A 72,089-nucleotide genomic window follows, 5' to 3' on the forward strand; every position below is an offset into this window, starting at 1 on the left:
TAAACTCTTAAAAAATTACATATTAACTTATTGTTTATTTAAGCCCTATCGTAGATGCCAAACACAATAAATTTTTAAAGGAGATTTTACCAAATAACCAGAAGTTGGACTAGGCGTCGCATGTGGAGTTAAATGCAGTTTGCTCAGCTATTCTCCAAAATAAACTACCCAACAAACTAACAGATCCAGGGAGTTTTACGATTCCTTGCTTAATTGGTAGTTTAGATGTTAATAATGCATTAGCTGATTTAGGGTCTAGTATTAACGTCATGCCCTACAAAATGTTCAAATAATTAGGTCTCGAGAAACCTACACAGACTAGGATGAGCATTCAATTAGCAGACAAAACTATAAGATTTCCTAGGGGTATTATTGAAGATGTGCTAGTTAAAATCGAAAAATTTATATTTCCCGTTGACTTTATTGTTTTGGACATAGAGGAAGATAGCAACACTCCTTTGATCTTAGGAAGACCCTTTTTAGTAAGTGCTAAAACGATTATTGATGTTGGCACAGGTGAACTCACACTCTGTGTAGGAGACGAAACAATCACTCTTCAAACTCGCAATTCTGGCAACACATCGGAAATTGAAGGTGATCGTTTAACCCATTCTACTAAAACTGACAATATGGTACAATCTACTTCGTAGGAAATGAGTCTGAAGGAAGCACACGAGTCGTTCTCAAGCAGTAGTAGAGGACCTGTTCATGAAGATCGAAGGTTACAAATCGAGGAGCTAGATGAATGGTGGACGCATAAACCGAGAACATACGATAAACCAAAACTACGTTAGAACAAGCTCAATACCTTTCCAAATCAACTTAAGGTTGGAGATAAAGTCTTATTAGATACCACAAATCCTCACATTGTCACTACTACATTGAATGAAGAAATCCCTCTTACTTCCCATTCGGTACAGTCAAGGTGAGTCATCCCAAGTTTGGCACTTTTAAGGTAAACAACACCTGTCTAAAACCTTATTTTGATGAGAATGATAGCCGGAATGAGGAGTATAAACTCCTCAAACCACCATGATCATTCAATGGAGAGGTAAGTCCAGCTTAGACTATAAAAAAGCGCTTCTTGGGAGGCAACCCAAGCACTAACTGTATTAACTTCTTTAAAATTTAGTCTTCAACACCTAACTTACTAACGGAGCTCTTGACTACAGGCTTTCCACAGAGACACAACCAAGCACACGAGCATGCTTAGGGCCGTGTGAGAATAGAGCAACGATTTTCCCAAACACGGGCTACGATAAAAAGCCACGGTCGTGCGACATGGCCGTGGTCGAATCTACCAAAACAACACGGGCATGCGACATGGCGTTGTGGAAGAACCGTCGGTGAACCTGTTAAAACATCACGGGCGTGTGATACACCCGTGCCTAGCACCCGTGGTCGAACCTGTTAGATTGACACGGGCGTGGGTCTACATACACGGGCGTGGGAGAAGCGAACAACGCCAAACATGGCCGTGCGAGAGGACTGTGTGCACCCACACGCCCAAGGAACACGGGCGTGTACTAAATGTCAGACGCGCCCAAACTCAAAATTCGCGAATCACACGGGCTAAAATTGGGGAACACGGGCGTGTTACCTGGTCGTCTGCCCCAAAATCTATAAATAGGCTACACTATTCATTGTCTTATTCACCCAAAAACCCTAACCCTAGCCGCTGCAAGTCCACACACCCTCACCGCCACGCCAGTGCGCCGCTTCCAACTTCATTCCTGACACTTATTCTTCCATTTTTTAGCGTACCATGTCATCCTCACGTGGTAAAAAGGCCACTGTCCCTACTTCAAAGAGAAGGAAGGGAGCGTCATCTTCCTCGAGTCCTACCACGAAAGTTTGTCACCCTTTCTTGAGGTTCCCCATCGGGTCCCAAGAAGAACTATTCCAAATACTCTAGGCCTGACCTTTAATTGCGGGCTGCTGCATCAACTGGGCTGCAATAGAACAAGTTCAGTTGGCTGATGCGATTCAGGCCCTCCTAGCCACTGACCCTTGGGAGCTTTTCTTTGGGATCATCGAGCCGACGTATCTCGAGCTTACGATGGAATTATGCTCCACATTTCATCTTCAGACCGTGATGATAAACTACGATGATCCCAGCACGGTGCAATTTCGCCTAGGCGGATTAATCCGCTAGGTCAGCGTACCAGAATTTGGTACTACATTAGGTTTATATACGGAGGAATTCAAGGAGGAGAATGACTTACATGCTCTCAACTGCCACATCCATCATTCTCCTGTACAATGCTGGGACGCACTAGTACCAGGTGGTGCCACCTACTGTGACAGCCTTAAAACGACCCTAGTCGGAATGTGGTTTCGGGACCACAAAACTGAGGCATAAAAATAATTTAATATTCATTTTGATGTCTATAATATGTGTTAATTCGTGTATGACATTTTTGATGTTTTGATTTAGGGTTATAAATGTGAATTTCACTAAAAAAAACCTAATAGTAAACTTTGAAAGTAGGATGGGGAAATGTGTGATGACTAATTGAATCATGCATGCAAAACAATGGTTTTACATGTCAAATACCCCTCTTTTTATAAGTGGTGGCCGGCCATGACAAAGGAGGATGGGCAAAACATGTCATAGACATGTTTTGTTGGTGCATTATGGAAAAACAATAAACTAAGGTTAGGAATAAAGAAATGGAAAAAAAGAAAAGAAAAGAGAGAAGGTGTGATTCCCCCCATTGCCGTGAGTTGAGGGAGAGAAAGAAAAAAAAAAGTGTTCATCATTTTTGCTTCTCTTGGCCGAAAATTCTAAGGAAGAAGGAGGGAGTTTTTGCTTCATGCTTGGTTTGGAAGAGGATTAGAAGGAGGTTTGGCCATACTTGTATCTAGATTAAGGTATGTTGAGGTTGTGCCATGAGATTCATGCATGTTTTAGTTGCTAGCTTGAGTTCTAATTAGCCCATGGTTCAAATCTTTGCTATGTCATGGGAATGATGTTCAGCCAAGGTGGATTTTGTGTTAATGCCATTGCATGCTAAATATGAAGCTTGTTGATGATATATGTGATGGTGGGTTGAGGACTCTTGGATTTTCTTTTAGCATTTTTGAGTGAGACATTAAGTTCTTTGTTTAACCATGACCAAAATTGAAACGGTATGGTGTTGTGGTGTATTCGGCCATGGTATATCCATAAGTATGATTTATGCATATTGCATGGTAGGTAAGATTTGAGCTTTGGATATATGTTTATATTTGGTTATAAGCAACTTGAGATTCAGCCCTTGCACCTACATGTATATATGTTTGCACGTGATGTATTGGTATGACATATATACTATCTCAAGGTATATATTTACTTATGATGATGTTTCGGTTATGAAGTAAATGATAGATGTGTATTGAACTACAATATGTAATGCATTAGTTAGTAAAATGTATGCCGTTCATGTGTGGTATTAAACATGTAATTGGCCTCAACATCAACATGCATAATCGGCCACATGAATGAGTACATAGGTTGATGTATTGTTCGGCCATAAGTAAGCATGTTGAAGGCTTTATCTCGACCTAGAAAATTCGGCTAAGGAGAGTACTAACTAATGTGTTGAGTTTGATGCATGATTTCACATGTATGTGACTTTAATGTCTAATGTATAAGTGTGGGCTAAGTGCCTTGTGTTCCTCTTTTCGATGCTCAAATGATTAAATCGATTTATTTATTTAATTAAGCTCAAGAGCGAAGGGGATCCAAATCCAATAAAGGGAAGGAAAAAGTGGTCGAATAGCCATCGAAATCGTTCGACAACATCCAAGGTAAGTTCTTGAGTAATAGAGCTTAAATTATGATTTGATTAGATCATGTCTCAAGTAAATCGAAATCATGCTCTTTGTGTGTGGATATTGAGCTGAAATTTGCAAGAGTGATAAGTGTATTGTGTTTGAGTTTTGCTAATGAAAATGAAATACGAATGTGTCATGATTTAGTGTTAAATGTGCATGTTTATTCGAATGATGTCCGGGCTAAGTCCCGAAGGCTTTGTGCTAAGTGACCATATCCGGACTAAGATCCGAAGGCATTTGTGCGAGTTCCCAAATCCGGGTTAAGTCCCAAGGCATTTGTACGAGCTATTATAACCGGCTATGTCCCAAGGCTTTTGAGCGAAGTCGCTATATCCGGATAAAATCCGAAGGTACGTGATTCGGGAATGAGCAATCTTGCTGTAAAATTTCAGTTAATACGCTTGCAAAAATTCCAGCAATGAGGTATGTTCAGTATGTGCTTTGAATTAGTTGAGCCCTTACAAGTAAGTATTCGCTCGGTTGATAAACGAGCTACCGCCTTTAGCTAAGTTGATCTTTGTGTATGAACATAAGGGTTGGTAATGTGAAGTAAGTATGATATTGAGAATGTGTGCATATGAAATTATCCGTTTAGCTATATGAATGCTATGCTTTTGTTGTGCTGGATTCCCTTGCTCAAAACTTACTAAGCATAAATTGCTTACTCCGTTCCTTTGTTCTCTGTTTTATAGATTTTGCTCGTTAGCTATCGGATTCGGGGTCATCGAAGTCGAAGTCATCCACACTATCAAAGCCCTTTTGGTACTCTTTTAGTTGAACTCTGGATATGGCATGTATAGGACTACCCTTTGTTGTTTTTTTCAAGTACTTTTTGTGATGTATGTGCGTACGGCCATGCGAAAATGGCTCGTAGAAGTGGAGTATGGCATTAGACCATTTGTGTTTATGTATATATGTATGGTTTCATGATGTGACTATGGACTGGAATGGAAGTGTTGGGCAAATGATCAGCCATTGGAATGGCTAAATATGATTATATGTGGACCTATGTATGACAAAACTCTAGTTGGTCCATGGAAACCACGAAATAGGTAAAGTTTACCTTGAAAACAGATGCTGACAGCAGCAGTGGTGTGGATTTTAAAAATCACTAAAATTTGTAGGAATGGAATTAAATGGGGAATAAATTATTTAAATGAACCTTGATGAATCTACTTTCATATGGAAGAAACGAAACGGTCATATGAGTTATATGTTAAGAGATATTAAAGTTCTCGTGAAACAGGGCCAGAACGGTTTCTGGATCCCCTGTTCCGACTTTGGAAATTCACTATAAATTAAACAGAGATAATTATGAGTCATGCAATATATGTATAGATTCCTCTTTGAGTCTAGTTTCTATAGAAACAAACGGCATCAGTATTGAAGCCCTGTACAGGGAGATATCAAAGTCGTGATGCGCGAAGGTCACTGTAGTCGATCCCTGTAACAGGGGAGACTTTAACTAATAAACTGTACTAATTGGCCCGGCCAAAAATTCTAGAAAAAATTATGTAGATGGAAATATGAGTCTAGTTTCAGGAAAAAATTACGAAACTGATTTCCGAGCTTTGAAACTCAAGATATGATTTTTAAGGCGACAGTGATGCAGTAACCAGCTTGTCTGGAAATTTTTTTAATGGACTGTGAAAATAATTAAGTTAAGTCTGTGTGCACCTTGTGTTCGACTCCGGTAACGGACTCGGGTACGGGGTGTTACACCTACAATCCTAGCCACTCCAAGGCATCGGCTCTCCCTTTGTCTCAGAGGTATCTACACGCTATTTTGGCTCACACGATTATAGGACGATGACAGAGCACTGGCGTCGTCAACACTCACGATGCCTACTTTTTATGGTGTATGTCACACGGGCACGTCATCGACCTTGCCTTTTTCATTGCCCTTGCAATTCAGCACTAGACGGAGCAGCATAAGAAGGGGGTCATCTCCATTGGCCCTTATGTTACTCTGTTGGCTCGACACTTCGGGCTCCTCAGCACCGCAGCCCAAGAATCATCCTTAACCCTCATTGGCCAGATGTTTGCACAAGGCATCTCGAGCATGCTTAGGATGAGGATGATCGAAAAGCACCGAGGAACCTACCCTCCTCAATATCGTCTCTCCCAATCTACCGAGGAGGAGACCTACGAGGACATTCCTGATGATGTCCCTCCACAGCATGAGGACCCACCGACTCAGCCACCACCACCCTCTCGCCCAGTTCATGCGGCGGCTTCATATGCTGACATCTCTGAGCGCCTCACTCGATTCGAGCAGCAGTGTTTTCAACGATTTGACAACATTGATGCTACTCTACAGTAGATTTGTCAGCACCTCTACATCTCATCGCCATCCCTACCTAGCGAACCATTAGCCATAAAGATGTTTAAAAAAAATTATTTATTATTTTATGTTTTTAATTTTTATTAAAACTACTTTTTCTTTTTATTAAGATTTTATAATTTTATTTTATTTTCAATTTCAGTTATTTCATTAAGAGTAATTATTCTTACTAATATCCCCTAAAATGTTCCTAATTTTATCACATTTATATAAAGCTCCTAAGCTCATCATCGCATAGGAACTAAAAACTCCACCGGGAAAGGTTGTCCACGACTGCCATGTCCTGATAGGCCACAACCATAGCTACCACTAGATATAATATTTTTTTAGCGTAGGACTTATGGAATAATGAGCCTTTACCACCGCAGGAGTATCCTCCTCCATTTTCACACCGATTACTCTCCCAAACTCCAGTTCGAGGAATTCATCATACAAGAAGTTTCACTTCTCCCCCTATCTTATGATTACAAATTTATCTTTTCCTATCTATCTTTGTACATTGAGGGCAATGTACATCTTAAGTGTGGGGGGTATTTATTTCATTATCAGAAAAATCCCTAAATGACTGCCTTGTTCTCTTGAAAAGCTCTCACATCGTATGTAGGAAAAATTTTGATTGATTTATGATTTTGATTGATATATCTTGAATTAAAAGATAGGCATTTATGCATTGATTGTTTAAACCTTAAGACATTAGAGAATCAAGCATGATAAGTTGATTTTTAAGAATTTAAAATTTTAGGTTGTTTTCCCAAAGTTTAGGTATTACTTTGAATTGGAATTCACAAGTTTTAAACATAAAAAATCCATAATTTTGTGAGATTTTTGAGCCTTTTGAGCATCTATTAATTCTTTCATGCTCACTTTTATTATTGCTTTGAGCGTGTCATTATTGAACTGTTATTCTAGAACTTGCTTGATTATACATGTCAAGACCACACCATTTGATTTGATATGTCAAAATGAGAAAGGCACTTAGGATTAATCCACTCATGCCATAAAAAGCCTACCTCTACGATTAACCCCTAGAAAACCCCCTTGAGCCTAACCAGCCATTTCTTGTATTACCTTTAATATTAACCCTTAACCCATTATTGTTGAAATCCCCTAAATTAATTTGATCCCTATTTTTTTCGAGATTTGAATTGAAATAGTTGCTCAGCTTTGTCTTGTTCTTAATAGTTAGTTTATGTTATTTAACTTGCTCTTAAAAAAAAGAAAGAAAAAAAAAAGAAAACTGTGTATACACATTCGTAGTAATTTTTTGTTTTTGAGCTTAATTATTTAAATTCCATATTCTTAGAAAAAGCTCTGTTGTTCGCAAGTGATGATTAATTTTTTTCTAGTTAAGTGATTTTTCAGTTCAATCTCGATTCTAACAGTTTCTTTCAGCCTGTGTCCACACCCCCTAACCAAAGTTACGTTACAACCCTCTAAAGAACTTTTGATTGATGTATCATCTCAATTTATAGTGGTGGAGATTTGATTTTCATGCAAGCCTATGGTAATGACTTTTCATTATTGAATATTGAGTGCTTCATTTATTATCCTTAAACACCTCGAGTGATTTGAGTGAATCTTTACTGAGGATGTGAAACTCTATGACATTTTGAATACAAGGTAATTACCTAGACGAGGGGAGACACCTATGTTTTCAGAATAAAATGATGAACTTGGAATGATTGAAACTGTGATGTTCTTTTAGTTGAATTCTCAATGTATGATTACCTATGTATTATTTTGAGATATTATCGATAGAAATTATAAATTGAGAAGAATTTATTTTGATCATGAGTTGAGAATTTTGCTTGAGGACAAGCAAATGCTTAAGTGTGGAGGTATTTGATAAATCGTAATTTATACATATTTTTACCCCATGTTTAACGCATTTTATGGATGATTTCCTATTAGAATTGGTGAATTCGATGCTCCTAATGCTTTAATTTCATGTTTTATACTTAGAAGAGTATAGGAGAGAGAAAGGAACGAGAAAAGAGCCAAAAATAGAGAAAAATGGGCCAAAGTATGAATTCAACACGGCCTGGACCTCCTCACACTGGCAGACCACACGGCCGTGTCAATTTGGCAGATTCGAAGCGCGACTCACGCAGGCGTGTCCTTATCGAGCCCAAGTTGAGTCCAATTTGGAAAAGGCCAATTTTGAGGGCTTCTAGGCATTCTAAAGCCTATAAATACACCCTAGAGGAGGAAAGTAAGGGGACACACAGAGAGGAAGAAATGAATTACTCGAAGAAAGTCGATTGATCCATCTTAGAAGCCGGTTTCATCATCAAGACTGAAGATCTCCCCTCAACTTCCCTTCAGGAGTTTTGGGTTTTAGATCTCCCCTCAACTTCCCTTCAGGAGTTTTGGGTTTTATTTATGTTTTATATCCGTTATTCTTATGAGATGTTTTCCTTTTTAGTTATGAACTAAATCCCCTAAATACCTAAGAGAAATGAAACCTAAGACAAATTTTGTTATTATTTTCTGAATTGTATGAGAAATATTTAACTTGTTCTTAATTATGTGTTTTCTTAATTCTTGTTTTGATATCCCAGGATACTGATTTAAGATAAGCTCTGAATCAGAGGAGGAATAGACCCTGTATAAGAGTACATTTGTCATAATTAAGCGGAGTTGATTGCGCGCCTATAGATAGGCTGACAAGATTTTGCCGGATTAGGGTGAAACCTAATAGGGGGATACATAGATCTAGTTAATGCAACCTTAGAGTGTTAATTAGAGAAAAGTCTCAATTATTCAATCTAGGGATTAGACGTTATTAGTCTTGAATAGGGATAATAACATAACTTAGGGATCTCTACGGAACAAGTTAAATGAATAAATCATCTGATTCAGAGCCAGAATAACAAGTATAGTCTAGGTGGATTTTTCCTTAGGTATTGTCTTAATTTAATCATTTTCCAAAAGTAATCCCCCAATTCCATTCTCTATGAATTCTTAGATTAGTTAATTAGTTAGTTAAAACAAAACCACTTTATTTTTAGGCTAGATAATAAAAAGACAATCATTACTAGTACTTTTAGTTCCTTTGGGTTCGACAATCCGGTCTTGTTAAAACTATACTATTGTTCGATAGGTACACTTGCCTACATCGCGATAATAGTTAGTTTTAAGAATGATTAATTATAAATATATAAAACTTATCACACAAAATCACACGATCACTCCCCACTAGCCCTTTAACATATAACTTCTCAGAATCCAACTCCATTAAGACTCTATCAGGAAATTGAGCAAAAAGATTAGCATTAATGCTCAAGCAAAGATTCGAACACAGGACCTTCAACACACTATCTCCCTTACCTCTCGAACCAGCAGCTCAATCTGATATGATTTTATAGACAATTAAAAATAAGCCCATTGAATAGAGATAAGGCTCAGATCCAAAAATAACAAAAATTGCTAAAGATAAGGCTTGAACTTGGGACCTCACACACACACCCAGAACACTTAACCACTGAAGCAGATACATAATTGTCAAATACTTACAATAACAAAAATAAGAACATCAGGGCATTACAAAAACTCTACGTATAACTCTACAGTATTTATAATAAGTTTTCATTTAAAATTACGTGGTAAAATATTACTGATGATGACTTGTATGGCAGAAAACTTATGTATAAAAAGTCATTGGTTATGTACCTGTTGTACACCTAGAAAATAAGATCCACTCTAAAAGTTTGCTATTAATAGATTTTTAGGCATTTGAAGATTTTGGCATATTCCGTGAAGCGAATATTGCATACAATTATTTGGAAATTATATTTATTGACTTGGTGACATTATATACTTTACATTGATTTAGACATTTCAATAGTAAATGTCACAATAGTACTTATATGTGGATACAAATTAAAAGGAATGATAATAAAATTATCAATTTGTTACAATTTAATACAATAAAAACACATGTTAAAGTAAACCAGAAGTTTACTAATACCAATGCGTTTACTACTTGGCTTGACCGGTAATACCATCCTGGATCATATATGATGCGAAAATTAATTGAGAATTTAAGATTCTTTAATTTAAAGAATTCTCATTTGTTGTTTGTTCTCAATGAAAATTGATTATTAGAAACTCACTAGCTAAAGTTGAGATTTAATGGCTTGCATTTCTGAAATGAGTTCGGGCTCATTCATCCACCATGTGGATGATTTTGATATTATATGATTTTGGCAGATACATCTACAAAATAATCACATATGTGTTATTAATTTGCAACCTATCGTTTGCAAGATTGTTTGTTTAAATAATTAAGTTCAGATCATGCAATTAAGGCAATTCATCTTGCTAATGTTGGTGATTTTATATCCCAAGTTTTCAATGATTATTGCATGTCAATTGGGAAAAAAGTTGAACATCCTATAGCTCATGTTCACACACAAAATGATTTAACTGAATTGTTTATCAAATGCCTCCAACTAATAGTTAAATCATTACTTATGAGAACAAAACTTTCTATTTCAGCATGAGATTATGTTGATTTTTATGTTGTACGCATCAAGCCAATAAGTTATAAATTCTCCCATTACAATTTATTTTTGGTCAAGAGCCAAATATTTCTCATCTTTGAATTTTTGTATGTGCGTATATGTTCCAATTGCTCTACCACAATGCACAAAAATGAGTGAATCCTCAAAGAAAGTGGGGAATATATATTAATGACAAGTTTCTTTGTTTATTAGATGTTTTGAATGCATTGGAGATTCAAATATGACATTATTTGTGATTACAATTTTGATTTGATAGTTTTCCTGACATTAGGAGAAGAGAAATAATAACTTGTAATGAGCTAGGGGGAGAGTAATTTGAACTAGAAGTTCAATAAGGATAACTCATTACAAGTTAACTATTAGATGTATTTACAAACTTAATGAGAATAACCAAGTTTTATATAGATTGATCAGTTCCAAAGATGAAAAATTCTTATAGATGGTCATATAGTGGAAGCGGGTGCTCCAGAAGAGACCTGAGACATAACTAATAAGTAAAACTCCAGAAGAGATTCAAGTACCTGAAACTGAATTTTAAATTAATGAAAATAAGAGATCTCGATAAGTTATGTCAATTCAAGAAAATGTGGAACCGAATAATAAAAGTGGTCGACAATGATTTTGCATGCAATATTATTATTGAAATAATGAAATAATAGGAGGATCCTGAATAAATCTATTGAGAAATATAAATATAGGATAAATTGATCAAAATAAAAGACACAACTCAAGTACAATTAAATTCGTGGAGTTTTGGGACCAACAGTCCAAATATGTTAAGGTATAAAGCCAGTAAAGGTGCAATTGAAGTAGTTTTGCAAAAGCAGAATAAAAATATAAAGTATTTCACTAAGTCTTGGCATTGATTATGAAAAGATATAATATTATTTTGTGGTGGATGCAATAACCTTTAGATATATTATTAAATTGACAATTCATAAAAGATTTAACTTATGTCTAATGGTTATTGTTACAACCTTTTATGAATCACTATATAGTAAAGTTTTTATGAATATCCCTGAAGGATTTAAAATCCCAAAAAGATATAGAGTTTATTGAGAAAACTGCTCGATCAGATTAAAGAAAAGTTTATATGGATTAAAACAATCGTGACGTATGTGGTACAATCGTCTTAAGGAATACTTGTTAAAAGAAGGTTACAAAAATGATCCAATTTTTCCATATGTCTTTAGAAAAAGGTTTGGATCAGATTTTGTGATAATTGTTGTTTATGTTGATGATATAAATATTATTGGAACTCCTGAAGAGCTTCAAAATACAGTAAATTGTTTAAAGAAAGAATTTGACATGAATGATCTTGGAAAAACAAAGTTTTGTCTTGGCTTACAAATCGAGCATTTAAAAGATGGAATTCATGTTCATCAATCAACTTATACAGAAACGATATTAAAGAAATTTTACATGGATAAAGCACACCCATTAAGTACTTTGATGATTGTACAATCATTAGATATGAATAAAGATCAATTTCGTCCTTGCGAGGATGGTGAAGAGTTTCTTGGTCTTGAAGTACCATATTTAAGTGTCATAGGGGCATTGATGTATCTTGCAAACAACACAAGACTTGATATAGCTTTCGCTGTAAACTTGTTAGCAAGATTTAGTTCTTCTCTAACATGTAGACATTGGAATGGAATTAAACATGTATTTAGATATCTCGGAGGGACTACTGATATGGGGTTCTTTTATTTATGTAACAACCCATTTTTCAGTGAAATAGGAATAATGGTTTCAGGACCACAAATTTGACCCAAAAATATAATTTATTTTTATTCGATTATATGGTCCGCAATATGGTAGATATGTCGTGTGAAAACTTTGATACGAAAATTTTATCGATTTAGTGCTTAATTACGAGAAGAGGACTAAATCGCATAAAATGCGAAAGTTGAATTCTAGTAGATGTAAGGATCAAATAGCTATGGAATTCAAAACTAAAGGTCCTTATATGGTAATTAGATGATTAAGAAAAGTATGTAGATTTTTCTTGGTGACTCATCTATGGAAATATAGAAAAAGGGAAATGACTAAATTGGAAATAGCAAAATGCCTAATTAATTAAAAGATGAAAAGAAGATATATCATCTTATTTTCATCATCTTCAACCTAAAAACACATGGATACCCTAGGTGAGAGAAAAGAAACTTTCAAGGCTTAATTGGGTAAGTTTCCTTGTCCCATTTTTAGTAATTTTGGTATTTTTGAAATCGGGATAGCTCAATCTCTCTATTTGAAGGATTAATTTGAAAAGTTATCAAGGTATGAAAAATGGGTCATGGATGTATATACCGGAAATTAGAAATTTATGGTAGAAAATGAAAGATTATTGATAGATAAACAACTTTTACAAAGTGATTTTTGATGAAAACATGATTTAGGGACTAAAATGAAAAGTTGTAAAATTTGATGAAAAATTCTAAAATTTTATGAATACATGTGCTGTAAAATTTGTAATAGGGCTTTGGTTATGTAACACCCTGATTTTGGGCTTAGTCGGAACAATGGTTTCAGGACCACAAATCCGACGATGAAAATTTTATTTTTTATTATATTTTTATGGTCTACAATTTCCCGACATAATTTCGTAAAAATTTCATTTGAAAATTTTGACGTTCGGGCACTTAATTTAGTCAAAAGGACTAAATCTTAAAAAATACAAAAGTTGAGTTCTACATACTAGAGGTGTCCAATTGTTATGAATTTTAAATTGAGGGTCCTTAAATGGTAATTAGACCATTGGTTAATTGCTGGACAAAAATAGACATGAAATGGGTGTAATAAAATATTTTTAAGTTAGGGGTATTTTGGTAAACTAATAATTAAAAGAATTAAAAAGGGAAATAAGCCAAATTAGCTATCATCTTCTTCATTCAACCGTTTCTACCAGAAGCAGCCATGGTTAAGGTTTGTTCAAACTCCCAAGCTCGATTGTAAGTGCTCCCTAGCCCCATTTTTAAAGTTCTTTACATTTTTGAAATCCGGGTAACTTGGTTAAGCTTATTCTAGCAATAATTTAACCTAGGGTTTATATTTGGAAAAATACCCATAGGTGAAATGTGTTTATTTTGATGTTTTATGGTAGTATATGAAGCTTGAAATTGTGTTAAACAACTTTTACTAAGCGATTTTATGTGAAAACGAGTAAAACGACATAATCGGTAAAAATACCTAATGTTCATAAGTACATGTTAGAGTGTGAATTTGATGTTGCTATAGAAGCAAAAAATGATCAGCATGTCATAAAACATAAGGAAATAGGATGAAGTTTAATTTACGAGTCTAGGGGTAAAAATGTAATATTGATAAAGTTTAGGGGCAAAATTGTAATTTTTCAAAAATATGATTTTTGGTTAATTTGAATAATGTGAATCCTAATTAGGCTATATTTGAAATGATAGAGCAAGGAAAAATCAAAATTTGGGCTAAAATCAGAAAATATCAGGTTGTGAACAAAATGGTAAAAATAGCCATTTTCGCATACGAGGTAAGTTCATATGATTTTTTTATAATGCAATGTCTAATTTAATGTTATTGCCTTGATATTAAATGAGATGTAAGTTCATGTAAATGTTGGTAACATAATTGTCATTTTAAGTAATTTATTGTTATTTATATGATATGATGATTATTATTATGAAATATTATGCTTTGTGGTTATTGTTGAGTAATATGCAAATTATGTGAATTACTTGATAAATATTGTAGCACCCCATACCCGATACCGTTTCCGGAGTTGAATACGAGGTGTTAACAGACTTAATTCATTAATTAAACAGCTCATACAATTCATTTTAAAATTTCCAGACAAGCTGGCTAACTGCATCACAGTCGCTTTAAAAATCATATCTCGAGTTACGAAACTCGAAATCCAATTCTGTAAATTTTTCCTGAAACTAGACTCATATATATATCTACTAATTTTTTTCTAGAATTTTTGGTTGGGCCAATTAGTACAGTTTATTAGTTAAAGTCTCCCCTGTTTCAGGGTTCAACTACTTTGACCTCTGTGTATTACGAATCAGATATCTCCCTGTACAGAGCTTCAATAACTATGTCGTTTGTCTCTAATAAAACTAGACTCAACAAGGAATCTGTACATATAAAGCGTGATTTATAATTATCTCTGTAAAATTTATGGTGAATTTCCAAAGTCAGAACAGGGGATCCAGAAATCGCTCTGGCCCTGTTTCACAAAAATTTAAACATCTCATAAAATATAGCTCATATACCTGTTTCGCTTATTCCATATGAAAATAGACTCATCAAGCTTCGATTCCATAACTTATTCATTATTTAATTCCATTTCTAATATTTTTAGTGATTTTTCAAACTCACGTCACTGCTGTTGTCTGAATCTATTTTATGGTAAATTTTACCTATTTCATGGTTTCCATGGATTAGCTAGCAATTTGACATACATAATACCAAATATGATCATGATTAGCCATTCCAATGGCTAATCATTGCCAAGCATTTCTATTTCCATACCACTCAATAACCATATCATAAGACCATATATACAAAATGATTATAATGCTATACATGCCATACTCAAAATATACAAGCCATTATGCCAAGATGGTATACGGATAGTGTGAGCGTGCCTCCGACCGTTTCCGATTTCGAGCTGGCTTGTCAACACTACAAGGAATGAAAAGGAGGAGTAAGCATAAATGCTTAGTAAGCTCACATGCAAATAGCAAGTAACATAACCATATAAGCAAACATAAAACATCATTTGCATAATCATCACCAAGACATTCATATCACCTTTTCATTTATCATCTTACCATATTGTTGTTATATCGAGTTTTCAACCCGAGGGTTAAGTACATACCTGTTCAAATTATCCATTTCACAACACTTACCAATACGTCCCTTTCATCTTGAGTATTCCTCCATTTGAGTAGAACTTTACCCGTTGAACACATCGGAATATAATTCGGATACATGGATAACTTGCACATAAGTGCCACATATGTAGCCAAGCTACCATGTAACCCGCCCATAAGTGAACTCGGACTCAACTCAACGAGCTCAGCGTCGCATCCATAAGTGAACTCGGACTCAACTCAACGAGTTCGGATGCCTAGTTACATCTCACGAACTCGGACTCAACTCAACGAGTTCGGACATTCGCATCCATAAGTGAACTCGGACTCAACTCAACGAGTTCGGACATTCGCATCCATAAGTGAACTCGGACTCAACTCAACGAGTTCGGATGCTCAACCATCCTAGTGACATGTCACTTGTATCCTAATCCATTCCCGAGGTTCAACGGACCTTTTCCCAATCATGTGTCTCAACCATCTTCTACGGAATGCCGATACTGATACTCGGTAGTATTTCACATTTTCCAAGTATATCACATAATTTGACATATTATCAAACAATTATCACAAGTATAATATTTCATAATAATTATCACATCATTTAAAAAACATTAAAACATTTAAAATAATAACTATGTTACCAACATTTACATATGAACTTACCTCGTATGCGAAAATGGCTATTTTACCATTTCGTCCACCACTTGGTATTTTCCCCATTTTAGCCTGAATTTCAGTTTTCCTTGCTCTATCATTTAAAATATAGTCTAATTAGGACTCACATTATTCAAATTGACCCAAAATCATATTTTGGAAAAATTATAATTTTGCCCTAAACTTTTGCATATTTACACTTTTGCCCCAAAGCTCGTAAATTAAAATTCAGCCTATTTTCTTATGTTTTATGACATGCTGATCATTTTTCCTTCTATGGCAACATCAAATTCTCACTCTAACATGTACTTATGACTATTAGGTATTTTTACCGATTAAGCCCTTTGCTCGTTTTCACTTAAAACCGAGTAGCACAAGTTGTCTAACATAATTTAAAACTTCATATTCTATCATAAAACACCAAAATACACAAATTTCACCTATGGGTATTTTTCCAAATATAAACCCTAGGTTAAATTATTGCTAGCATAAGCTAAATCGAGCTACGGGACTCCAAAACGTAAAATCATTAAAAGCGAGGCTAGAACGAACTTACAATCGAGCTTGGAAGCTTGAAAACCCTAGCCATGGTTTCTCCTTGCTATATTCGGCCATGGGGTTGAAGATGAGCAAAATTGGCTTTAATTTTGTATTTTAATTCATTTTACCCTAAATGACCAAAATGCCCTTACTACTAAACTTTTCAAAAATTCCTTCCATGTCCTAATTTTTGTCCATAGACTTAGAAATTGGTAAAATTACTCTTTAAGGACCTCTAATTAATAATCTAATTCAATTTTATGCAAAATACTTCTAGAACACAAGTTTTGCAATTTATTCAATTTAGTCCCAAATTTCAAATTAAGCACTTTATGCATAAAATTTCTTCACGAAATTTTCACACAATCATGCAATCATATCATAGACCTTAAAATAATCATAAAATAATTATTTCTATATCGGATTTTGCGGTCACGAAACCACTATTCGACTAGGCCCAAAATCGGGATATTACAACTCTCCCCCTTCGAGGATTTTCGTCCCAAAAATCTTACCGTAAAAGTGGTCTTCACTTTTAATCTCATATTTGGTGCGAAGAACTTGCACTTAGACTGTACCTCAATACATCTCTTCAATTTCTCATATGATCTAAAAGCTTACGTCTCAACTCTCAACTGTTCTTAAATTTTCAACCCTTCTCAATTTCCCATGATATCATGACATAAAACCGGATCTCAACTTGATTTAATGGAGACCAAAATTCCAAGAAATCCAACAATCAAAGAGACACGAAATTCCATGAATCGATGAGTAGGAATTCATTCAATACGATGTGATTTATAGATCTCGTCAAACATTTAACAATAGGATACATCACATTTTTCTCTTTCCGCCATAGAAATAATTCGATATGGCCTCAAGAATAATCCTTCTCATTTCCATCCCAATATCAACATTGACAAGGATAATTTTGATAGATCCCAATGCTCGGCTTTAACCCTTTAACAACTCCGATTTTATGTAATATCGGATGCTCTAAACTATCACATTACCTCACCGTCTTGAAACACATCACAATTCATACAACAATACATTCTTGAAAGTCGAAGTCATTGCTCAATGTAGACTAGTCTAGTTCGAGACGCTTGGTTACCAATATTCTCATCTATCCGAACTCATCAACATGTAATAAACTTTTAGCTTTCATAAGATGGAAACCTTATCATTCAGTAGTGACTTAAACTAATATTCAACTCTTTCTATTAAATATACACTTCTCGTTCAAACTATTTACTCTTTTATCCGTACAAAATGAAATTCTATTATCGGACTTGGGAAAAATAATCACGACATAATTGTCACATGAAATCTTTCAAATAAATAATTTACCATACCGACTAAAACTCGCGCTTTTATCACCTATGCCTTTCTTGATGTCAAATCCTTACATAGAAATTAGAAAAATCCCAATACTAAAATCACCACATTACCAAGATAAAATTAGAAGTATAGTCATATTTGACATGATTATCACGAGTGAAGAACGTTACTTGAACATGAGTCATAATTGACAAATTATGGAACAAAGATAACAAGAAAACCGAATAAAGAAATCCAAGATAGAAACCCGAATAAAGAAATCCGAATAAAGAGATCCGGGATAAAGAAACCCAAGATACGATACTATGCCGGAGAATCGAAAACCAAATTCATAGAGAAAATACGAGAATACCGATAATTCTTCAAAGAAAGAAAGTCCAAAAGAAAACATCATTTAATCCCACTGAAATCAAATATAACAAGATCAATATATCTTCCCATACATATATATCGATGAAGCATCAAGTAGAAGAAAGCAGAATCATAATATCATATGAATTCTCTCATCAATTCTTATCGAATTAAAATGAAATAGAATACCCAATGAAATAGAGCAATATAAATTATAAACCAATCAGACTACCAATGCTTTCATCCAACACCAAAATTAGAAGACATTCCCATATAACAAGAATTTCTTCGAAGATCAATAGCCATAGAAATATTTACGAGAACGGGTGAACACATAGAACATCTCAAAAGAGATCTAAATCATCCGGTCATAATCTGTCACACTCGGATAATTCACATTTGAAATATCATTTCCCCAACTAGTTCTGCCGTCACAAATTTCATATTAAATCATTCACTAAAGAATGTCGATTCGAATAAATTTCGATTTACACTTTTCTCGACCTTGCACTTGAGTAATTCGATTTACCAAAGAGAATTCCTTCTCTAACTGGGACAAGGCATAATTCCAATAATCTTTATATCAATCGATACTTTCGGCTCTGACTTTACTTATCAGCTCATTTTCAATCTCGAATCATACTTATAATTATTCTATCACTGAACTCTTTGGGTTCTCAACCGGAAACTTATTCAATACAAATCTCATGAAATTCCATTATAAGTACCACTTTGGTAAGGGGGAGGGGTTGTAGGACCTCTGACTCGACTTTCTTATACATACACATATGACACAACTTCCATCATCATAGTAACATCATCAAAATCATGTCATTCATTCATGTTGGCTTACACCAATTTTCCTATTGTCCCATTTAGACAATATACTTATGCATACATTCTATGTTTTCTAGACACTTTACTTATCCATTCATTTAATTAAATTAATTCATGCTCATGACATTATATAAGGCCAAACAAACATAGATATTTGCATCACAATCACAACTTTCATTTCGTGCATCATCATGTACATATCATTACAATCATACAATTCAGTCCAACAATTTAACATAGATAAGTTCATTTCATTATAATCCTTTATCTCATAAAAAATTGTATATCATTAACATTCATCAACATTCAACGTCCAATCAAGACAAGGACATTTTCATCCGTATTATGATATTATGACCTTTATTCATACCTCTACTACTTTCTATTTATTCCGTTCATCTTATCAAGTAAGCCACATACACTACATCGTATGAGCATTAAGCAAATATGGATATTTATCACAACATGAACTTTCATCTCACATATTATCACATATGTATCATAAACTTTTATTCATACTTTTCTGAACCGAGACTTATCATAATCATAACTTTACTCAAATACCTTCACATAACCGTGAACATGGTCGGCACAGCTCGGTTGGAGAGTACCCTGTCTAAATAAGACGGTACTTATACGCGTCGGAAGACATCACACTATCACAGATCAGTGGCATGTATAGCTAAACTTTTACACATGCTAGGTTAGTCCGAGAACCGACTAAACCTGCTCTGATACCACTAAATGTAACACCCCATACCCGATACCGTTTCCGGAGTTGAACACGAGGTGTTAACAGACTTAATTCATTAATTAAACAGCTCATACAATTCATTTTAAAATTTCCAGACAAGCTGGCTAACTGCATCACAGTCGCTTTAAAAATCATATCTCGAGTTACGAAACTCAAAATCCAATTCTGTAAATTTTTCCTGAAACTAGACTCATATATATATCTACTAATTTTTTTCTAGAATTTTTGGTTGGGCCAATTAGTACAGTTTATTAGTTAAAGTCTCCCCTGTTTCAGGGTTCAACTACTCTGACCTCTGTGTATTACGAATCAGATATCTCCCTGTACAGAGCTTCAATAACTATGTCGTTTATCTCTAATAAAACTAGACTGAACAAGGAATCTGTACATATAAAGCATGATTTCTAATTATCTCTGTAAAATTTATGGTGAATTTCCAAAGTCAGAACAGGGGATCCAGAAATTGCTCTGGCCCTGTTTCACAAAAATTTAAACATCTCATAAAATATAGCTCATATACCTGTTTCGCTTATTCCATATGAAAATAGACTCATCAAGCTTCGATTCCATAACTTATTCATTATTTAATTCCATTTCTAATATTTTTAGTGATTTTTCAAACTCACGTCACTGCTGTTGTCTGAATCTATTTTATGGTAAATTTTACCTATTTCATGGTTTCCATGGATTAGCTAGCAATTTGACATACATAATACCAAATATGATCATGATTAGCCATTCCAATGGCTAATCATTTATAAGCATTTCTATTTCCATACCACTCAATAACCATATCATAAGACCATATATACAAAATGATTATAATGCTATACATGCCATACTCAAAATATACAAGCCATTATGCCAAGATGGTATACGGATAGTGTGGCGTGCCTCCGACCGTTTCCGATTTCCGAGCTGGCTTGTCAACACTACAAGGAATGAAAAGGAGGAGTAAGCATAAATGCTTAGTAAGCTCACATGCAAATAGCAAGTAACATAACCATATAAGCAAACATAAAACATCATTTGCATAATCATCACCAAGACATTCATATCACCTTTTCATTTATCATCTTACCATATTGTTGTTATATCGAGTTTTCAACCCGAGGGTTAAGTACATACCTGTTCAAATTATCCATTTCACAACACTTACCAATACGTCCCTTTCATCTTGAGTATTCCTCCATTTGAGTAGAACTTTACCCGTTGAACACATCGAATATAATTCGGATACATGGATAACTTGCACATAAGTGCCACATATGTAGCCAAGCTACCATGTAACCCGCCCATAAGTGAACTCGGACTCAACTCAACGAGCTCGGGCGTTCGCATCCATAAGTGAACTCGGACTCAACTCAATGAGTTCGGATGCCTAGTTACATCTCACGAACTCGGACTCAACTCAACGAGTTCGGACATTCGCATCCATAAGTGAACTCGGACTCAACTCAACGAGTTCGGATGCTCAACCATCCTAGTGACATGTCACTTGTATCCTAATCCATTCCTGAGGTTCAACGGGACCTTTTTCCCAATCATGTGTCTCAACCATCTTCTACGGAATGCCGATACTGATACTCGGTAGTATTTCACATTTTCCAAGTATATCACATAATTTGACATATTATCAAACAATTATCACAAGTATAATATTTCATAATAATTATCATATCATTTAAAAAACATTAAAACATTTAAAATAATAACTATGTTACCAACATTTACATATGAACTTACCTCGTATGCGAAAATGGCTATTTTACCATTTCGTCCACCACTTGGTATTTTCCCCATTTTAGCCCAATTTCAGTTTTCCTTGCTCTATCATTTAAAATATAGTCTAATTAGGACTCACATTATTCAAATTGACCCAAAATCATATTTTGGAAAAATTATAATTTTGCCCTAAACTTTTGCATATTTACACTTTTGCCCCAAAGCTCGTAAATTAAAATTCAGCCTATTTTCTTATGTTTTATGACATGCTGATCATTTTCCTTCTATGGCAACATCAAATTCTCACTCTAACATGTACTTATGACTATTAGGTATTTTTACCGATTAAGCCCTTTTGCTCGTTTTCACTTAAAACCGAGTAGCACAAGTTGTCTAACATAATTTAAAACTTCATATTCTATCATAAAACACCAAAATACACAAATTTCACCTATGGGTATTTTTCCAAATATAAACCCTAGGTTAAATTATTGCTAGCATAAGCTAAATCGAGCTAAGGGACTCCAAAACGTAAAATCATTAAAAACGAGGCTAGAACGAACTTACAATCGAGCTTGGAAGCTTGAAAACCCTAGCCATGGTTTCTCCTTGCTATATTCGGCCATGGGGTTGAAGATGAGCAAAATTGGCTTTTAATTTTGTATTTTAATTCATTTTACCCTAAATGACCAAAATGCCCTTACTACTAAACTTTCCAAAATTCCTTCCATGTCCTAATTTTTGTCCATAGACTTAGAAATTGGTAAAATTACTCTTTAAGGACCTCTAATTAATAATCTAATTCAATTTTATGCAAAATACTTCTAGAACACAAGTTTTGCAATTTATTCAATTTAGTCCCAAATTTCAAATTAAGCACTTTATGCATAAAATTTCTTCACGAAATTTTCACACAATCATGCAATCATATCATAGACCTTAAAATAATCATAAAATAATTATTTCTATATCGGATTTTGTGGTCACGAAACCACTATTCCGACTAGGCCCAAAATCAGGATATTACAAATATGAAATGCTACCAAGTATCGGTTCTGACATTCCGTGGAAGACGACAAAGATGTGTGATCGAGGAAAATCCCATTTGAACCTTAGGAATAGATTAGGATACAAGTGACATATCACTAGGATATTTGAATTCCGAACTCGTTAAGTTGAGTCCGAGTTCGTAAGATGTAACTAGGCATCCGAACTCATTGAGTTGAGTCTGAATTCACTTGTGGATGCGTACACCCGAGCTCGTTGAGTTGAGTCTGAGTTCACTTATGGGTGGGTTACATGGTAGCTTGGCTACACATATATTCTGCAGGCTATTGAGTTTGTCTAGCTGTGGGCATGGCACTTATGTGCATGCATTCTGTGTATCCGATTATATTCCGAGTGTTCAACGGGTAATTTGGTGAAGTGTTCGTTGATGATCCCAATGAGATAAGTCATTGGTGAGTATGTTTTTGAGTCATGTTACAAGTTGTACAGGTATGTACACTAAACTTATGTGGGATGCCTTGACATGTGATGATCTATGATGTATATAGTATTTGGTGAATGTTATGAAAATGGCATGATTTGGAATAAGTCCTTGATACTTGATGACATTGAGATTATGGATTTATGCTTATGAAGCATACCATTATGAATGAAATGATATTGTATGGATTTGGTGAATAATAGTAATGAATGAGTAAATTTAGCCTTGGTAGTTTTGGATTACTATAGTGGTGCAACTTTGGAAATTCACTATAAATTAAGGAAATTGAATTAGGGGCTGAATAAAATATTAGGTTAAATCCCAATGAGTCTAGTTTCACATAGAAGAAACGGTATATGCAATCAAAATTTCTATTATGAGATATTTAAATTGTTGTGAGACAGAGTCTAAATGACTTCGTGATCCCCTATTCTGATTTGAGAAAATCATTAAAAATTGTATAAAAATCATTATGGGTTATAATATATATTATTAAAATTCTTAATCAGTCTATTCTCTAGAAAGATAGATTAGAGCATTATCAGAATTTTGTACTATGAGAAAAATAATTATTAGTGAAGAGAGATTAGAACTATTGGACAGTAAAATAGAGGAAACTTTAATGAATAAACCGTACTAATTGGCTAAACCAAAAATTCTGAAAATTTTATGGGAGAAAGGTATATGAGTCTAGTTTTAAGGAAAATTTAACAGAACTTAATTTGGAGTCTCGTATCTCCAGATATAAATGAATTAGTAACTGTAACTCGGTAAAATAGCTTAACCTGAACAAGAGTAAATTGTACGATTATGATGTTTTACTTTTAAAAACAAATGTGGGTAATTGCTTATTAACTTCATATGGACTTACTAAGCGTAACGCTTACCCTTCCTCTCTACGTCTTCAGTTTTGGCAGGTCGGCTCGGGGTTGGAGATCGTCGAAGGCAAAATCACACTATCAAGCTATCATTTTTGGGAGAATTAATTCAAATATTAGAAATATCAAGTGAGTGGCATGTATAGGAAGTTGGTTTGTGATATGTATTATTATTATGACTTTGACCATATGTATAGGTCTGCATTGAGTCATCGTATATGATCATGAGATGTGGTCCTTATCCATTATGGTTTGTAAGTTTAATTAATCATGTCATGTCATATGTTTTGATGTGATGATATAGTTAGCTTTGTTAGTTATGCATGATTGGTAATACATCAGGTAAGTTAAATGCAGGCTAGTGGATCATGAATTAAATGGAAATGTGTAATGTTGCCTTAAATATGGATGTTTAATGGACAAATTGGTAACTACATTATGATGGTATAAAATGAGAATAAGATTTAGCATGTCTAGTTCTAGTTAGTGTAAGAATGTATATTATATACAGGATGGTAAGCAAATATGTTTAAAGTGAATGAAATGTTATTGCATGATTATGGATGTGTAAGTGCTCATTTATGCCACATTATATGTCTTTAAATATAAGTCTATACATGTGCTTGAAAATTTTTGAATTAAATGAAATTTTATGGCCCGGTTTTCGTCTATGTGTATGGTTAATTCTGATAATGTCTCGTACCCTGTTCCGGCCTTAGATATGGGTAAGGGGTGTTACAGGTTAGGCTTGGAATAGGGAGTAATTTGCACAAGTTTTATTTTCCCAGCCTAGGGAAAAAATCAGAATTTATGGAAAAGTTAGGGGAAAATGGTAATTTTGCCTAGGACATAAATTGAGTCCATTTAAATATAAAATGTGTGAAATTGATGGTTAAATTCATTAATATAGATCCATACAATAATAATTTGAGTTTAGATCGAGGAAATGAAAAGTTTTCAGATTAGTAGACTTTTTACGCGAACAAGTGTTGAGGTACGTTCGTGTAACTTAATCGAGCATGTAGTTATGTTAATTGAATGTTGTGTTTGTATGTAATGTGATTTATATTGATGTGCTTTACTTGTATGCTATGATGGAAATTTTGATATAATGCTTGAAATGGTGATAAAGGGTTAAGTCCCGATTGAATGTTGAATTCCGATGATTATATGTGCGTTCCCAAAACTAATAAGGTCTTGCATTTGTTGCGGACGAGATTTAGCTCGGACGAGTCATACCATTGACCATGTTATAGAAAAGATTTAGCCCGGACAGGTAATCTTGATATAATACCTCTAGAGCATACGTTATGATTAGGGTTTAGCCTGGACTGGTTATCCTAATCGAGCTCTTTTGAGCATACATTATATAAAGGATTTAGCCTGGACTGGTAATCCTATTATATGATATATGGCTCGAAAGAGTGTTTCTTGGTTAAGTGCCCTAATGGGTACCCTTGAATAAGAAATTGACGGATTATTGAATCGTACAATTCGGGTGTACTACTTAAGCATCCATCGAAATTCAATGATTCAATAGACATAAAACTCTTGACATGGCATGAAAATCTTGAGATGATATGATAATGACTTGAAAGAATATTGCTTGATAAGCTCATCTTTGTTACTTATTGATATGAAGATTTTGGTGACTAACATGTTTGATTGAATGTATGTGATTAGGCAATTTAGCCAAATGGATGGAAACATAACATTGTATGCCTAGATTTAATAAGCAAGATTGGTAAGTTTAGTTTTCGTTATACGAACTTACTAAGCATGTAATGCTTACTTAGTTTTATTTTCCCCTATTTTATAGTGCTCAGAAGCTCGTGAGGGTTGGAGATCATTGGAGTATCATCACACTATCAACTAGCTGTTTTGGGTATATATAGTGAAATCATTTTGGTATAATGGCATGTATAGGACAACTTGGCCAATAATGGCTTGAAATGTTATTTTGTAACCTAGCCATTAGAATGGCTAGTAATGGTTCATTTTGGTATGACTAAGTAGATTATTATGATATATATATACACATGTGTTATGTTAAGAATACGTGATCAATGTTATGAATGCCTAAGTTAAACTATATGATCATGTATGCTTTTGTGATATGCTTTGTGAATGATGAAAATTGCCCAATTTGAATGCTTGAGTTGGTTAGTATTGGATGTGTGTTTCAAATGCAGGTATTGGGTGAAATTTTGGGTGAGAAATGAAGCTAGAAATGGCTTCATTTTGTCCATATGGGCAGACAAAAGGGCGTATGTCTAGACCATATGTGACACACGGCCTGGTCACATGGGCATGTGGTTAGGCTGTGTGTCCTCTGTACCTTAATTTTGAGAAACAAAATGCTCAGAATTGGGCACATGGGCAGAGACACGGGCGTGCGTCTTGGCCGTGTGAATCCTACACCTTATTTCAAATTGAATTAATTAACCACACGGCCTAGCACAAGGGTGTGTGGCATGGTCGTGTGTGCAAGTCAGATAGTTACATGGGGTCGAACACGGCCTCCAACACGAGCGTGTAATAGCTTGTTTTTGGTCAAGTTGGAAAAGTTGTTTTGGGACCACAAATCTGAAGTTAAAATATTTATTTTATTATTATTTTAATATTTATAACATGATATGATGATTGTCTAAAAATTTCGTTAAAAAAATTTTATCGTTTAAATGGTCAATTTGAGAAAAAGGACTAAATCGCGTAAAGTGCAGAAGTGATGTTCTATTAGCTAAAAAATTCTAATAGCTATGGAATATTAAATTAGAGGTCCTTATTTTAATAAGACCATTATTTATTTGAATGGACAAATATGGGCATAATATTAAGTGTTTTAAGGTTTATTAATTAAGGTTAAAGTTGTAAATTGGTAATAAACTTAGTAAAAATAAAGAAAAACAAAATTTTCATCTTACCAGTTGCATTCATCCACCGAAAATCAGCCAAGAAAATACCATTAATAGAGCTTCAACATTCGGCTATATTGTTCCCTTGCATGTAAGTGTGATTTTGTCCCCTTTTTATTTCTATGTTTTTAATATCGTTGTAGCTTATTCTAGCTAGCCCAGGGACTAATTTGTAAAACTTTTAAAGATTTTAGATGATGTCATTGATGAATAAGCATGTGTTTTGAAGTTTCTTGATAGGTTATGAATGTTTGTTAATAGATATACAAGTTTTGTTAAGTGACTTTTAGTGAAAATGCAAAATAGGGATTAAATTGAGAAATGTTGAAACTTTGTGGTTGAAATGTGAAATAAATAAAAATATGGGCTGCTAGATGCATTATAGTAATTTAGCTAGCATGGGTTTATTTTTAATTTCGTTAATTTGTGATTAAATGAGATAAGGATTAAATTGTAAAAGATGTGAAACATTAGGGGCAATTATGTAAAAATGTCTTAAAGTGAATTCTGGATTAAATTGAATAGAGAGGTGATTAAATAAGCTGATTTTGATTACATATAGATCAAGAAAAGAAAAACTCGAATCTAGATCGAGGGAAAAACAAAGTTCTCGACTAATCGATCAATTTATCTATTTTTACATCCGAGGTAAGTTCGTATGTAATAAGCATTGTTATAATTATGCTTTAAATGCTTTGATATTGCATAATTGTGTATACAAGACAACAGCCACATATGACTACAATTCAGCTATGTATGGCACTTAGTGTGCGATTCGAGATAGCTTCGGCTATGTATGGCACTTAGTTTGCGAGATTAAAATAGCTCCAGCTATGTAGTGGCACTTAGTGTGCGAGAATTCGAGTATTCGACATTTTTCCGCTTGGGTATGAGTTTTTTACAAATTGGTTCAGGTATGTATATGAATCATACGAGCTTTAAATTGAAGAAGTTATGAAGTTTGCATATAAGCATATGATTAAGCATGTGGAAGGTTTGTTAGTATTTATGAATTACGAATTAACAAGTTCAAATTGAAGATTTGTGTATTTGTGATTAGTTGAGTTTATTTCATACGAGCTTACTAAGCTATAAAGCTTACTTCGTTTATTTTTCTCAGGTTTTATAGTGATTTCAAAGCTAGCTCAAATTTGAGGATCGTCGGAGACTACCTCACACTATCTCACCCCTTTTTAACACTTATACTTAATGAGTACCAATTACAAAGCAAAACCTGGTTATACTCTTATAAATGATCTTAGCAAAACTTATTGCATGGAAACCTCATATCATTGGTTTCACACATGCTAGGTTATTTCCTATATTGTATTTGTGGGTTTTCATGTCACTTTAATACATTCGAAATTGGATCATGCTTGAGACTCATTGCCAATTATAAACAACCCATCACATATAATTATAACCATGCATAAATTTTTGTAGGTCATAGTCTACTCCAAAATAAGCCGATCTCTATGGCCATAAACAAAAAGATAGATTTATCTTTACAAGCCTTCATTTGGCAAATCAAATGACACATATAACAAAATACTCAAAAGACCTATACATGCCATTAACAATTTAGAAATGTCTTTATACCAAAGCTGGTCTATTTGATAGTATGCTGACTCTCCAACCGTCTTCCAATCTTTACGAGTCCTGGAGCTCTATGAGAGACAGGGAAAAGAGAGGGGTAAGCATCTTCATGCTTAGTAAACTCGAATAACCAGAAAGTAAACTTACCAAGTAATTAGCACACAATCAAATTGGGTAATAAATTCAATGAGCATAGGATGGCTTCCCTATCACTTACACTCAACCAATGAGTTAGTCGCATAACAATGCACTATGAAAGTTATCTTAGATGAGCTCATCATTCAACATCTCGTTTGTATATATATGTCACATTAATCTTGTTGACTTTCTAGGAAATCTTGATGGAATATCCATTTACCGTCAATTCGTACAATGATCATTTCAGATATGCACTCCCGCGAACCTCACATCTTATGGCGGGATTACCAGTCCAGGCTAAATCCCCCATTTTATGAACTCATAAGGTGATGTCGGGATTACCATTCCAAGCTAAATACCTTATAACGACAAACACCTTTATTGAGCTCGAATCTGAATTACCAGTCTAGGCTAAATTCAGGGCTAAATCCATAATGCACACATATTCTTCGAGAGGCTCGACCATTCAAAGGAACACCCATCCGGGCTAGATCCTTTTATTAATGAGATCAACGGATTACCCATCCAGGCTAAATCCTTACTGCAACACATACAGGACCTCATTACACATGTCAATCATGGTTTATCCATCGAATTCCTTTTTTAACCTTAACCGAGACATTTATCACAATTCATACTTAAATATGCATTTCATAGAATTTCATGTTATTAATAAATGCAATCATCATGCATTCATAAATCATATAATTAGGCACATTGAGTGTTTACTTTAAGTTATCTGAACTTACCTGGTATTCGTTTCGGTGTCGGGTTTCGATTATTCCGAAACCTTTCGTTTTCCTCGGTCGACCTCCAGAATTTGTTCCCCGGGGTATATAACAATAAAAATAGATCATTAACATTTCACATTATTCATTTCAAGTCTAAATTCCAACCTTGGTCGAAATGACCATTTTGCACCTAACCTTACACATTTTTATGATTTAGTCCCTAGGCTCGTATAACGAAACACATACAATTTCTATCTTACCCAAGCCTAGCCGAACACTTTTCTCTCTTATGGTAGCCCATATTTTCCATTATTTTCACATTTCTATCACACATTTTACAACTTTTGCAAAATGGTCCCTTTAGGGGTTTTTCATGAAAATCACCTAGGAAAAAGTTGTTTAACACACCTCAAACTTTCATATTCCTCCATAAAACATCAAAATACAAGTAGCTCATGCATGGGTAAATTTTTAAACATGAACCCTAGCATGAAATATGGGTAGAAATGCAGAGAGTAAGCTATCGAGATCTTAAAATTTCAAAGAACATTAAAAACGGGGCTTGGGAGCACTTACTAATGAGCTTGAAAAGCTTGAAAAGCTTGAAAACCCTAGCTATGGTGGCTTAGGAATTTTGACTGGACAAGGGAGAAGAATGGCTGATTTTTTCCTTCTTTTTTCCATTTTATTTCATTAATATGCCAAATGACCAAAATGCCCTTAAGCCATTTTCTTTGAAATTTCATCCATGCAAGCCCATTTTTGTCCAAAAACTTAGAAATTGGGAAAATTTCTCCCCAATGCCTTCTATTTTATAATTTAAAGCAATTTAATGCGAATTGCTTCTAGAATCCAAGTTTTGCAATCTATTAAATTTAGTCCCTAATTTTCCAATTAGGCACCTACTCAAAGAATTCCTTCATGAAACTTTAACACATGCATATTCTCATACTCTAAGCCTCGTAATAATCATAAAATAAATATTTTGATGTCAAATTTGTGGTCCCGAAACCATTATTCTGACTAGGCCCTATTTTAGGATGTTACAAGATGGCTTATGAATGGTTATGTTTTGGTTTGTATATATAGCCATGAATCTTGGCTTAATTTGGCTAGTTTGGTTATGTATATATAAGTGTGCATATGGTTTATATTGAGAGATTGGGGTTGGTTTGTAATGTTATTGATAGTTGGTATTATAGATGTCAAATGGTTGATAATTGAAAAGCTATGTGCTTGTGGATTGATGTATGATGATGCATGTTTGGAAAATGTTTAATTAGATGATTTGAATATGTAAAGTTGTTATGATTTGCATGAGTAAAACATGAGTTGTTGGAATTGAAATGGTTTGTTTTAGTCTTGATTCTGGTTGAATTGGATGACCATTTATGCTATGAGTGAGTACCATTTGAATTGTGTAGGTATGCACAAAAATTGGGTGGAAAATGGCTTGGTAAATAGCCTATTTTTGTCTACACGGGCAGAGACACGGGCGTGTGACTCAGCCTATGTGACACACAGTCAATTTACACGGCTGTGTGTCCCTCGATGTTGAAATTGAAATGAAGTCAGTATGCTCCACATAGTGTCACACATGGGCGTGTGATCGGCCGTGTGGTATAAGTCAGTATACCCTACAGGTTTAGCACAGCCTAGAACACGACCAGGCACACGGGCATGTGTGGCCACTTCGTAGGGCAATCGGGCTAGACATACAGCGTGTGGTTGGCCATGTGACCCAAGTCAGTAAGCTCACTTGTTTGCACACAAGGTAGGACACGGGTTGGGACACGACCATGTGCTTCCATTTTGAATGTTCACACAAACATGTCTGGTGGCCATGTGAGACACACGGCTTGGCCACACGGGCGTGTGTCCCCTATTTTGAGAAAAATTTTCTAAGTGTTCCAAATGTTTTAAAAGTTATCGGTTTAATCCCGAACCAATCCCAATGCATGTTTAGGGCCTTATAGGCTTGTATTAGGGACATATTGAATGAGATTGAAAGATGAATGTTTGAATTAAGAAAATATATGCTAAAAGTATGTATAATTGTATTGTAAGTCTGGTAATGCTCTTTAACCCTATTCCGACGTAGAATACAGGTGAGGGGTGTTACATTTATTAGTATCAGAGTTACGGTTTAGTCGATTCTAAGACTAACATAGCATGTGTGAGAGTCTACTATACATGCCATATATAAACTGTGATAGTGTGATGACTCCTGACATGTTAAAATGTATTTTCATATAGAAATGGATCCCAATCGAGCTATAGTTGATGAGGTTGAAAGTAATGCGTCCGCTCTCGCTCAAGGGACAGCGCCGTCTAATTCTAGACCTGTAACGGGCAGCCAGGGAGGCGAGGCAAAGAAGCCTTCTTCCAAATGATGAACTAGTGGTTCACACACTATATTCGAACAAACCCGGCTGCTCAACAACCTCCAGCCCCTCTTAATCCCCAACCGGTTCCTGTAGCTCCTTAAGGAGTCGAGCTTTTAAGAATGAACAAGCCTCTAGTAGATAAGATTCGTAAACACGAGGCTGACGAATTCAGAGCTAATGTTGATAGTGATCCTAAGAGAGCCGAGTTTTGGCTTGAAAACACTATTAGAGTACTTGATGAACTTTCTTGTACACCTGATGAATGTTTAAAATATGTTATATCATTGTTGAGAGACACTGCATATCAGTGGTGGAATACATTAGTATCCGTGGTGCTGAGGGAGAGAGTCACCTGGGAATTCTTTCAGACTGAGTTCTGAAAGAAATACATCAATCAACGATTTCCAAATCGAAAGCATAAAGAGTTTTTAGAATTGAAACAAGGCAGCATGATTGTAACCGAATATGAAAGGGAATTTGTACAGTTGAGCAAGTACACTCGGGAGTATGTTTCTACTGAAGAAATCATGTGCAAGCGGTTGGTTGATGGGTTGAACGAGGACATTAAACTTTTAGTTGGAATTTTAGAACTGAAGGAATTTGTTGTTTTAGTCGATAGAGCTTGCAAAGCCGAGGAACTTAATAAAAAAAAAGAGAAAGGCTGATTCAGAGGCAAGAGATTGAAGGAAGAGATTGATGAGTAAACATTATCATTCCTCGTCAAAGAAATAACAAGATTATTTTAACCGATCGACCACTTCAGTGGGATATTCCAATAAAGATCACGGAAAGCAATACATCAGTCCTAAAGCTCAATCTACATAGTATTGAGTGCTAGCAACGTGAAAGACATTAAACTTGAGTGTCAACAGTGTGTAAGACGGTATTTTGGAGATTGTTGGGTGAAAAATAATAATAGACCTTGTTACAATTGTGGTTCGCGAGATCATTTTATTCGAGATTGTCCTGAGTTAAATGAAAAAGATAAATCTCAAAATGAAAGATCAAGTAATACAGCTATTCGAGGGAGTTCGCCAAGAAATATAGGAAATGCAAGTGGTAATCATGGTATAATGAAAGATTCTATAATGACATTTAACGCCAGAGTACCTGCTAGAGCTTACGCTATTCGTGCCCGCGAAGATGCATCATCACTAGATGTTATTGCCGGTACATTTTCTCTTTACGACACTATTGTTATTGCATTGATTGATCCTCGACCGACTCATTCGTATATATGTATGAATTTTGTAACATCCCGATTTTGGGCCTAGTCGGAATAGTGGTTTTAGAACCACTATTCTGGGGCCGGAGAAATTTTTTTTAATGTTATTTCATGTGTTATAACATGATTATATGAGTGCTTGAAAATTTTGGTGAAATAATTTTAGCGATTTCATGTTTAATTTTGAAAAAGGACTAAGCCGCATAAAGGGCAAAAGTTTTGTTTTGCTAGCTAAATATGTTAAATAGCTAGAGAACCAACATTTGGGGTGTTTAAAGTGCAAATAGACCCTAAAAAGATGCTTGGCCGGTGTGACAGCCCTAAATTGACCCTAGTCAAAAAGTGGTTTCGGGACCGCTAAACCGAGTCACCGAAGTATTTGAGTATAATATTTATTGTCTAAAATATGTGAATATGAGTGTGTGAAAGTTTTAAGCTTCAATTTAGTTAATTGCATGTGAATTTAGTTAATAGGACTTATGTGTGACACTTTTGAAATGTGATAGGTTAATCTATAAGGATCTATTAGTGCATGTAATCAAAAGGGTGGACTTGCATGTCAATTTCCCCACTTTGATAGTAGTGGCCGGCCATGGCAATGAGGATAGACAAAATGTGATGGGTAAAACATATTATAAACATTTTTTGATAACATGTTGTGTTAAGAACAATAAAATATGAGGGGAGTGGGAGGAGAAACCAAAGTTGTTTCATCCTTGCTCCCCCATTTTGTCGTAACTAGAAGAAAAAAAAAAGCTTCATCCTTTTTTATTCTTCTTGGCCGAAATGAAAGGAGGAAGAAGGGAGGGAAGCATTCGGTCATCTTAGGTTAATATTAAGGTATGTTAATGCTCTTTCATTGAAAATCTTTGTATATTTGGAGTGGTCATCAAGTATAGAAGCTAGCTCATGGCAAATGTTTTTGTAAAGTTATGAAGATGACATTCGGTCATGGATGTTTGTATTTCTTTGATGTTGTTTTTGATGCTTTAGTGTATTGAGGGTTGATTATAGATGAGTTGAGCTTGGTAAAATTAAATGTTTGTGGCTTAATTGCTTAATGACAATCGGCTATGTTGAAATGCTAAATTAGTGCTAAATTGTAAGTATTTAATTAAGTGTTAGCCGAAATTGAGCTTATGATAGTAATTAGAATTTGTGAAATTTATGCATTTTGTGGTCTAAGTGTGATAAGAACCATACGGTTATGGCATGTAAGCATGAAGATTTGTGGATGTTTTACAATTGGCCTAAGTGTTTTAGTCATTAATATATATATATATATATATATATATATATATAAATGTATGCTTAAGGAATTGGTTAAGTACATTGTTGTTAAATGCTTGTTGTTTTTGTATAATTGTTGCCTAGCTAGTAAATGAACTTAAGGTATTATGGATAAGTTTAAGAGTGGCATAATTGAAATGAAGCTTGCTTGTGCCGAATGTGATTTTAGTGCATGAATTAGGAGTTTAATTTCATTCGGTAACTCATACCAAATTGGGAGATAGTATTAAACATTAGTTTTATTTGTTAAATAATTGAAGTGAGCTTTGAATGGTTGTTTTGCTTATAATGGCCAATGTGATGAATGTGAACATGCATATATGTGTATTAAGGTAAGTTTCATGGTGATTATGCTTGTGATGTTGGGTTGATATTCGGCATTGAGTAATGTGGGGTAAGGTGATTAATCGGCTATAAAATTAGCTAAATTGAATAGGAATGTTTAATGATATGCTTAGTGTAATGTATAATATTGTAACTCGGTTTAGTATTGAGATAAAGGTTAGATGTATGATTGGATTTTGGTATGTGTTAAATTGGTTAATAAAAGATTTAATATGACGAAATGTTAATGAATAACATAATTGGTTTGCACATTAAATAGTTGAAATAAAGCTTGCCGATTAAGATTAAATGTTTAAATTGTAATGGTCATATATAGGTATATATATATATATATATGCCTTATGTATGTACCATGTACACATAAGGACGTCGGCAATATGATTAAATTATTGTATAAGGAAGCATGATAAATTAAGTGACTCCTTGCTTGTGAATGTGAATTAGATATAAATTAAATAAGCATGAAATCGAGTCATGGCATGTTTTATTAAATATGATACATATTAAAATCTATTGTTTTAGATATACATTAAATGATATGTGATAGCCAAATGTGATTGTCAAGTGAATAATATTAGTTAAGTACTTAAGCAAATCTATTGTTTTACTTAAGCTTAAGAGCAAAGAGGATCAAAGTCGGATAGGGGAAAAGAAAAAGTAAACGAATAGCCGTGGATATCTAGTCGTCGACCACTTCCGAGGTAAGTTTTAAGTGATTAAACGTTGAGTAAATTCAATCATAATAGGACATAATAAGTTGATTTAATAAGATATGATGTGGCCATGATATATTTTAAACTCAAATGGTAAGTTCATAAGTATTTGGACTTGGAAATTTAAGAGCAAATTGTAATAATTTGCTTAGGACAGCAGCAGTAACGTGATTTTAGAAAATCACTATAAATTGCTGGTGTGGAATTATAGGCTGAATAAAATATGTAATTAAAGCTTAATTAGTCTAGTTTCTTATAAAAGAGATCGTGTAAGCAAAGAAATTTTCTATAAAGAGATATTTAAAGTTGTGTGAGACAGTGTCAGAATGACTTCGAAATCCCCTGTTCTATTTTTAGAAAATCATTAGAATTTGTACAAAAATGGTTATAAGATAAATATATGTATATGTGCTAAAGCCGAATGGCTAATGTGAAATATGTATGAGATATGTATATGTGGTAAAGCCGAATGGCTAATGTGAAATATGTATGAGATATGTATATGTGGTAAAGCCGAATGGCTAATGTGAAATATATATATGAGATATGTATATGTGGTAAAGCCGAATGGCTAATGTGAAATATGTATGAGATATGTATATGTGGTAAAGCCGAATGGCTAATGTGAAATATATATATGAGATATGTATATGTGGTAAAGCCGAATGGCTAATGTGAAATATATATATGAGATATGTATATGTGGTAAAGCCGAACGGTTAATGTGAAATATATATATGAGATATGTATATGTGGTAAAGCCGAATGGCTAATGTGAAATATATATATGAGATATGTATATGTGGTAAAGCCGAATGGCTAATGTGAAATATGTATGAGATATGTATATGTGGTAAAGCCGAATGGCTAATGTGAAATATATATATATGAGATATGTATATGTGGTAAAGCCGAATGGTTAATGTGAAATATATATATATGAGATAGGTATATGTGGTAAAGCCAAATGGCTAATATGAAATATGTATGAGATATGCATATGTGGTAAAGCCGAATGGTCAATGTGAAATATATATATGAGATATGTATATGTGGTAAAGCCGAATGGCTAGTGTGAAATATGTATGAGATATGTATATGTGGTAAAGCCAAATGGCTAGTGTGAAATATGTAGGCGATGTGTGTATATTGTGGCCGAATGACCAAATGTGAAAGGTGTGTATTATTAGATATTTGATGAGGCAAATGAATTACAAATATGGCAGTCGATGTGAAGGTTGTAACATGTGATTAAATGTACATGAAACTTGGAAATATATTCCAGATAAGACCCGATGACTACGTGTGGAGATTATGTCCGGGTAAGACCCGATGACTACGTGTGGAGATTATGTCCGGGTAAGACCCGATGACTACGTGTGGAGATTTTGTCCGGGTAAGACCCGATAACTTCGTGTGAAGATTTCATCTAAGCTAAAGGTCTCGCCGATAATCTGAGTAGAGGTTAAAGCTATAAGACTTCGTAATAAGAATTGCTTATAAATATATTCAATGCGAAAGGTTAAACAGGTATGTACTCCAAGTTTATATGTGAGCTTGATTTGAACTAAATCATAAGGTAGTTACGTGATGCATACATGAGCAATCTATGAGACTATTCCTATGATTATGTGACATCGAATCAGTGTGAGAGGTTATGTGAAATTATACAATATATCTATGTCACATGAGCTCACTTTTATGTGAAAGTTTATCTGCCTATTGTATATGATGAGATGTGCATATTCGGTAAAGGGATGGTATGCCCGAAGGAAGAGTGAAATAAAAATACGAACAACTATGTTATAATTTGATTGTTATCTGTTGACACTGATTAAAACTTACTAAGCATTGTAATGCTTACTCCGTTTACTTTGTTTTCTCTGTTTTATAGATCTCATTTCGAAGCTACAGACTCGGGGATCGTCAGCAACTAGTCACACTATCGCTATCCACTGCTTGTTACTGTTATGTTTTGAATTATTTTATGGCATGTATAGAATAGACCAGTGGCCGAAGAATATTTTGGTTAATGTATATAAGCCATGCGAAAATGACATCTTTTGAATGTGTACTTATAGAAGTTTAAATTGTATCCCTGACTGTCTTTAGTACTTATCTAAAGGAATGTTCAAAAAAAAATTTACAGTTCTGATATGAGTTTCAAGTCCGGTAATGCCCTTTTACCTATTCCGGCGACGGATACGGGATTGGGGTGTTACATTTTATTGGTATCAGAGCTACGGTTTAGTCAATTCTAGGACTAACGTAGCACGCGTGAGTCTATTTATACATGCTATAAAGTGATAAAATGATAGTGTGATGATTTTTGACTATTGAAATGTGTTTGTTGTATTGTAATGAATCTTGATCCCGATCGAGCTGTAACAAGCTTCTGACTATGAGAATTTGCGATATAACTTCACTTCGATATGCTTAAATTATTAAGTTGATCAGGTACGTATCATGTACTTGTATTTGAATTTTGATTTGGATTGAATTATAAGGGTATAAGTGATGCAATTTTGAAAGAGTGTTATGACTATAAATGTGATCTTTGTATGTGGCTATGGAACTGAAAGTTGAATGGCCGATAAGCATGTTGTGTTTGTATTCAAGTAATGTAAATGATATACTAATGTGCATTGTTATATATATATATATATACATGAGAATCGAGAGTTATATATATCCGGGCTAAGTCCCAAGAGCATTCGTGCTAGTGATATATCCGGGCTAAGTCCCGAAGAGCATTCGTGCTGGTGTTATATCCGGGCTAAGTCTCGAAGAGCATTCGTACTAGTGATGTATCCGGGCTAAGTCCCGAAGAGCATTCGTGCTAATGTTATATCCGGGCTAAGTCCCGAAGAGCATTCGTGCTAGTGATGTATCCGGGCTAAGTCCCGAAGAGCGTTCGTGCTGGTGTTACATCCGGGCTAAGTCCTGAAGGGCATTCATGCCGGTGATGTGTAATCAGGCCTTCATGCCTAGCAGGCTTAATGCCGGTAATTCGAGCAAAGTTTAAGTGTTCATTACTATATGAATTCAAAGTTAAACAAAAGGACACGTTTAAAGTATACTTATACGAAGTTTTATAAACTTGGTTAAGTTATTTCAATGTGTAATAATGAATGAATATAGGCACTATGTGTGCGAATGAATTGAGGCACTGTGTGTGCGAATTCTTTAACCGGACACTATGTGTGCGAGATCGGTTAGTGGGCACTGTGTGTGCGGATTTCGTTTCATGTAAGATCTAGTCTAGGACGACGGCATTGATTTGTGATAGTGTGTAAGACCGTGTTTAGTACACTGGCATCACTTGTGTTAAGCTTTATGCCTATTCGACTGTATACGGGTAACTTTAAATATGATTGGATGTATTGAATAAACTAAATGTTCAGGTACATGGAAGTTGATCTTCCCTTGGAAATAAGTTAAGCTGAATATTTATAGATGATAATGTAATAAAGGATATTCATTAGGATGTTTAAGAACATGTATACTTTCGGCCATGTTACAGCTTAGATTTATATATATATATATATATGAATGAAAATGTGGGTTATAAATATCTGAGTTGATGTTATGTATTTGTTTTAAAACAAGAGGACGTTATCCTAACGTAGTCGCTAGTAAGATTTTCGGGGACGAAAATTTCTTAAAGTGGGGGAGAATTGTGATAGCCCTAAATTGACCCTAGTCAGAAAGTGGTTTCGAGACCGCTAAACCGAGTCACCGAAGTAGTTGAGTATAATATTTATTGTCTAAAATATGTGAATATGAGTGTGTGAAAGTTTTAAGCTTCGATTTAGTTAATTGCATGTGAATTTAGTTAATAGGACTTATGTGTGACACTTTTGAAATGTGATAGGTTAATCTATAAGGATCTATTAGTGCATGTAATCAAAAGGGTGGACTTGCATGTCAATTTCCCCACTTTGATAGTAGTGGCCGGCCATGACAATGAGGATAGACAAAATGTGATGGGTAAAACATATTATAAACATTTTGTGATAACATGTTGTGTTAAGAACAATAAAATATGAGGGAGTGGGAGGAGAAACCAAAGTTGTTTCATCCTTGCTCCCCATTTTGCCGTAACTAGAAGAAAAAAAGCTTCATCCTTTTGATTCTTCTTGGCGAAATGAAAAGAGGAAGAAGGGAGGAAGCATTCGGTCATCTTAGGTTAATATTAAGGTATGTTAATGCTCTTTCATTGAAAATCTTTGTATATTTGGAGTGGTCATCAAGTATAGAAGCTAGCTCATGGCAAATGTTTTGTAAAGTTCAAGATGACATTCGGTCATGGATGTTTGTATTTCTTTGATGTTGTTTTTGATGCTTTAGTGTATTGAGGGTTGATTATAGATGAGTTGAGCTTGGTAAAATAAATGTTTGTGGCTTAATTGCTTAATGACAATCGGCTATGTTGAAATGCTAAATTAGTGCTAAATTGTAAGTATTTAATTAAGTGTTAGCCGAAATTGAGCTTATGATAGTAATTAGAATTTGTGAAATTTATGCATTTTGTGGTCTAAGTGTGATAAGAACCATACGGTTATGGCATGTAAGCATGAAGATTTGTGGATGTTTTAGAATTGGCCTAAATGTTTTAGTCATTAATATATATATATATTGCCGAATGTATGCTTAAGGAATTGGTTAAGTACATTGTTGTTAAATGCTTGTTGTTTTTGTATAATTGTTGCCTAGCTAGTAAATGAACTTAGGGTATTATGAATAAGTTTAAGAGTGGCATAATTGAAATGAAGTTTGCTTGTGCCGAATGTGATTTTAGTGCATGAATTAGGAGTTTAATTTCATTCGGTAACTCATACCAAATTGGGAGATAGTATTAAACATTAGTTTTATTTGTTAAATAATTGAAGTGAGCTTTGAATGGTTGTTTTGCTTATAATGGCCAATGTGATGAATGTGAACATGCATATATGTGTATTAAGGTAAGTTTCATGGTGATTATGCTTGTGATGTTGGGTTGATATTCGGCATTGAGTAATGTGGGGTAAGGTGATTAATCGACTATGAAATTAGCTAAATTGAATAGGTATGTTTAATGATATGCTTAGTGTAATGTATAATCTTGTAACTTCGGTTTAGTATTGAGATAAAGGTTAGATGTATGATTGGATTTTGGTATGTGTTAAATTGGTTAATCAAAGATTTAATATGACGAAATGTTAATGAATAACATAATTGGTTTGCACCTTAAATAGTTGAAATAAAGCTTGCCGATTAAGATTAAATGTTTAAATTGTAATGGTCATATATAGGTATATATCTATATATATGCCTTATGTATGTACCATGTACACATAAGGACATTTGGCAATATGATTAAATTATTGTATAAGGAAGCATGATAAATTAAGTGACTCCTTGCTTGTGAATGTGAATTAGATATAAATTAAATAAGCATGAAATCGAGTCATGGCATGTTTTATTAAATATGATACATATTGAAATCTATTGTTTTAGATATAGATTAAATGATATGTGATTGCCAAATGTGATTGTCAAGTGAATAATATTAGTTAAGTACTTAAGCAAATCTATTGTTTTACTTAAGCTTAAGAGCAAAGAGGATCAAAGTCGGATAGGGGAAAAAAGAAAGTAAACGAATAGCCGTGGATATCTAGTCGTCGACCACTTCCGAGGTAAGTTTTAAGTGATTAAACGTTGAGTAAATTCAATCATAATAGGACATAATGAGTTGATTTAATAAGATATGATGTGGCCATGATATGTCTTAAACTCAAATGGTAAGTTCATAAGTGTTTGGACTTGAAATTTAAGAGCAAATTGTAATAATTTGCTTAGGACAACAAGCGATAACGTGATTTTAGAAAATCACTATAAATTGTTGGTGTGGAATTATAGGCTGAATAAAATATGTAATCAAAGCTTAATTAGTCTAGTGTCTTATAAAAGAGACCGTGTAAGCAAAGAAATTTTCTATAAAGAGATATTTAAAGTTGTGTGAGACAATTATCGAATGACTCAAATCCCTGCTTACATTTTTAGAAAATCATTATAATTTGTACAAAAATGGTTATAAGATAAATATATGTATATGTGGTAAAGCCGAATGGCTAATGTGAAATATGTATGAGATATGTATATGTGGTAAAGCCGAATGGCTAATGTGAAATATGTATGAGATATGTATATGTGGTAAAGCCGAATGGCTAATGTGAAATATATATATGAGATATGTATATGTGGTAAAGCTGAATGGCTAATGTGAAATATATATATGAGATATGTATATGTGGTAAAGCCGAATGGTTAATGTGAAATATATATATGAGATATGTATATGTGGTAAAGCCGAATGGCTAATGTGAAATATGTATGAGATATGTATATGTGGTAAAGCCGAATGGCTAATGTGAAATATGTATGAGATATGTATATGTGGTAAAGCCGAATGGCTAATGTGAAATATATATATATGAGATATGTATATGTGGTAAAGCCGAATGGTTAATGTGAAATATATATATATGAGATATGTATATGTGGTAAAGCCGAATGGCTAATGTGAAATATGTATAAGATATGCATATGTGGTAAAGCCGAATGGTCAATGTGAAATATATATATGAGATATGTATATGTGGTAAAGCCGAATGGCTAGTGTGAAATATGTATGAGATATGTATATGTGGTAAAGCCGAATGGCTAGTGTGAAATATGTAGGCGATGTGTGTATATTGTGGCCGAATGACCAAATGTGAAAGGTGTGTATTATTAGATATTTGATGAGGCAAATGAATTACAAATATGACAGTCAATGTGAAGGTTGTAACATGTGATTAAATGTACATGAAACTTGGAAATATATTCCAGGTAAGACCCGATGACTACGTGTGGAGATTATGTCCGGTAAGACCCGATGACTACGTGTGGAGATTTTATCCGGTAAGACACGATAACCGTGTGGAGATTTCATCGAGCTAAAGGTCTCGCCGATAATCCGAGTAGAGGTTAAAGCTATAAGACTTCGTAATAAGAATTGCTTATAAATATATTCAATGCTAAAGGTTAAACAGTATGTACTCCAAGTTTATATGTGAGCTTGATTTGAACTAAATCATAAGGTAGTTATGTGATGCATAAGTGAGCAATCTATGAGACTATTCCTATGATTATGTGACATCGGATCGATGTGAGAGGTTATGTGAAATTATACAATATATCTATGTCACATGAGCTCACTTTTATGTGAAAGTTTATCGCCTATTGTATATGATGAGATGTGCATATTCGGTAAAGGGATGGTATGCTGAAGGAAGAGTGAAATAAAAATACGAACAACTATGTTATAATTTGATTGTTATCTGTTGACACTGCTTAAAACTTACTAAGCATTGTAATGCTTACTCCGTTTACTTTGTTTTCTCTATTTTATAGATCTCATTTTGAAGCTACAAGCTCGGGGATCGTCAGCAACTAGTCACACTATCACTATCCACTGCTTGTTACTATTATGTTTTGAATTATTTTATGGCATGTATAGAATAGACCAGTGGCCGAAGAATATTTTGGTTAATGTATATAAGCCATGCAAAAATGGCATCTTTTGAATGTGTACTTATAGAAGTTTAAATTGTATCCCTGGCTGTCTTTAGTACTTATCTAAAGGAATGTTCAAAAAAAAAATTTTACTGTTCTGATATGAGTTTCAAGTCCGGTAATGCCCCTTTACCTATTCCGGCGACGGATACGGGATTGGGGTGTTACAGCCGACCATAGAGAGAAAGAAAGTAGAAAAGTCAAAATTAGGTGAAGTTGGTAACTTAATTTTGACTAGAAATAAAATAAAATAAAATAAAATTCATCTTTCTTCTTCCCTAGAGAAAAGACCAGCAAAGAGGGGGTTTTGGCAGTTCAAAAATATCAACCACTCTTCACCCTAGCAAGTAAATGGTTTTGATGGCCTTTTTTGATAATTTTTGTACTTTTGAGACCCTTATAGCACAATCTAGCTAATGAAGGGACTATTTTGCAAAATAGAAGAAAATGAGTCATGGTTGTGGAATAATTAGAACCAATTACAAAGAAAAACCTGGTTATACTCTTATAAATGATCTTAGCAAAACTTATTGCATGGAAACCTCATATCTTTGGTTTCACACATGCTAGGTTATTTCCTATATTATATTTGTGGGTTTTCATGTCACTTTAATACATTCGAAATTGGATCATTCTTGAGACTCATTGCCAATTATAAACAACCCATCACATATAATTATAACCATGCATAAATTTTTGTAGGTCATAGCCTACTCCAAAATAAGCCGATCTCTATGGCCATAAACAAAAAGATAGATTTATCTTTACACGCCTTCATTTGGTAAATCAAATGACACATATAACAAAAATCTCTAAATACCTATACATGCCATTGAACAATTTAGAAATGTCTTTATACCAAAGCTGGTCTATTTGATAGTATACTGACTCTCCAACCGTCTTCCAATCTTTACGAGTCCTCGAGCTCTATGAGAGACAGGGAAAAGAGTGGGGTAAGCATTTTCATGCTTAGTAAGCTCGAATAACTGGGAAGTAAACTTACCAAGTAATTAACACGCAATCAAATTGGGTAATAAATTCAATGAGCATAGGATGGCTTCCCTATCACTTACACTCAACCAATGAGTTAGTCACATAACAATGCACTATGAAAGTTATCTTAGATGAGCTCATCATTCAACATCTTAGTTGTATATAAATGTCACATTAATCTCGTTGAGTTTCTAGGAAATCTCGTTGAGTTTCTAGGAAATCTCGATGGAATATCCATTTACCGTCGATTTGTACAATGATCGTTTCAGATATGCACTCCCGCGAACCTCACATCTTATGGCGTGATTACCAGTCCAGGCTAAATCCCCCATTTTATGAGCTCATAAGGTGATGTCGGGATTACCAGTCCAAGCTAAATCCCTTATAACAACAAACACCTTTATTGAGCTCGGATCTGAATTACCAGTCTAGGCTAAATTTAGATCCTAATTGGATTACCCGTCCGAGCTAAATCCATAATGGACACATATTCTTCGGGAGGCTCGACCATTCAAAGGAACACCCGTCTGGGCTAGATCCTTTTATAAATGAGATCAACGAATTACCTGTCTGGGCTAAATCCTTACTGCAACTCATGTAGGACCTCATTACACATGTCAATCATGGTTTATCCATCGAATTCCCTTTTTTAACCTCAATCGAGACACTTATCACAATTTATACTTAACCATGCATTTCATAGAATTTCATGTTACTAATAAATGCAATAATCATGCATTCATAAATCATATAATTAGGCACATTGAGTTTTTACTTTAAGTTATCCGAACTTACCTGGTATTTGTTTCGGTGTCGGGTTTCGATTATTCCGAAACCTTTCGTTTTCCTCGGTCGACCTCCGGAGTTTGTTCCTCGGGGTATATAAAAATAAAAATAGATCATTAACACTCCACATTATTTATTTCAAGTCTAAATTCCAACCCTGGTGTAAATGACCATTTTGCCCCTAACCTTACACATTTTTACGATTTAGTCCCTAGGCTCGTATAACGAAATAGATACAATTTCTATCTTACCCAAGCCTAGCCAAACTCTTTTCTCTCTTATGGTAGCCCACATTTTTCATTATTTTCACATTTCTACCACACATTTTACAACTTTTGCAAAATGGTCCCTTTAGGGGTTTTTCATGAAAATCACTTAGGAAAAGTTGTTTACTTCAAACTTTCATATTCCTCCATAAAACATCAAAATAAAAGTAACTCATGCATGGGTAAATTTTTAAACATGAACCTTAGCATGAAATATGGGTAGAAATGGAGAGACTAAGCTATCGGGATCTCAAAATTTCAAAAAACATTAAAAACGGGGCCTGGGAGCACTTACTAATGAGCTTGAAAAGCTTGGAAACCCTAGCTATGGTGGCTTACGAATTTTGGCTGGACAAGGGAGATGATTGGCTGATTTTTGCCTTCTTTTTCCCATTTTATTTCATTAATATGCCAAATGACCAAAATGCCTTTAAGCCCTTTTCTTTGAAATTTCATCCTGCAAGCCTATTTTTGTCCAAAAACTTAGAAATTGGGAAAATTTCTCCCCAAGGCCTTCTATTTTATAATCTAAAGAAATTTCATGCAAATTGCTTCTAGAATCCAAGTTTTACAATTTATTCAATTTAGTCCCTAATTTTCCAATTGGGCACTTACTCAAAGAATTCCTTCATGAAACTTTAACACATGCATATTCTCATATTCTAAGCCTCGTAATAATCATAAAATAAATATTTTGATGTCGAATTTGTGGTCCCAAAACCACTATTTCAACTAGGCCCTATTTTGGGATGTTACATTTCTCCCCCCTTAGGGACTTTCGTCATCGAAAGGCTTACCAGTGAATAGATTCGGATATTGGCTTCTCATGGTTTCTTCTGGTTCCCATGTAGCCTCTTCTACACCATGTCGATGCCATAAAACTTTTACTAAGGCCATATATTTATTCCTCAGCTGTTCAACCTCGCGAGCCAATATCTTAACTCGTTCCTCTCCATAGGTCATGTCCGGTCGAATTTTAATCTCAATCGGTGAAATCACGTGAAAGGGGTCTGATCGGTATCGCCTTAACATAGATACGTAGAATACATCGTGAATCTTTTCTAGTACAGGTGGCAATGCCAAGCAATAGGCTAACGGTCCAACTCTTTCAATGATCTCGTACAGTCTAATAAATCGTGAACTCAGTTTGATTTTTCGGCCAAATCTCGACACCTTTTTCCATGGAGACACTTTCAATAATACTCTATCTCCAACTTGAAACTCAATTTCCTTTCTTTTCAGATCAGCATATGACTTTTTCCTATCTGATGTCGCTTTCAAACAGTATCGTATGACTTTAACTTTCTCTTCAATTTCTTTGATCAGATCAACTCCATGAATCTGAGTTTCCTTAAGTTCTGTCCAGTACAATGGAGTTCGGCACTTCCTGCCATACACGGCCTCATAAGGTGCCATCTTCAAACTCGTCGGAAAACCTTTATTGTAAGCGAATTCTACTAGCGGCAAATATTTTTCCCAGCTACCCTGAAATTCAAGGATGGAACATCGCAACATATCCTCAAGAATCTGAATCTTCCGCTCAGACTGACCATCTGTCTGAGGGTGAAAAGCTGTACTAAAGCTTAACTTCGTACCCAAAGCTTCTTGTAATTTCTTCCAAAATCTCAAAGTGAACCGCGGGTCTCTATCTGAAATAATCGACAGTGGTACTCCGGGCAATCTTACTATCTCAGAAATGTACAAGTCGGCCAATCTATCAAGGGAATAATCTGTCCTTACCGGAATAAAATGAGCCGACTTCGTCAATTTATCCACTACGACCTATATGGCATCTTTCTTTATCAGAGTTAATGGCAATCCTGTCACGAAATCCATGGTAACTTTGTCCCACTTCCATTCGGGGACCATCACAGGCTGTAGCAAACCTGAAGGCACTTGATGTTTAGCTTTAACTTGTTGACATACCAGGCATCTCGATACAAACTTAGAAATATCTTTTTTCATGCCGTTCTACTGGTATATTTTCATCAAATTGTTATACATCTTGGTACTTCCCAGGTGAATTGAAAAACGCTTGTTATGTGCTTCTGGCAAAATTTTTAAAATAAGTTCATTGTTTTTGGGTACACAAACCCTATCTCTGAACATCAAACATCCATCAGAACCAATCCAAAAATCTAATTCAGTACCTGACTCACATTGAGTTCTTTTAGCTTGCAAGTCATCATCATTAGTTTGAGCATCATAGATTTCCTGAAGGAATGTCAGCCTAGCCTCTAGCTTAGTCAAGACTAAACCATCATCAAGCAATTCCAAACGAGCATCCATCGCCCTTAAAACAAACAAGGATTTTCTGCTCAACGCATTAGCGACCACATTTGCCTTTCCCGGGTGATAGTCAATAATTAGTTCGTAATCCTTGATTAACTCTAGCCACCTCCGCTGCCTCAAATTTAATTCTTTTTGAGTCATCAAATACTTCAAACTCTTATGGTCAGTGAATATGCGGTAACCCTCACCATATAAATAATGCCTCCAAATTTTCAAACCAAAAACGATGGCGACAAGTTCTAGGTCTTGTGTAGGATAGTTCTTCTCATGCGGCTTCAACTGTCGTGAAGCATAGTCTATTACTTTTCCATCTTGTATAAGTACACAACCCAGTCCAATTGAGGATGCACCACTGTAGACTACAAATTCTTTTCCTAACTTAGGCAATACTAAAACAGGAGCTTCAGTTAATAGTGTCTATAACTTCTCAAAACTTTGTTGACACTTTTCCGTCCATTCAAACGTTACTGTAACAATCTCGTCATCAGATTTGCTATCATGGAGAATCCTTTCACAAATCTTCGATAGTAACCGGCTAAGCCCAAAAAGCTTCTAACCTCGGTTACATTTTTAGGTGGTTTCCATTCAACAATAGCATAAATCTTACTTGGATCGACTCGGATGCCTTCACCCGAAATAATATAACCCAAAAATCCAACTTCCTGAAGCCAAAAATCACTCTTACTAAACTTAGCACACAACTGCTTTTCTCGCAAAGTCTGCAACACAATTCTCAAGTGCTTTACATGCTCTGACTCATCTTTGGAATAAATCAAGATGTCGTCAATAAACACAACGACAAACTTATCCAAATATGGTTGGAAGATCCTATTCATTAGATCCATGAATACGACAGGTGCATTCGTCAGCCCAAACGGCATGACAAGAAATTCATATTGTCGTACCTCATCCTGAAAGCTGTCTTGGGTACATCCGAGTCTTTAACTCGCAACTGATAATAGCCAGACCTTAAGTCTATCTTGGAGAACACAGTGGCTCCTCTCAACTGGTCAAAGAAATCATCAATCCTTGGCAAAGGATACTTATTCTTGATAGTTACCTTGTTCAGTTTCTGGTAATCTATACATAGTCTCATCGAACCATCTTTCTTCTTAACAAATAGTATGGGAGCACCCCAAGGTGAAAAGCTCGGCCTTACAAAACCTTTATCCATCAGCTCTTGCAACTGTGCTTTCAACTCTCTTAGTTCATTTCGTGCCATCATATACGAAGCAATTGAAATGGGAGCTATCCCTAGCACCAGCTCAATTCCAAATTGTATATCCTTTTCAGGAGGTAATCCGGGTAATTCTTCTGGAAATACTCTGAGTACTCACATACTATAGCCACAGACTCAATCTTCAACTCTGTTTCTTTAGTGTTCAATACAATTGCAAGGTAGGTTTCATACCCTTTTCTCATATATCTCTGAGCAACCATTGTCGTGATCACAACCGGAGGCGTACCCAACTCTCTTAAATCAACCCGTAGAACCTCACCATCCAAGCATTTCAATTTAATATACTTACTACCATAATTTACAATTACATCATGCAGTGCTAACCAATCCCTACCAAGTATTACATCAAATTCATCAAATGGTAACAACATAAGATTAGCCCGAAAAAAATGACACTGAATCGTCAAAGGACAATTTTTACAAACTTTATCAATCAGGACTGACTTTCCTAGCAGGTTCGACACTTTAATAATAAATTTTGTAAGCTCAATAGGTATGTTCATACTAGATACCAATCTCATGCAAATATATGAATGTGTCGACCCCAGATCAATTAAGGCAAGAACACGTATATTAAAAAGAGAAAAGGTACCCATAATAACGTTAGGAGTAGAGGCTTCCTCTCGAGCGCATATCGCATAAGTTCTTGCCGGAGTTCAAACCTCTGGTTTTGCAGCGTCTTTAGTTGCAATTCGACTGCCACTAGCACTCCCAGGGTATCTCAGAGGTCTACCTCAGGGAATAGGAGCACTCGACTTTCAGGTTATTTCCAGTTCTTTTTCGACTCGCTCTGGGCAGTCTCTGAGAAAGTGGTCAAGAGAACCACATCTAAAACATACGCCACTCTTCATTCGGCATTCTCCGAATTGAAATTTATTACAACTCTTACACTTCAACTTTTGATAATCAACACTCCCCACACTAGTCACCATCGGGGAGGAAAACTTTTGACTTTGTCGTTTAGAGCCTCTTGCTCTACCCGAATATCCTACTGATGAAGTAGAACGTTCATGCTAGTTCCTTGGTCTCTTTGTGGAAAATGAGGGTGTTTTACTGCTGGACCTTTAGCTCGTAACTCGAGCTTCTCTCTTTGCTTTCTTCCTTTCATTATTAAGCTACTCGGCCTTCTTGCCTTGATTAGCCAATGCGTCAAACTCCCGTATATCAAGGATCCCGATTAACAACTTAATTTCTTTATTCAGACCTTCCTCGAAGCGTTTACACATTTCTGACTCAGTTTGGACCAATTCTGTTGCATACTGACTTAGCCTTACGAACTCTCTTTCATATTCTACCACAGTCTTTTTCCCTTGTTTAAGTTCTAGGAACTCCTTTCGCTTTGAGTCTAAAAACCTTTGGCTAAAGTATTTCTTCCTAAACTTTGCTTGGAAGAAATCCCAAGTGATATTTTCCTTTGACACTACCGAGGATACAGTCTTCCACCAATGGTATACAGTATCCTTTAGGAGGGACATGGCAAACTTTAAAGACTCCTCGGGTGTGCACGAAAATTGATCTAATGCCCGTGTAGTGTAGATTTTAAAACATGAACTTTAGTATGAAATATGGGTAGAAATCGAGAGAGTAAGCTACCGGGATATCAAAATTTCAAAGAACATTAAAAACGAGGCTTGGGAGCACTTACTAATGAGCTTGAAAAGCTTGGAAACCCTAGCTATGGTGGCTTAGGAATTTCGGCTGGACAAGGGAGAAGAATGGCTAATTTTTGCCTTCTTTTTCCCATTTTATTTCATTAATATGCCAAATGACCAAAATGCCCTTAAGCCATTTTCTTTGAAATTTCATCCATGCAAGCCCATTTTTGTCCAAAAACTTAGAAATTGGGAAAATTTCTCCCCAAGGCCTTTTATTTTATAATCTAAAGCAATTTCATGCAAATTGCTTCTAAAATCCAAGTTTTACAATTTATTCAATTTAGTCCCTAATTTTCCAATTGGGCTCTTACTCAAAGAATTCCTTCATGAAACTTTAACACATGCATATTCTCATATTATAAGCCTCGCAATAATTATAAAATAAATATTTTGATGTCGGATCTGTGGTACCGAAACCACTATTCTGACTAGGCCCTATTTTGGGATGTTACATTTCTCCCCTTTAGGGACTTTCGTCCTCGAAAGGCTTACCAGTGAACAGATTCAGATATTGACTTCTCATGGTTTCTTCTGGTTCCCATGTAGCCTCTTCTACACCATGTCGATGCCATAAAACTTTTACTAAGGCTACATCTTTATTCCTCAATTGTTTAACCACAAGAGCCAATATCTTAACTGATTTATCTCCATAAGTCATGTCCGGTCTAATTTCAATCTCAGACGGCGAAATCACGTGAGAGGGGTTTGATCGGTATCGCCTTAACATAGATACATGGAACACATCATGAATCTTTTCCAGTTCAGGTGGCAATGCCAAGCAATAGGCTAACTTTCCAACTCTTTCAATGATCTCGTACAGTCCGATAAATCGCAGACTCAGTTTTCCTTTCTGGCCAAATCTCAACACCTTTTTCCATGGAGACACTTTCAAGAATACTCTATCTCCAACTTGAAACTCAATTTCCTTTCTTTTCAGATCATCATATGACTTTTGCCTATCCGATGTCGTTTTCAAATAGCCTCGTATCACTTTAACTTTCTCTTCAGTTTCTTTAATCAGATCCACTCCATGAATCTGACTTTCCTTAAGTTCTGTCTAGTACAATGGAGTTCGACACTTCCTGCCATACAAGGCCTCATAAGGTGCCATCTTTAAACTCGTCTAAAAACTGTTGCTGTAGGCGAATTCTACTAGCGGCAAGTATTTTTCCCAACTCCCTTGAAATTCAAGGATGCAACATCGCAACATATCCTCAAGAATCTGAATCATCCGCTTAGACTGACCATCTGTCTGAGGGTGAAAAGCTGTACTAAAGCTTAACTTCGTACCCAAGGCTTCTTGTAATTTCTTCCCGAATCTCAAAGTAAACCTTGGGTCTCTGTCGGAAATAATCTATAGTGGTACCGCATGCAATCTTACAATCTCAGAAATGTACAAGTCGGCCAATCTATTGAGGGAGTAATTTGTCCTCGCCAGAATAAAATGAGTCGACTTCGTCAACTTATCTACTACGACCCATACGGCATCTTTCTTCTTCAGAGTCAATGGCAATCCTGTCACGAAATCCATAGTAACTCTGTCCCACTTCCATTCCGGGACCATCACAGGTTGTAGCAAACCTGAAGGCACTTGATGTTCAGCTTTAACTTGCTGACATACTAGGCATTTCGACATAAATTTAGAAATATCTCTTTTCATGCCGTTCCACTAGTACATTTTCTTCAAATCGTTGTACATCTTGGTATTTCCAAGGTGAATTGACAAACAGCTGTTATGTGCTTCTTGTAAAATTTTTCGAATAAGTTCATTGTTTTTGGGTACACAAACCCTATCTCTGAACATCAAACATACAACAGAACCAATCTGAAAATCTGATTCAATACCTGGCTCACATTGAGTTCTTTTAGCTTGCAAGTCATCATCATTAATATAAGCATCATAGGTTTCCTAAAGGAATGTCGACCTAGCCTCTAGCTCAGCCAAGACTAAACCATCATCAAGCAGTGCCAAACGAGCATCTGTGGCCCTTAATGCAAACAAGGATTTTCTACTCAACGCGTCAGTGACCACATTCACCTTTCTAGGGTGATAGTCAAGAATCAGTTTGTAATCCTTGATTAACTCTAGCCACCTCCGCTGCCTCAAATTTAATTCTTTTTGAGTCATCAAATACTTCAAACTCTTGTGGTCAGTGAATATGCGGCAAGTCTCACCATATAAATAATGCCTCCGAATTTTCAAACCAAAAACGATGGCGGCAAGTTCTAGGTCATGTATAGGATAGTTCTTCTCATGCAGCTTCAACTGTCATGAAGCATAGGCTATTACCTTGCCATCTTGCATAAGTACACAACCCAGTCTATTTGAGGATGCGTCACTGTAAACTACAAATTCTTTTCTCGACTCAGGCAATACTAAAACAGGAGCTTCAGTTAACAATGTCATTAACTTCTCAAAACTTTGTTGGCACTTTTCCGTCTATTCAAACTTAACATTTTTATGTAACAATCTCGTCATCAGAGTTGCTATCATGGAGAATCCTTTTACAAATCTTCGATAGTAACCGGCTAAGCCCAAAAAGTTTCTAACCTCAGTTACATTCTTAGGTGGTTTCTATTCGACGATAGCAGAAATCTTACTTGGATCGACTCGAATGCCTTCACCCGAAACAATATGCCCCAAAAATCCAACTTCCTGAAGCCAAAACTCACTCTTGCTAAACTTAGCATACAACTTCTTTTCCCGCAAAGTCTGCAACACAATTCTCAAGTGCTTTGCATGTTCTGACTCATCTTTGGAATAAATCAAGATATCATCAACAAACACAACGAAAAACTTATCCAAATATTGCCAGAAGATCCTATTCATTAGATCCATGAATACGGCTGGTGCATTCATTAACCCAAATGGCATGACGAGAAATTCATAATGACCGTACCTCATTTTTAAAGTTGTCTTAGGTGCATCTGATTCTTTAACTCGCAGCTGATAATAGCCAGACCTTAAGTCTATCTTAGAGAACACGGTGGCTCCTCTCAACTGATCGAATAAATCGTCGATCCTTGGTAAAGGATACTTATTCTTGATAGTTACCTTGTTCAGTTGGCGGTAATCTATACATAACCTCATCGAACCATCTTTCTTCCTTACAAATAGAACGGGAGCACCTCAAGGTGAAAAGCTCGGCCTTACATAACCTTTATCTGTCAGCTCTTGCAACTGTGCTTTCAACTCTCTCAGTTCATTTGGTGCCATCCTATACGGAGCAATTGAAATAGGAGCTGTCCCTAGTACCAGGTCAATACCAAATTCTACTTCCCTTTCAGGAGGTAATCCGGGTAATTCTTCTGGAAATACATTTGGGTACTCACATACTATAGGCCCAGACTCAATATTCAACTCAGTTTCCTTAGTGTTTAATACAATTGCAAGGTAGGCTTTATACCCTTATCTCATATATCTCTGAGCAACCATTACCGTGATCACAACCGGAGGCGTACCCAACTCTCTTGAATCAACCTCGTAGAATCTCACCATCCGGGCATTTCAATTTAATATACTTACTACCACAATTTACAATTACATCATGCAATGCTAATCAATCCATACCAAGTATTACATCAAATTCATTAAATGGTAACAACATAAGATCAGTCGGAAAACAATGACCCTAAATCGTCAAAAGACAATTCTTACAGACTTTATCAACCATGACTGATCTGTTGAGTGGGTTCGACACTTTAATAATAAATTCCGTAGGCTCAATGAATATGTTCATTCTATATACCAAGCTAATGCAAATGTATGAATGCGTCGACCCCGGGTCAATTAAGGCAATAACACTTATACCGAATAGAGAAAAAGTACCCGTGATAACATCAGAAGTAGAGGCTTCCTCTCAGGCACGTATCATATATGTTCTTATGAGGCTCGAGCCTCTAGTTTTGCAGCATCTTTAGCCGCAACTTGACAACCACTGGCACTTCCAGGATATCGCAGAGGTCTACCTCGTGAAATGGGAGTACTCAACTTCGGGGCTACTTTCACTTCTTTCTCGACTCGCTCTGGGCAGTCTCTGAGAAAGTGGTCAAGAGATCCACATCTGAAAAATACACGCTCTTCACTCAGCATTCTCCGTAGTGAAATTTGTTGCAACTCTTACACTTCGGCTTTTGATCATCTACACTCCCCACACTAGTTACCATCGGGGAGGAAGACTTTTGGCTTCGTCGTTTAGAGCTTCTCGCTCTACCCGAATATCCTACTGATGAAATGGAGCGTTCATGCTGGCTCCTTAATTTCTTTGTGGGAAACGAGAGTGTTTTACCACTGGACCTCTTGCTCACAACTTGGGCCTCTCTCTTTGCTTGCTTTCTTTCGTTGTTAAGCTCCTCGGCCTTTTTGGCCCGATCAGCCAATGCGCAAATTCTCGTATTTCCAGGATCCCAATCAACAACTTAATTTCCTCATTCAGACCTTCCTCGAAGTGTTTACACATTTCTTGTAACGCCCCGTACCCGAGTCCGCTGCCAGAATCGGACACGAGGGGCTAACGGCTTAAACCATTCACTTTTACAGTCCATTTTAAAAGTTTTCCAGGCAGTCGGCTAACTGCATCACTGTCACTTTAAAAATCATAACTTGAGTTCTACAACTCAAAAATCAGTTTCGTAATTTTTTCCTGAAACTAGACTCATATATGCATCTACAAATTTTTTTCTAGAATTTTTGGTCAGGCCAATTAGTACAGTTTATTAGTTAAAGTCTCCACTGTTACAGGGTGCGACTACACTGACCTTCATGCATTACGACCTGGATATCTCCCTGTACAGGGATTCAATACTGATGCCGTTTGTTTCTATAGAAACTAGACCCAAAGAGGAATCTATAAATATATAGCATGACTCCTAATTATCTCTGGTTAATTCACAATGAATTTCCAAAGTCAGAACAGGGAATCCAGAAACCGTTCTGGCCCTGTTTCACTAAAACCTAATTATCTCATAACATACAACTCACATGACCGTTTCGTTTCTTCCATATGAAAGCAGATTCATTAAGGTTCATTTAAATAATTTATTCACTATTTAATTCTATTCCTACTATTTTTAGTGATTTTTCACATCCACCTCACTGCAGCTGTCAACCTCTGTCATTAAGGTAGATTTTACCTACTTCATAATTTCCTTGATTCAACTAGCCCTTTTAACATACATGGCACAAAAGATAATCACGATTAACCATTCCAAGGGCTAATTTATTCCAAACATTACCACATCTCTTAATGAACAACATACAAAATGATCATGATACCATGCCAAGGTGCATACAAGCCATTTTCGCATGGCTAAAAGTTTACATACCAAATTTTCAACAAAACATATTAGCCTATACATGCCAAAATACTCTCCTAGACCCACTAAGAAGAAAGTACCAAAAGTTGCTAGCTGGTGTGATGACTTTGACGACGGTCTCGAGCACACCAAAATGGATCAAGAACCTAGGTAAGCAACAAACAAGCACACCAAATGAGTACATAACTCAGTAAGTCATAAGCACTACTCTACCATCCAACATTAATAATCATTTTTTTGTTTCTTTCAAATCATAACAACTATGCTACAGTTTCTTAAATTCTTGGTTCAATCTCATGCCAAGTCCTTCAATTAATTCAATGCCAAGTCAGCCCAATCAATGTAGACCCATTTCCTCAAGTTTGGAACAACGATGCACTAGATAAATCTATGCATACACCGCACAACCTCAAATTCGATATTTAGTTAATAGCTCAATCACTTACCTCATTCATCACAATTTATACCAACAACCAAACGTTGCACACATAGTGCTTATTATGTTCGCACACATAGTGCCATAGTAATCGCACACATAGTGCTATAGTAAATCGCACACATAGTGCCATAGTAAATCGCACACATAGTGCATTTGAGATTCCCTCATGCTTCAACCTCCCAATCGGCACACATAGTGCCACTTAATTTTTGCACACATTGTGCCCTATGTCAATTCATCATGGTAAAGCAATTTGCTAAATTCAAATTGTACATATAGTCATATTAACAAGTAGGAGAATCACTCCGAAAAATATCTATCCAAGGAGTTCTCACAACAAGTGCTTAAGGACTTACCTTGCGTTGAGTATAACGGTTCGACCCGGCTACTCGATGTCCTTGGCTTTGCCCTTGCTTGTTTCTCCTTCTTTAACTTCTCGGGCTTAATAGATTAATAAACTAGTTTAATCATCTTGCTGTACATTTATAATTCAATTACACATGCACATGTATATTTGCATATTCGGCAACCCCTCTTACTAATTACCCATTTAGTCGATTATATACATGATTAAAGGTAACATCATGAATGGGCATACTTATATATATATATACATACCCGATTGTGCACCAAAAATTTGACTCAACATCACCTACATGCTCACTTTGATGGCCGAATATATATATACATGTATAGTGTTATCTACAACATCATCTAAACACCTAAATTTTTCTCATGCACACTTGATCAACCTTTTTCCCAATCTAGCATAGCTTCACCTCCATTTGTGATATCATATAAATTTGCATGTTGCTACATTTCTTAAGTTCAACATCTCTATGCCCATTATAGCCACTCCCATAATCAAATTCTAAAATCGGCAACATCCCTTTCAACTATGTTAGCGAATACTCCTCCCTTCTTAGTCCCAACTTCGGCACCTCCAACAAAAGGACTTAACATCTTCCCTTTCATGCTAACATAACAAGCAACTTAGTTCATCCATACAACTAACATGTTAATAGCATCAAGGTATCAACTAAAATTTTAAGCTTCTTGTCAACTTCCAACTCTCCAACAACCCTAAATCCAACCTTGGGATAGATAGTATTTAGACCCATCACCCAAAGGTTGTGTAAACTTCAAAAAAATATCATTGAACATACCTTGATCTAAAGGACCACCTTGGCGAATCTTGCTTCCTCTTCTTCCTCTAGTTACGACAATTGCAAAAGAAAGAAAACATGAGCACTCCTTCTTCCCTCCTTATTAAGCATTCAAACTCTCTCATTTTCATGCCACAAGAAGTGAAAGAAAATGATGAAAATTTTTTCTTTCTTCCTCCCTCAACTCACGGCAATGGGGGTACACCCACACCATTCTCTTTTTTTTTTCTTTATTACCCATGTTTCTTATTTTATTTTTTCTACATACCCACTAACTAAACATGTTTGCAACATGTTTCCACCCATAGCATGGCCGCCATCATGCTTAAATTTGGGTAAATTGACATGCAAACCCACCTTTTTTTCACAACATGCACTTATAGGCCACCCTACATTTGCCTAGCACATTTCTAAATTTTCTCACATAAGTCCTATTTGACAAAATTCACTTATAATTAACAAAATTCAAACATGAAATTTTCACACATGCATATGTACATATAATGAGCATCAACTATGACAGTTAATTATTTTTATGACTCGGTTTAGTGGTCCCGAACCCACTTTCCGACTAGGGTCAATTTAGGGCTGTTACATTTCTGACTCGGTTTGGACCCATTCAGTTGTGTACTGACTTAGCCTTACGAACTATCATTCGTATTCTGCTACAGTCTTGTTCCCTTGTTTGAGTTCCATGAACTTCTTTTGCTTCGAGTCTAGAAACCGTTGGGTAATGTATTTCTTCCTAAACTCTGCTTGGAAGAAATCCAAGTGATATTTTCCTTTGGCACTACCGAGGACACAGTCTTCCACCAATGATACACAGTATCTTTCAGGAAGGACACAGTACACTTCAAACACTCTTCAGGTGTGCACGACAAATCATCTAACACCCGTGTAGTGTTCTCGAGCCAAAACTCGGAACTTTCAACATCATCATCAACTTTAGCTCTGAATTCCTCAGCCCCATACTTTGTAAGCTGATCAACAGGGTCTTTACCAATTTTTACCGGTGCCATACCTCATGGCACATCCTCATCAGGTTGGTTAAGGGGCGAGGGAGGTCTTGGTATGTTGGGGCGATTCCTCAGGTAATCCCCAAACCATTCGTCCATCATATCAAAGAAGGCAGCTCGGGCCTCTTCCCAGCCTTCAAACATAAGCCTTCTACTACTACTAGATACAGCTTGTTGTATGAAAGCAGGAGCATGGCTCTCGGCTCCCTCGGACTCATCTTATGCTTGATTGGAAGATATTTACTATATCAAAAAAAATTTCAACAGTTAGGAGACGTCACACTATCAATATTTGAATCATGGCATGTATAGCAATCTCTAGAGTAGTTCTAGAATCGACTAAACTATAGCTCTGATACCACTGAATGTAAAACTCCTCATCCTTATCCGACATCGGGATAAGGCTCGAGGCATTACCGGGATTTTATGTTCATAAACATATTAAATCAAGTCACTAAGTTGCACTCTAATTTAAAACTTTTCAAATATGTATATCCTTTCCCTTAAACAGGCCTTTGAGACCTAAAACATGCCTAGAGGCAGTGCGGGACAAAACCAAGAACCTTTGATAAACTTAGGGCACCTTGGAAAATTTCTTTTAACTTGAAATGTCACACGCTCGTGCAATCACCCAGTGTCCAAGACTTGAGCATTCTGTTAAATTCACACTCCCATGTGTCTAGCCCATGTTCATTTAACAGACTTACCATTTTAGATGCAGGGGACACACGACCATGCCATACGCCCACAGGTATGGCCCATGTGTCACACACAACCTAGGCACACGCCCGTGTACCCAACCGTGTAGACCCTATTAGGCTATTTTCCAAGCCTATGGTCAGCCCCTTTTTAACACTTATACTTAATGAATATTAAAAACAAAGTAAAACATAATTATGCTCTCATAAATGATCTTTGGAAAAACTCATTGGATGGAAACCTCATATCATTGGTTTTGTACATGCTAGGTTATTTTCCATCTTGTATTTATTTGTTGTCATACCACTTTAATACATTCAAGATTGGCTCGTTCTTATGACTCATTGTCAATTGGAATTCAATCATCGCACATGATTACAAACTTGCATGGAAATTTTGCAGGTCATAGCCTATTTCAAAACAAGCCGATCTCTATGCCCATAAACGAAAAAATAGATTTATTTTTACAAGCCTTCATTTGGAAAATCAAATGACACATATAACAAAATACTCAAAAGACCTATACATGCCATTAAACAATTTAGAAATGTCTTTATACCAAAGCTGGTCTATTTGATAGTATGCTAACTCTCCAATCGTCTACCAATCTTTACGAGTCCTCGAGCTCTGTGAGATAGGGAAAAGAGAGGGGTAAGCATTTTCATGCTTAGTAAGCTTAAATACCCAAAAAGTAAACTTACCAAGTAATTAGCATGCAATAAAATTGGGCAATAAATTCAATGAGCATAGGATGGCTTCCCTATCACTTACACTCAATCAATGAGTTAGTCACATAACAATGCACTATGAAAGTTATCTTAGATGAGCTCATCATTCAACATCTCATTTGTATATATATATCACATTAATCTCGTTGAGTTTATAGGAAATCTCGATGGAATACCCATTTATCATCAATTCATACAATGATAGTTTCAGATATGCACTCCCGTGAACCTCACATCTTATGGTGAGATTACTAGTCTAAATCCCCCATTTTATAAACTTATAAGGTGATGTTGGGATTACCAGCCCAGGCTAAATCCCTTATAACGACAAACACCTTTATTGAGCTCGGATCTAAATTACCAGTCCAGGCTACATTCAGATCCTAATCGGATTACCCATCCAGGCTATATCCATAATGCACACATATTCTTCGGGAGGCTCGACCATTCAAAGGAACACCCGTCCGGGCTAGATCCTTTTATAAATGAGATCAATAGATTACTCGTCTGGGCTAAATCCTTACTGAAACACATTACACATGTCAATCATGGTTTATCCATCGAATTCCCTTTTTAACCTCAACCAAGACATTTATTACAATTTATATTTAAACTTGCATTTCATAGAATTTCATGTTATTAATAAATGCAATCATCATGCATTCATAAATCATATAATTAGGCACATTGATTGTTTACTTTAAGTTATCCGAACTTACTTGGTATTCGTTTCGGTGTCGTGTTTTGGTTATTCCGAAACCTTTCGTTTTCCTCGATCGACCTCCGAAATTTTTTTCTCGGGGTCTATAACAATAAAAATAGATCATTAACACTCCACATTATACATTTCAAGTCTAAATTCCACCCCAGTCCAATTGACCATTTTGCCCCTAACCTTTCACATTTTTATGATTTAATCCCTAGGCTCGTATAATGAAATGCATGCAATTTCTACGTTACTTAAGCGTAGTTGAACACTTTTCCCTCTTATGGTAGCCCATATTTTCCATTATTTTTACATTTCTACCACACATTTTACAACTTTTGCAAAAAGGTCTCGTTAAGGGTTTTTCATGAAAATCACCTAGGAAAAGTTGTTTAACACACCTCAAAATTTCATATTCCTCCATAAAACATCAAAATACAAGTAACTCATGCATGGGTAAATTTTTAAAAATAAACCTTAGCATGAAATATGGGTAGAAATAGAGAGAGTAAGCTACCGAGATCTAAAAATTACAAAGAACATTAAAAACGGGGATTGGGAGCACTTACTAATGAGCTTGAAAAGCTTGGAAACCCTAGCTATGGTGGCTTAGGAATTTCGGCTAGACAAGGGAGAAGAATGGCTGATTTTTGCTTTCGTTTTCCCATTTTATTTCATTAATATGCCAAATGACCAAAATGCCCTTAAGCCCTTTCTTTGAAATTTCATCCATGCAAGCCCATTTTTGTCCAAAAACTTAGAAATTGGGAAAATTGCACCCCAAAACCTTCTATTTTATAATCTAAAGCAATTTCGTGCAAATTGCTTCTAGAATCCAAGTTTTGCAACTTATTAAATTTAGTCCCTAATCTTCCAATTGGGTACTTACTTAAAGAATTCCTTCATGAAACTTTAACACATGCATATACTCATATTCTAATCCTCGTAATAATCATAAAATAAATATTTTTATGTCAAATTTTTGGTCCCAAAACCGTTATTCCGACTAGGCCCTATTTTGGGATGTTACATGTTATTATGCTTTGGCCAAATGTATTGGTTTATATTAAGTTATATGTATATGGCCACGAGATGTGACTCATATTGATTATGACTTTTAAACCTAGCTATTCATGTCATGTCTAATGTTTATGATGTGGTTATGTTTGTTTGCCATGCTTGGTTGGTAATATGACATGTGTGTTGGATGTATGCTCTATGACCAATTGAGGTGGTCATAGTCATGTAGTAATTGCATGTTATAAAAAAAACATTATAATGGTTGAACATAAGTGCTTGATGGATTTTTTGGTAACCATAGTATAATGGTAAAAGTGATCATCAAAATGACAAGTCTTATGAATGTGAATTAAGGAATCTAGACTTGGTATTGTATGAGTAGATGCATTGCTTGTAACAGGACATGTTAATGTTATGAATATGTCTTAATAAAGGTTGTTTAATCACTAAAATGATGCCATGATTTGTGGTTTTAATATGTATAATGTTGTAAGAGTTTATGGGTAACATGAAGGCTTCGAAAATTGCCTAACTGTTGACTACACGGGCCGAGACATGGTCGTGTATCTCAATCGTGTGAGGGACACAACCTGGAGACACGAGTGTGTGGCCCGGCCGTGTGGTTCAATTTGTATACTGATGTCATAAATAGAGAGTTACACGGCCTGAGGACACGAGCGTGTCAAAAACACACAGGCGTGTGACCCTGTTCCATGGGAAAATTTTCTAAGTTTTACCAAAACTTTCTAAGGTTCTCGGTTTAGTCTCTAACTACTTTTAATGCATGTTTAGGGTTTCGTAGGCCCGTGTATGGGACATTATGCATGTGTATGAAAAGTTTTGAATTAAAAGAAATTTTGTAGCCTAGTTTTTGCATGTTTGTGAACGATTAAGTCTGGTAATGCCTCGTAACCTATTCCAGCAACAGACACAAGTAAGGGGTGTTACTTTTAGTGGTATCAAAGTAATGGTTTAGTCAGTTCTTAGACTAACCTAGCACGTATGAGATTCTAGCTATACATGCCACAGATCTGTGATAGTGTGATGTCTCCCGACACGAATGAAAACTATCTTGCTTAGACAAAGGTACTCTCTAAATGAGCTACACCCAACCATGTTGATAGTAATACCAAAGTGAAGTGCCGTGGTGATGAGTTGAAACTTGAAATGGTATGAACAAGATTCATAATATCATGCTAAGGATAAAACGACATTATTTCGATTGGACATTAAAATTTTGATGGATTACAATGGTACCTTGATATGAGAAAACGACTATATTGAAATGAGTTTATTTATGTTTAGTTAATGATTCTATGATGTATATGGCTGATTTACTCGGGCGAAAGCATGTGTTTAGATAACTTATCAAAAATATCGATGGAATGAATATTCATGTATATTTATTTGAATGAATACAATTGGAAAATTCACATAGTCTGAGTATAAGTGTTAAATTACTTGGATTGATTTACATTTTGTAATGATATGCATACGATGATATGCGAAATGAAAGTATAGATTGGAATATACTTATCCATGTTTGTTGACTCTCGTATGATGTTATGTACATGACTTGTTTGATTAAATGAATGGGATAAGTAAAGTTACTCAAAATTCATAGAGTGCATGCAGAGTGTACTTGTCTAAATGAGATAACTGGAAAGTTGGCATAAAACGAATATGAATGTCAGTTTTTCTGAAATGAATGATATGATTTTGATGATGTTTCTATGATGATGAAAGTTGTGTCACATGTGTATGTATATGAGAGTCGAGTTAAAGGCCCTACGACCTCACCCCTTTACTAGAGTGGTACTTTGTAATGGAATTTCATGAGATTTGTGTTGAATAAACTCACAAGTGTAAAACCAAAGAGTTCAGTAGAGAAATATCTATAAACATGATTAGAGATTAAGAATGAGTTGAAAAGTAAAGTCGAAGCTAGAAAGGTATCAAGTTGACATAAAGATTATGTGAATTATACACTATCATAGTTAGAGAAGAAATTTACTTTGGTAAATTGAATTACTCAGGTACGAGGTCGAGAAAATGTAATGATTGAGATCTTCTCAGAACTGATCTTCTTTAGTGAAAAGAATAATATGGGATTTGTGATGACAAAAATAGTTGGAGAAATAATATTTGAAATATAAGATGTCTAAGTATGGAACTTTCAGTGAACAGATGATGACTATCTCTCTTGATATATTCTAAAAGATCATTGTTCTTAGAAGTGTTATAGTAGCTATCTATCTTTTGATGAAATTCTTGTTATATGAGGATGTTGTTTGATTTAAATGTCAGATGAAGGCATTGTCAGTTTGACTGATTTATAATCTGTTTTGCTCTACTTTTCTCTGGTATTCTGTTATATTCTGTCTGTTGGGAACTTATGAGAAAATGCATATAATGTCATGATTTTGTTTCCTTTAATTGTGACATTTGATCCCAGTGGGATGAAATGATGTTTTCTTCTAGACTTTTTCTCTCTGAGGAATTATCGAGGTCTTTCATATTTCCTTAAGAGTTTGTTTACGGTCTTTCGATATAGTATCGTATCTTGGGATTTCTCTATCCTGGATTTCTCCACTTGGTTTTCTTGTTATCTTTGTTCCATAATCTGTCAATTATGACTCATGCTCAAAATGTGTTCTTTAGTTGCGATAATCATGTCAAGTGTGACTATGCTCCTAATTTGATCATGGTAATGCGGTGATTTTAGTTTTTGGATTTCTCTAATTTATGTGTAAGGATTTGACATCTGCAAAGGCATAAGTGGTGAAATTTCGAATTTCAATTGGTATGATAGATCTCTTTTATCAAGTAATTTAATCAAAGCTAATGTCTTCAATTGAGATGTATTGGTTACTTGAGCTAATGCAAGTGAAATGATCTTTGATTAGCATGATGAATGAATTCCGAATGATTGTGAGATAAAATTTTTGTCTTATGAAAGTCGAATGGCTTAATCCATGATTAGAAAAACTTGGATAGATTAGAATATTATTAACCGAAGCATTTGAACTGGTCTAGTCTGCACTTGGGTAGACTTCTTAATTTTCAGTGACGCACTGTTGTATGAATTGTGATGTTTTTTAAGACAATAAGATAATGTGATAGCTTAGAGCATTCGATACCACAGAAATATTTAAGTTGTTAACAGGGTTAGAGTCGAGCATTAGGTTTTACCGGAGCTATCTTCTCCAGTGTTGATATTAGAATAGAAATGAGAAAGGATTATTCTCGAGGCCTTATCAGAATTATATCTGTTCTAGAAAGAGGAAAAAAAATGTGATGTAGCTTATTGTTAAATGTTTGATGAGATCTATAAATCATGCCGGTATGTACTGAATTCCGTCTCATTAGATTAATGAGACTTCGTGTCTTTATGAATGTAAGATTTCTTGGAATTCTAGTCTCCATTAATCGGATTGTGTGAAATTAGAGAGTATAAGGTCAAAATGAACTAACTAGTTTTACTATACGAATTCAAAAAGATTCAAGTATGTGTGTATATGTGACATGATGACATAAATCAGGCTTTTGTGTGTATGAACTCTCAGATAGAGGTTCAAATTCAGCCGAGGTGTAGTATAGCAATAAACAGCTTATGAAACTGATATGAGAAAGTAAAGAGATATGTAATACCCCGAACCCGTGACCGTCGCCGGTGTCGGACACGAGGGGTTAATGGGCCAAATCTTCTCAAGGTACCAACCAATTTGGCATTTCCAGACAGGCTGGAAAACTGCGTCACTGTCACCATAAAAATCATATCTCGAGTTTCAAAACTTGGAAACTGATTCCGTAAATTTTCCCTGAATTTAGACTCATATATCTATCCATGGATTTATTTCTAGAATTTTTGGTTGGTCCAATTGGTACAGTTTATTAGTTAAAGTCACCAATGTTACAGGAGTCGACTACACTGACCTTCGTGCGTTAAAACTTTAATATCTCTCTGTACAGGGCTTTAATACTGGTTCCGTTTGTTTCTAATGAAACTAGACTCAAAATGGAATCTTTACATATAAGGAATGACTTCTAATTCTTTCTGGATAATTTATAGTAAATTTTCAAAGTCACGACAGGGGACCCAGAAACCGTTCTGGCCCTGCCTCACGAGAACTTTAATATCTCTCAATATACTGCTCATATGGTCGTTTCGTTCCATCCATATTAAACTAGATTCATCAAGGTTCAATTTCATAATTTATTCACTATTTAATTCTACTTCTACTATTTTTAGTGATTTTTCAATCTCACCTCACTGCTGCTGTCCGCAACAGTTACTGCAGTGAGACTATGCCAATTTCATGAATCTTTCCTTGGCCTTAATCATCCATCAAACATGACACAAATTATGGCCACCTTATCAAAATTAAAGTTTCTAAGACTCGTGGCTATAGGTTCTAGCATCCCACTCGACGACCACATAGGCCATTTTCACATGGCTTAAAGTTTACAACCCACAGTTCAACAAAATATAATAGCCTATACATGCCAAATGTTCTTCAACAACGAAGACAATACCAAAATATTTCAGCCGGTGTGATGACTTCAACGACGGTTCCGAGCACGCAACAATACGAGTCCAAGAGACCTAAAATGGGTGACAAGAAAACACCGAGTGAGTTTATAACTCAGTAAGTCATAAGCACTTTACAATTATCCATTAGCTAAATTCATCACAAAGTGAAACAATGAAACAAGGCTAGGTACTTCATCCATATCGGAACTATACCATAATTCCTCGGACCTTTCGGTTCAATCTCATACCAAGACATACATCCACATTTCATATTTATACGATAAGATATTTGAGGCATTTTCACACACTAACTCATTTTCACCACAATCACACAATTGCAATCATCACATAGATTTAAAGCTTACCAAGCTCAACCCGAGCATGAACATATTGCCTATTCGTCATGAGCTCAAGGTACTTACCCGATTCGCTGTCCGGATTAACTCGATAATGTCGCACACTCAGTGCCAATTGTAATACAAGAGCATATAGTGAATCCGCACACTTAGTGCTATATATTTTCAGCTCGCACACTTAGTGCTATAGAATCAAACTTGCACACTTAGTGCTGTACAATTTTAAACCCGCACACTTAGTGCCAATCTTGTCATCGTGTCCATTTATACCCGCACACTTAGTGCCGTGACCAATACCTTATGCATTTTGCTGCCTTTATACATTCAACAATGGCATCATTCCATACACATACATTTTCATTTACACATCAATTCATTAAACACAATTGCATATATATTATGATCATTTAAATCAATACCAAATATATGCTTAATGACTTACCTCGGATGTTGTCGCACGCTTTTCAATGGCTATTCAATTACTTTGTCTTTCCCTTGTCCAACTTTGATCCTTTGAGTTCTTGAGCTAGTTCACACAAATTTAACTTATTAAAACCTCATTATGCTAGCTTATGGCGAATATGACAAGGAGTTTAAATGGTCATATGGCCACCCTTTTGCTTGGATACACATTGGTCATGCACATTTTATATTACATCAAGCAATTCAATACAATTCATTCAAGCATCAAGGAAAAGCTAAGGCCCTCAATAGGCTACCTAAGGCGAATATACACATCAACATATGTATTCGCTCATGTGGCCGAACATACACATTCATGTTAAGGCCGATTTCCACACTTGATACATTCAACAAGTAAGGTCGCTTGTATCGACTTAACACCAATTTGATTCAAGTTCACAACTAGGCTAGTATGCATATATACACTAGTAAATCAAACACTAACATTTGTACTTCACCTTACTAGCACTTCTCATTCAAATGACATGAACAACGAACATAGTTTCCTTTTATTTCCTACCATGGCCAAATGCCATACAACACCATACCATGCATCATTACAAGCTTTACCTTTAGCATGCAAATAACATCCACAAATCCACCTTAGTTGAACCTTAACTCATCTTCATGCCTCACCACCACAACATCAAACATCAAACATCAATGATACCAAGAAGACAACACCCATGGCGAATATCATCCCCATTTCATGGTAAAGGTTTAGACCATGGGTTAGGTGGAACTCAAACTATCAACTAAAAACATGCATAAATCTCATGGATAACATCAACATACCTTAGTCTAGCAAACTCCCATGGCTGATTTTCTCAAGCTTCCCCCTTTCTTCTTAGTACATTCGCCAAGCAAGGAGAAAATGAGAGAATGAACACTTTTTTTTTCTTTCTTTGTTTTGTTTCTCTCATGTACGGCAGGTGGGGGGGAAAGCATCCACACTTTTTTTTTTTTTTGTTATCATCATTTTCTTTTTCCATTTCTTTAATGCTAACTTTCTTAATTTATTGTTTCCTACATGCATCACTAGTCTAACATGTTGGAGACATGTTTCCACCCATAGTATGGCCGGCCATCATGCTTCATTTTGGCTAATTTGACATGCAAGGACAACACTTTCCCACATGTATTAATAGGCCACCTTACATTTGCCTAGCACATTTCTAAATTTTCTCACATAAGTCCTATTTGATAAAAATTCACTTACAATTAACAAAATCCAAACATGAAATTTTCACACATGCATATATACATATAATGAGCATCAATTATGATGGTTAATTATTATTATGACTTCGGTTTAGTGGTCCCAAACCACTTTCCTACTAGGGTCAATTTAGGGATGTCACAACTCTCCCCACTTAAGAAATTTTCGTCCCTAAAATCTTACCGATAAATAGGCTCGGTATCGCTCTTTCATAGAGTCCTCAAGTTCCCAAGTGGCTTCTTCCATTCCGTGTTTATGCCACAACACCTTCACTAACGGGATTTTCCTATTGCGCAACTCTTTTACTTCACGCCTCATAATGTGAACCTGCCTCTTCATAGCTCAAATTAGGTGAATCTCAATCTCGGATGGAGCAATTACGTGCGATGGATCGACCTATATCGTCAAGCATCGAGACATGAAAAACGCTGTGAATCCTTTCGAGCTCGGGGCAAAATTAATCGATCGCGATCGCCCAACTCGTTCGGATACTTCATATGGCCCGATGAACCTCGGACTCAATTTGCCCTTACGACCAAATCTAAGCACCTTCTTCCAAGGTGAAACTTTGAGAAAGACCTTGTCTCCAACCCGATATTCAATATCTTTTCTTTTCAAATCCGCATACGACTTTTGGCGATCCGGCGACTTTCAAACTTTCACGAATTACTCGAACTTTTGCTCGGCATCCTTAACCAAATCAACCTCAAGATTTTACCTTCACTAAGTTCACCGAATAATGGGTACGGCATTTACGAATCGTATAAAGCCTCGTAAGCGCCATCTTAATACTTGATTGAAAGCTATTGTTGTGCGAATTCAATCAAAGGCGATATCTGCTCCCATGAACCACTAAACTCAAGGATACAACATCTCAACATATCCTCGAGTATTTGAATTATCCGCTTGGATTGACCATCGGTTTGGGGGTGAAAGGCGGTCTGAAATGCAACTTGGTACCCAAAGCTTCTTGCAACTTCTTTCAAAATCGCGAGGTAAATCTCGGATCTCTATCCGACACGATGGAAATAGGCACCCGTGTAATCTCACAACCGAGAAACGTACAATTCGGCTAGTTTGTCCATTGAAAAATCCGTGCGTGCGGGGATAAAGTGAGCCGACTTAGTCGGTCTATCGACAACGACCCAAATCGCATCCTTCTTACTCACCGACAATGGCGGTCCGGATACAAAGTCCATTGTGACTCGATCCCATTTCCACTCGGGTATCGTGATCGGTGAAGTAATCTCAAGGCACTTGATGTTCCGCTTTCACTTATTGACATATTAAACATCTCAAACAAAATCGAGATGTCTCGTTTCATACCATGCCACCAAAACCGACGTTTCAAATCGTTGTACATCTTCGTACTCCCCGGGCGGATTGCCATTCGGCTACAATGGGCTTCGTTCAAAATTATTGGAATAAGTCCTGAATTCTTTGGAACACACAGACGACTTGAACCTCAAACAATCGTCATCATCGATTTGAAATTCCGAGTCCTTGTTCGAACACACTCATCCCGCTTTGCAACCAACTCATCGTCGACTTTACGAGCTTCACGAATTTGACGTATCAATAATGGTTTGGCTTTCAATTCAGCTACTAACACATGGTCGGGTAGGATAGACAAGTGTACATTCATCGTCATAAAAGCAAACGGTGATTTTCGCTTAAGGCATCCGCAAACCACATTAGCCCTTCCCGGTGATAATCAATAACGAGCTCATAATCTTTTAACAACTCGAGCCATCACCTTTGTCGCAGATTTAAGTCTCTTTGGGTCATCAAATATTTGAGACTTTTGTGATCCGAATACACATGGCACTTCTCACCAAATAAGTAATGTCGCCATATCTTTAAGGCGAATCGATGGCGACCAATTCGAGATCATGGGTGGGATAATTTTTCTCATGTGGCTTTAATTGTCTCGACGATAGGCCACAACTCGCCCTTCTTGCATCAATACGCAACCCAACCCAAGTAGGGATGCGTCACTATAAATGACAAACTCTTTGCCCGATTCGGGTTGCACTAGAATTGGGGCTTCATCAAATAAGCTTTCAGTTGATCGAAACTTTTCGACATTTCTCCGTCCATTCGAACTTAACATCCTTTTGGAGTAAGCCGTCATTGGCGTGGCTATCGTCGAGAAACCTTTTACAAATCGTCGGTAATAACCGCAAGCCCCAAAAGCTCCTAACTTCGGTAACATTCCTTGGTGGTTTCCAATCGACTATGGCGAGATTTTGTTCGGGTCCACCACGACACCGTCATGCGACACCACGTGCCCCAAAAGCTAACCTCTTTCAACCAAAATTCACATTTATGAACTTTGCGTATAATCGCTTATCTCGTAAGATTTGCAACACTAGCCTCGGTGTTCAAAGATGTTCGGTTTCATCTCTCGAATAGACCAAAATGTCATCGATAAATACAACTACTGAACCGATCCAAGTATGGCCTGAAAATTCTATTCATTAAATCCATAAACACCGCAGAGCATTAGTGAGCCCAAACGGCATCACCAAGAATTCGTAGTGACCGTACCTCGTTCTAAAAGCGGTTTTGGGTATGTCCGATTCTCGGACCCTCAACCGATAGTACCCGACCTCAAATCTATCTTTGAAAACACCGAGGCTCCTTTAATTGATCAAACAAATCGTCAATTCGTGGCAATGGATATTTATTCTTTATCGTCACTTTATTGAGTTGACAATAGTCGATGCACAACCTTATGGTTCCGTCCTTCTTCTTCACAAACAATACAAAGCGCCCCATGGAGAAAAACTCGGTCGAGCGAAACCTCTATCCGTCAATTCTTGCAATTGAACCTTCAATTCCTTTAATTCCGTTAATGCCATACGATACGGGGCTATTGAAATCGGCGTAGTACCCGTACAACCGATGTCGAATTCCACTTCTCGAACCGGTGGCAATCCGGTAACTCCTCGGAAAAACATCTCAATACTCACAAACCACGGTACCGATTCGAGTTTCCTTTCCGTCTCTTTACTTCCAAACACATACGCAAGGTATGTTTCACACCCTTTTCACATACCTCCGAGCGGTCATAGAAGATATTATCATTGGCGCTCCTTTAAATCGAGACTCGACTCGGACTACCTCATTATTTGCACTCCTCAAATCAATGGTTTTCCTTTTGCGATCCACCATTGCATCATGTACGATCACCAATCCATACCAAGAATAACATTGAATTCATGAAATGGTAGAAGCATCGATCGGCCGGAAAGCAGATTCTCGAATTATTAGGGGCATCTCTTGCACACTTTATCAACGAGCACGTATTGACCCAAAGGGTTTGACACTCGAATTACGAACTCAGAGACTCAACGGTAGAGTCTTCTTGGATGCTAAGGTTTCACATACATATGAGTGAGTAGAGCCGGTCAATCAATGCAATCACAATAGTATCAAAGAGAGTAAAAGTACCAAGATAACGTCGGGAGGATGCCTCCTCTCGTGCGGATGGCATATGCTCTAGCAGAGCACGGGTCTCGGATCGGACAGCCGTATTAGAGGCTCCTCTCGATTACCACCCCTACCTCCAGAGATTCTCGGGGCCTACCTCCACTGTCGCTCCACTAGGTCTTGCACCTTGCGTCTTATTCCTCTCATCTAGCTCGTGCAATCTCTAATGAAGTGGTCCTTCGAACCGCATCCATAACAGCCCTATTAATGACTTACCCCAACATTCACCTAGGTGTCGTCTTCCACATTGGGGGCATTCAGTCTCTCTTGACGATTATTGCCCACACTAGCTATCAAGTAGCTCGGAGTCCGTCAATGGTCTGGCTCTAATGGAAATTCCCGCAATGATCGTCCTCGACTTCATGGTGTCCTCCCCGAACCTCTTTACAGCCGAGAACGGAGCTTTACTCGTCGATCTTTTACGGTAATCTCTTGCTTCAAATTCAGCCTTCTTCTTCTCCTTCCCAAGTTCTTCCGCTTTGCGTGCTCGTTCGACTAGTGTCACGAACTCCTTTATCTCCAAAATTCCCACTAGTAACTTTAACTCTTCATTCAATCCTTCTTCAAATCTTTTGCACATCGCAACCTCATCAGCCACACACTGCCGAAAGCATACCGACTAAGTCTTACGAACTCATGTTCATATTC

Source organism: Gossypium arboreum, chromosome 6 (assembly GCF_025698485.1).
Source record: "Gossypium arboreum isolate Shixiya-1 chromosome 6, ASM2569848v2, whole genome shotgun sequence".
NCBI lineage: Eukaryota > Viridiplantae > Streptophyta > Magnoliopsida > Malvales > Malvaceae > Gossypium > Gossypium arboreum.